This window comes from Quercus robur, chromosome 7 (assembly GCF_932294415.1).
Source record: "Quercus robur chromosome 7, dhQueRobu3.1, whole genome shotgun sequence".
Lineage (NCBI taxonomy): Eukaryota > Viridiplantae > Streptophyta > Magnoliopsida > Fagales > Fagaceae > Quercus > Quercus robur.
Window position 1 is genome coordinate 40,623,381 of NC_065540.1, and position 72,089 is coordinate 40,695,469.

Genomic DNA, 72,089 nt, shown 5'->3' on the forward strand with positions numbered 1-72,089 from the left:
CCTTATCAAATCCTTTCGTATTGGCATTCTTCATAAACTTCTTGAATTGCCTACTAATGTAGGATTTCATCTTGGAATCTTCATCGTTAGAAGACTAATCAATCTCATTACTTTTGGCCTTCAGTGCCATGCTCTTGCTCTTAATTCCTTCCCCAATTCTAATCAAACCCAATTCACAGGTTTGCAAATTACCAACCAGCTCTATCAAAGGAATAGAGTCAATATCCTTTGATTCTTCAATGGCAATAATCTTGGTATGAAATCTCTCAGGCAAAGACTTTAGCACCTTTCTTACAACCTTGGGTTCAGGAATAGTTTCCCAAAATTAAAGGTTGAGTTGACTATGTCCTTCAATTTGGCATAGAACTCATCAAAAGACTCATCCTCCTCTATTTTTATCTCCTCAAACCTAGTAGTGAGCCTTTGGAGCTTTGAATCCTTGACAGCCTTAGTCCCTTCATAGGTTGTCTGAAGGATAGTCCAGGCTTCCTTAGCAGTTTCAGTTGAGGATATCTTCTTGATCTCCTCATTGGCCACCGCACTAAATAGTGCATTCAATGCTCTGCTGTTGAAATTTGTCGCTTTGATCTTGGCATCATCCTATTCAGCCAGCGGCTCCTTTGGCTTAGTCTAGCCAATCTCCACAGCTTACCAGACTTTTTAATCTAAAGACTGCAAAAAAGCTCTCATGCGTGCTTTCCAATATGCATAGTCAGTGCCATCAAATAAATGAGGTATAATAAGAGATTGTCCTCTATCCATGACAAACAGGAGTCAATGGATCACACAACAAAGATTAAATCAAATCAGAGTATGCCCGCTCTGATACCACTTGATAGGCCAAGAATGTATCGACCCCTTTTGGTAAATTAATCAATTAATTAGCCAAGTGAATTAACTAGATTCAATTACATGCAATAAGCATGGTAGCACAATCAAATCACCAACTAAGTTAAACGGGTGCAACGGAAAATAAATTAGACACAGGTGATTTGTTTATGAATGGGGAAAACCAGCAAGGCAAAACCCCACCGGGTGAATTTAAAATCACCACTCCAAAGAATCCACTATTATCAAAGCAAGCGGTTATAAGTAAAAGGAATCCTAGTATCTAATACCAACCTACAGTTGAACCCTTACCCCAATACCCAATTGGACTTGTAATGTAGCGGCAATCTCTCATTTCAATGCAAGGTTCCCAGTACGTGATTAACCAATGATGTACAAATTCCAGTACCTAATACTCATGGATATGCGTGAAATCAGATCTAAAAATTCTAATTTCGTAATTCTTGACAAATACAGCTGCTATCGAGCTTTTGTCGAGCTTCAACATTAAACCTCGATAGATATTGTACGTTTTTAGACCCCTTAAAACACAAGTTGATTAACCTAGTTATTTAGCCAAGTGATTACTTAGGTAAATTATTCAAATCTAGGTTAACACAAGTAAATCATATCATGTAAACAATGTGAAAAATAAAGAACACAACGATATGATAACCCAAGAAAACCAAACTGGTAAAAAACCTGGGGAGGATTTAGCCTAGCTATCCTCAGGGTAAAACAGATCCACTATGAAAAAATTGAAATTTTACAATAGCGACTTAGACCACTAACATCCTATTACTTCCTCGAGTAGAAAACTTACTACCACAACCACATGACAGCTCCGAGTTCACGAACTACTTCTTTCTTGGATTCACAGCAACCACAAGTATTCCCACTTGTGTTTTTTCTTTAAGCTCTTTATGCAGCAACTGAAGCGATCACCAAGCTCTCGATATCAATCTTGATCTTGATAACCCTAAGTGTGTATGAAGGCAAACACCTCTAGATCTCACAAGAGATTCACACACACAGCATAAAAACCTTGAAAATGTGGCTAGGATTTTTCCTTTTATACTTAAGACAAAACATAAAACCTTACACATCATATGGGCTTGGGCTAAGTTGGAAAATTCTGCATAAGTTTCGATCGATTGAGCCTTGCAGAAAGTGAACAGTAATTTTTTGCAATTACTTGATTCCAACTTCACAATAAACATACTTTGATCAGCCTAAATCTAGACTCTAAGTTTTGATCATGGTTTGCCAACATTACATATTGAAGTTCTAAAACATTTAAATCCTAAATCCTTAGAACCTAACAAATTCCCCCTTTGGCAATTAGTGACAAAACACATAACAAAACAAAATGCTCAAAGTTACAAAACAGCCCATTACAATAAAATTGCCCAACCAAAAACAATTCAACCTAACTACTATCTATCAGTTGTAAGTGTAGACAGCAACACGACTGAATCAATCTGTATATTCTTGAAACACTTCAACAAACACATAAAAGCATGTGTGGAAAATACAAGTAAAACAAAATAAATTCTTGATTTCACAAAACATAAAATAAAAGACATATATCTTGAATAAACTCATAATATAAATCAATAGCCAATGTAGCACAATGTGAAACAAGAAACAGAAATAAAAAAAATAATGTCTCCCCCTAACACATACATCACATAAAAATAAATACATAAAGATAAATACATCAGGAGCCAAAAAAATAAAAAAACAGGATGAAGTACCTAGATACAATCTAAAGCTCCACAACTCCAAAAAGTCAAAAACTCCCCCTATCTCCATCCATATGTACTCCCCTTTTTTGTGACAAATTGCTAAAGGGCAATCAAGACTTATCATCAAAAGGAGGTTGTGGAGGTGACCGCCTAATGCTCGCCAAATCCCCACGCAAGGCCTGAAGCTCCATAAGCACATCCACCAAAAGCTGACCATGAGCCGCCTAAACTGTCATGACAGTGTCCAACATACACCGAATGCTAGAATCACCTAAAGTAGAAGGTGGAGGATCAACAGCAGCTGTCGAATCAACATACTCCTCAGCTGTGGGATCACCTGAAGAAGGAGGAGGAGGAGGCACAACACCCAAATAAGACTCTACATGAAGGCGTTTAGAGCTAGCTCTCATCTGAGCAGCTCTCTACCGAAGGCAGGTGGCACCTATGGGAGCTATAATGTGTACAGGCTCAGAAGCAGAAAACTCATCTAATCCTAGATGTAACAAAATCCGATGTATAAAAACAGGGAAGAAAAGACCATGTGCAGTAGAACTACTCCTATGAACCTCAACCAAGGATCAAATGAAAATAGTAGGAAAACTCATAACAGCATTTGTCACAAGGGCATACAAAAATGCACATCTCTCAATAGGAATCGTGTGCAAGTGAGAGATGGGCCAGATGGAATGACAAGAAATCCAGAAAAGCAAGTAATGAATCTTGGTCAACTCATGAGAGGTAATCCGAGGATCAGTACCCCATTGGGAGGAAGTACCAGTGAGATATGACATAATGTCATCTAGAGTAGGGGTCTCATCATAAGAGTACATAAGTTGCTGTACCTTAGGCACCCCAAGAGCAGAGGCCACTACCAAAGGAGTAATGACATACTCTTCACCCCGTATCCAATTCTTCACAAACTAAGTGTTGGAATCATTGGAGTGGACCGAGAGGTTCAAGTAGAACTCTCTAATCAAGGTAGCCGAAGGAGGATGATTTATATCCAATAAAAGTAACCAACCCCTACGCTCAAAGTGCCTCTAAATTTCCAGATCTAACTCATCTAACACTACCTTCCTCTCAGCCCAAACTGATCTAAAGATGTTCAACTTCTCATAGGTTTCTTGGTTTTTCTCAATTTGAAACCTATCACTGTCAAAGGCTAAAGAAGAAGAGGAAGTAGTTTTCCAATGGGCTCTAGTCTTCCCAACCATGATGCTAAGGAGTGGAAAGGATAGACAAAAAAGAAACCAAAGAAAGAAAACAAAGAAAACCAAGGGTAGACTGCATCAGACAATGTTAGAAAGAAAATAACAAAAGAAAATATTACTCTATATGATGCATGAACAGAATAAACACGTAATGCATGCTCTAATGCATTGAGAATAATCCAATTATACTTTAAAAACCAAGAATTGACGTGAACATAGAGTTTATAACAAAAACCCCAAACTTTCAAAACCCACTTTCAAAACTTTAACCAAATTGAGTAATTAAGCATTGCACTAGATAGAAATCATCATATAATGACATAATCAATCAATTTCATAAGTCAATTTTACCAAATTAAGTCCAATTGAACAAAATCCCCAAATTCGAGTAGTTACAAGCCCTAGGATTTCATGTTGTTCTCAAATCACCAAATTAATCAAATTAAAGCATGGTAAACATGTTTACATCATCTTAGAACAAAAATCCATTGACTAAATTGGACAAAAACCAACTCAAAAATAAAAAAACCCAAATTCCTATAGGTTTGAAAATTTCCCTAAAAATGCATGAAAAAAGTGAATAAACTAAAAAAGAAAGGGTATAATGGTCTTACCAGCATTAGAAGACAAAAACCTTGAGAAAAATTTGGAAGGAAAACGACAAAAATTTGACTTAAATTTGGATCGGTCAAAGAGAGAGAGAGAGAAAAGCTTTATGAAAAGTTTGAAACAGTAAAGAACACGTGAAAAAGCTTGTTTTAAAAAACTCTCTGAACGATTTTTGATCGGTTGAAAATTAGATTCAATAGATTGAAAATCACATTCGATCAATCCAACATCAATCGAGCAGTGATCGAGCCAGGTAGATTCAAACCAAGTTTTTTATATCAATTTCGATCAGTCGAGCAACAAGTTTGATCGATCGAAAATCTGGAAAAATCAATTTTTTGAAAAATAGAGCATTTTAATACAGAAACTCCTCAAAGCACAATATTTTATGAAAAGAATGCATGAGTATGGAATGAAAAGTTTTTCAAAAACCCTTAAATTTAACCCAGATCTTCCAAAAACAGGATTTTCAATCAATTCATCCTTAGATCTCAAATTTAAAACACATTTTGCATTGAAATCAAGGAACTTTTAATTTTGGATGGCCACAACAAGATCACACACAATATCATGTATTAAGTTTAGCAAAGAATAACTTGTGTAGTGTGTGCAATTAGAATAGCTTGAGATACATGTGAAGTGATAAGTAAATAGTGATCAATCACAATTTCTACAAAATTCATCACATAAGTTTGAAAGTGACTATTACCTAAAGAGTTACATCATATAACTCTCACATCTTCTAGAATAAAAGCTTGCAATCATGTAAGTTTCTTGTTTTGCCTAATAATGTACACACCAATTTTATTTGATTTGAAATTTATTATATCCTAATAATGTACACACCAATTTTATTATTATAAGCCAAGGCTACACCTTATGTTCTTTTTGTGCATGTATTACACTTTCTCGAGCACAAAATCTTATGATATGCACTAAGGTGTTCATGATTGACTAGTAAATAGTGGTGAGATGGTTATTTATGCATTTCTCTTAGGATTTTTTAGTCTTTATAGTCAAAAGCATATGACTTCAAAATCAAGATCATGTGGTCAAAAACTATAAACAACTCCCACACAACATGCACTACAAGGCTCAAACTAGTAAAGTGCAATAAAATAAGCTCATCCAAGCTAAACAAGGTACATAAACATGTTATGTAAAAATAATATGACCAACCTTGATTTCAAATCTAAGTAAAATAATGTAAAACACAATTTCCTTTCCTTTTCCTTTTTTTTTTTTTTTCTTCTTTTTTTTTTTTTTTTTGAAAATAATAACAAAAACAACCTAGCATGAAATGCATGAATGTTATACAATGCAAATCCTAGAAACAAAGAAAACAAAAACAACAAAGAAGAATGGTCATAAAGAATAGAGAGATGAAGTACAAGGACCATGTCAGAAAGACTCAATTAGATCGAGCCTTTTGCATCCAAAACTTTTAGATACAACTCTTGCATTGGAGTTATTATTCATATTAAAATGATGAGCAACTTCAGGATTGGAATAAAGGTTTAAAGCCTTTACCAACTCACCAATAAGTACCATGGGATCTTGTGCTTGAAGCACAGGTACTTTTGGCTTATTTGCTCGCTTAGCAACTTGCTACTTAAAACAGTTTGGACGAATGTGTCTAGTCTTTCCACAAAAATGACAAACCCATGTAGGTCTATCATGCAACTTATCCTTAGGAATGGTAGAATTCTTAGACTTAGACTCTTTAAGATCAACCCTAATCTTCCTAGGAGGTGTAACTTCTATTGGTTTGACAAGTTCACTTACGGAAGGCTCAGAAGAAAAGACAAAGTTTATGGAATGAGTCTTAGGCACAAAGATGTTATCTTCAAAACCTAGATCAGTTTTGTCTAGGGGAGACTTCTGAATACTCAACATGTGTTCAAGTTTTGAACTAGCAGACCTATTTGTTTGTTCTCTAATAACAAATAATTCAAGTTCCAAATTCTTAACTTTATCAAGCAATAACATGTTCTCAGTCTTCACCTTATCAAGCAATTCATTAGCATCAAACAATTTTAAGAGCAAGTTTTTATTATCAAGTTCAAGAGAAGCAATTTTCTATAAACCTAAATCAACATTCATTGCATCCTTTACAGCAACCTTGCAAAGCTTATTATAGGCTTCTTACAGATCATCATTCTCAGAGAGTTCCCCATCAGAAGGGTTCTCATCAACAACAACACTTTCATCAACTACAGTAGTAGCTGTGAAAGAAATGAAGTTTCCATCCTCATTACTATCAGACTTATGATCAGAAACTTTATCATCACTAAGGGTTATAGCCATAGCCTTACCCTTTGATCTCAAGAATGTAGGACATTCTAATTTCACATGACCATACCCTTGACAACCAAAACATTGTTGATCCATAGAATTATTAGAGGTTTGACCTACTTTCTCTTTAGGTTTTTCAATATTGTTCACTTTAGTGGGATCATTCCTTCTAACATTTCTAGGTTCAGCATTGTTTTTACCTCTTGCCCTTCTGTTATTGTTCCTAAGAAAGTTTCTAAAATTCTTGGCAAGATAAGCAATCTCTATAGCAAAGAGTTCATCATCAAATTCATTCCCATCAACATCATTAACAGACTTAAGAGCCATTAATTTGGATTTGTTTGTTTTAGGTAGGTCCAACTCATAGAACTGGAGAGATCTTACAAGTTTATCAACAGAGATAGAGTCCACATCCTTGCTTTCAATAATGGCAGTCACTTTGGGTCTGAAGTCCTCAGTCAAAGATCTAAGTATCTTCCTAACAATCTTAGGTTGATCATAGATTTCACCCAAATTATTAGCAGAGTTAACAATATCATTCAGTTTAGCATAGAATTCATCAAAACATTTATCATCAGACATTCTAATACTTTCAAACCTAGTAGTTAACTGCTGCAATTTGTTAATTTTAACTACCTCTATGCCTTCATGCATAGTCTAGAGAATATTCCATGCAGTATGAGCAACCTCAACATTAGAGATTTTCTTGAATTCCACCATAGAAATAGCATTATAAATAGCATTCATAGTTTTGCTATTAAAAGCGGTTGCTTCTTTCTCAAAAGTCTGCCACTCACTAACTGGAGTAGTGGGCTTCTCCCATTCGTACTCAATGGAATTCCAAATTCTCTCATCAATAAATTTCAGGAATGCTTTCATCCTTACTTTCCAGTAGGCATAGTTGTTCCCATCAAAGTGAGGTGGGATCACAAGAAAGTGACTGAGTTCCATGACAACAATGGTCAATGATCAACTCTTAGATCAAAGGATCTAAATACTAGAGCTAACCCGCTCTGATACCACTTGTACATTTTTAGACCCCTTAAAACACAAGTTGATTAACCTAATTATTTAGTCAAGTGATTACTTAGGTAAATTATTCAAATCTAGATTAATACAAGTAAATCATATCATGTAAACAATGTGGAAAATAAAGAACACAACGATATGATAATCCAAGAAAACCAAACCGGTAAAAAACCTGGGGAGGATTTAACCTAGTTATCCTTGAGGTAAAACAGATCCACTATGAAAGAATTGAAGTTTTACAATAGCGACTTAAACCACTAACATCCTATTGCTACCTCGAGTAGAAAACTTACTTCCACGAACACGTGACAGTTCTGAGTCCACGAACTACTTCTTTCTTGGATTCACAGCAACCACAAGTACTCCCACTTGTGTTTTTCTTTAAGCTCTTTATGTAGCAACTAAAGCGATCACCAAGCTCTCGACACCAATCTTGATCTTGATAACCCTAAGTGTATATGAAGGCAAACACCTCTAGATCTCATCACACACACAGTATGAACAACAACTTGAAAACGTGGTTAGAGTTTTTCCTTTTATACTTAAGGCAAAACATAAAACCCTACACGTCATATGGGCTTGGGCTGAGTTGAAAAATTCTACAAAAAAAATTCTGCACGAGTTTCGATCGATCGAGCCTTGCAGAAAGTGAACAGTAATTTTTTGCAATTACTTAATTCCAATTTCACAATAAACATACTTTGAGCTCTAGAATCTAAGTTTTTATCATGGTTTGCCAACATTACATATTGAAGTTCTAAAACATTTAGATCCTAAATCCTTAGAACCTAACAGATATGATTCTGTCGAGATATTTGTCGAGATTTAATGAACAACACTTCTTCACTTGTTTCTTGGACAGATTTGCATGGCTTCAATACTAAACTTGAACACTTGTTTCTTGAAGTACTAAACATATCCTAGATCTACCCAATTACAAGTAAAATGCGTTTTGTCAAAGGATTAGCTGATTTACATAACATATGTCTCTAACAATTTTCATATATGTCCTAACACGTTTCTCAAAACTTTTCAAAAAAAAATCTTCTCTAAAATAAAAGGTGTTTTTTCAAAATAATAAAAGTTAATGTTGTAACTTTTTATGCACTTTAATTTCAAGTCTTTTCTTAGAATAGTTGTAGTTTGAGGATTTCTATTTAAGCACATTCTCTTGAGTCTTTAAACGCCCTATAAGCTTACATTATCCCTAATATTTCTTAGCATTAATGAGTTTCCTTTGTTATCTTTTTGCATGATAAAAAAATAAGAAAATGGAGGAAAACAACAAGGTGCTACTCTTCTAACCCTCTTTCTTTTATGTTGTGATTTATTTTTGTATAGCATATAGTATTCACATTTTAGCTATATAGTAAATAAATACTCACATGCTATTGTAAAATATACTTGTATGTTGTCTCACATGCTACCTATGTATATATCTCACGTCTTGATTGTATATATTCTTTGGAGTTAATATTCACATGTTAGTTGTATGGTAAATATTTAATCACATGTATATATATGTACATTGTTTGCCAAAAAAAAAAACTTTTTCAAAAGAAAATCAAAATGCCAATTATTATATTTTTTCATAAAAAGTTAATGTTTGAAATAAATTAAAAAGAAAAACTATCTTTGGATGGGTGTTGTGGGGTGTCTAACATCTTCCCACACGTAGCCAAACTTCCAAGTCCAAGATCTTTAGTTTAAAGACTTTTGGTTTACCTTAATTAATGAACCTTTAAAATTTGGTTTAGTTAACTAAATAACTTAAAATAAAATTAGACATCTAGATGATAAATCACACCTAATACAAAACCAATGGTTGGTGGTCTCCTAAAATAAAAATAAGAAAAAAGGACTCACATACACACACCTCACTCTAGATACACAAGCACACAAGAGTCACGTCGCCAAGGACCCAATGTGCGACAAAACCCGAAAATTTCAAAATTTTGGGGGGCGTCCACAAAAACAACTTTTAACATCAAAACATAACATGAAATGGATCAGAAAACTAGGGTTTGAAGATACCTTTCTCTCTCTTCTATCTCATCCAAAGAACCCATGGTCGAAGCTTCTTGCACCTCCGATATTATCATTCACTGCTATTCCATTCACTGCCACCATTTAAGACAATGGTTCTCTCAGGCCTTCATTGCAACTCCATGGCTAATCTAAGAAAGGAAGTTGGGGTTTGTGCTCGATTTGGTATATGGGGTTCATTAATGGTGGATTTGGGTGAGGAGTTTTGGTTTCGGCTAAAATTGTTAAATGATTGTATGGGATTCATTAATGATGAGTTTGGAGCCTTGGGTTTAGGGCCATGAATTTTTTGAGATTAGGCGTAATATCCTGGTTTGGTTTTGTGATGGAGGGCTTATAGTGGAGCATAAATGACATAGTGAGTTTCTAACTTCCAAGCCAAATATTTGAGGTGGTGAAGGTTTTGTTTCTAATGCAGTTATGCAACTGAGATGAAAATTTTCATGGAAAAGGGAGCCAGTAAGCTACAAATGAAAATTTTTTATATGGTTTATTTTTTTCTCAATTTAAAAAAGTTTGGTTGTTGTTTGTTTATTTTATTGTCCAAAGAAAAATCTCTCTCTCAAACGAAGTGCCAAATTAATGAAGCTAAGGACCATAAAGAGTAGTGTTATTGACTTCTTGTGATTTGTGCCTTGTGATATATCGGGTAGTGTAAAATTTGGATTGTGAAAGTATATACTAAGTTTCAACTCAAATACTCCGCTTTTTGATCCATTTTATGTTATGATTTCATGTTAAAAGTTGTTCTCAAATGAAAAGGCAATAAGTGGGTTACAGAAGTCTAATGGAGCTAACTTCAATTGGGTACAATGATAAATTTCAAACCACAAATAAGCAACATTTAATTTCAACCAAAGTTGTAATTTGCCCTTTAAAGAAAAAATAATACATGTTACATAAAAATAAAAAATAAATTAAAAAAAGTTAATAAATTTGAATTTAAATTAATACATCAGAAGAAAAAAAAAATTGTAATTTGTTTGTTTTTAATTAAATTTCAAACCATAATAGAGTGTGATTCTTGGTGAAAAAGTGACCCTTGACGATGGGTCACAACATTTGGCAATGGTTAATTACCGCTAGCTATCAAGAGTGCTGTGACATTTCATGAAGGAATGGATTTGTTTATATAAACAGAGTAATGGCTCATTTGGATAGATGATGATTATTCTAAGTGTGTGATGTTGAAGAGAACAACACACAAACAAATATCTCTCTCATTTTTCTCTTCAATTTCATTAGAGCATTTAAGTTGTGAATGTAGTGTGTTTTGTTTTTATAAAAAAATCACCATACGAATCTCAACGATACTCTTTTTTTTTCTTTTTTCTTTTTTTTTGATAAACTCAATGATTTTCCATATATGAAAGGCATTGCAGAACCCTTATATAAATCATGTTAATTTGTGAATCTAAGGAATGAAAAGGTACGCTTATAAACAAACTACTTGTTTTAATGTTTATCACTTCTGCTTTCCAACAAAACCGATGAAATAAGTTTATCCAAACAGTTAGAACATTGCAAATCATTCTTGATAAACTTCAATTTGTCCCAAAAACTTCAACTATTAGAAAATGGTGAATTAAATTTTTTTAACTATTATTCTAACACACATTTTCACATGTGTTAGAATAATTAAATTATTAAATTAGTCACTTCTTAATAGTTTTTTATACAACTAATAATTTATCAATATTCAGCTTATTAATCCATTATTATTTTTATAATGAGAAGCTATACATGGGTAAGAAATATTTCCCTGATCAAAAAAGAAAAAAAGAAAAAAGGAATTATTTCCAAGCCGAACTTGTTTGATTATTGACAACTATATATAGGCCATATGATGCGTTATGTACAAAAAGAATTCCTCTATTTCACTTTATACTATTTACGTCAATTGTAGTATGTATTGTCAAGTGTCTGATTTCTTTCCATATAAAACTTTGGTTGTTTTATAAAGAAAGTTATAAGAAAAAAAAAATGCATGCAAATTGTAAGTGGAGTATGAAGTGGAATACAAAAAAGTAGGGTAGAGGATTTGCATTCGGTTACATATAATACCTTATATCTACTTACTCATGTATACAACTCATGGTTTTAAAAACTAGACCAAACAGGACGAATGAACCGGCCGGGAACCAATTCAGTCCGGTAAAAACCATTAAAATTGGTCAAAAACCAATCAAACACTGAGAACTAGGAGTAAAAGCGATTCTTTAATTGTTCCAATTTTTAAAACCATGATACAACTACACACCAATAGTCTTGTTAAAATAACCAGAGCACTAATAGATAGAATCACATACGGACTTGGCACTCTAAAGGGTAAATTAATCATCAATAGAATCAAGATTTTCATAGCAACAGCTCTTCTCTCTTGTCATACAGGGACATGAGTTTCTCACTTAAAATCTCGCACTCCAGTCCATGAGTTCTTTCAACCTGTATAACTCAAAACAGAAGAAGGAAAAAATAAAAATTAGAACAACTATAGTATAATTAACAAACTAATATCTAAGAATATTTTTTAAAGGTGATTTGCATGGTTAAATAATAGTCAATGGAGGTTTTGATACGAATGCTGGAGAAGGAATTGAACTTGAATTAAGTCGGTTAAAATGAATTGACTAAATTAGATGCCTTCACTTGTGTAAATGAAGGATAAACTCGTTATTTAAATATTAAGGGGAAAAAGAATAGTGCATGGCATAATGTTAAAGGTTATAGTCAATGGCAAAGCCACAAATTTTTTTCAGGTTATATAGGGATACGAAAATTTTTAGAGTTAAAAACTTGTTCAAATAACAATTTATCTTTAGAATTCACATTATTAAAAATGCAATAAAAGTCAAAAGCTAATTAAATATATGTATATATCTTACATAAGTGAAATAAATAAATAGTGTATCAATTTATGTAACTCACTAATAAGTAGCAGTTCACCATCGACTTGCATAAAATATAAATATTTTATTCACAAATTTTTGAAATGATTCAATTCACACTTGTTTATAATTAGCATTATAATTAAGTGATTCTTTGTCTATAATTTAATAATAGAATTACATGTGTAATGACATACTTTGAATTTACAATGATATCTACGATCCTAAACAACAAATTAACTATTAGTTTTGAAAGAAATCTTTAATAAAAAAAAAAGGACTTAAAAATAAATCAATAGAAAATAAATTGTTAAACAAAACCAATAAAAAGTATGAAATATTATTAAAAATTTAAGGGGCCCAAAAATTTATAAATAAAAACAAGTTTTTGATTAAAGAATATAATGAGTGATGGAGTGCAAAAATTCAGGGGAGTCTTCCCTCAGCCACTGCTTAAAAGGATGAGATTGGGAATTAAAGAAGGAAGAGACCTATACAAAAACAAACCTGAAGATGTAAATTACAAAAAATCCTCCCTCCAAAAGACTCAAATGATGACGCATTTAATAATATAAGCCCATCCTCCTCTAAGTTGCAAAGAATCTCAGATAATGGAGTCTTGTGGACTTTGCCATCTATTGATATTTGAACCACAATTTGCCTACTATCAATACGACTTGCCCAAATAGATATTGAAGTGCTTTGAGCAATGATTTTTGGTTTTTCCTCTTCAAGAGTTTCATCTTCTAACCTAGAAATCCTTGATAGAAGCTCTTCCTTTTTATGAATAAGTCCCTTCACTTCCTTTTGTAGCTCTGGTATGTATTTTACCACACTTGAAACTGTTTTCGGAATGCTTAACTTCTTCTGTACCACATCTCAAAAAAAAAAAAAGTCACAATTGCCAAAATATTAGTGGAAATACAGTAATTGAAGATGTTTTTAACATAAAGGAAAAAACTAGTACATTCTATGACACTTATTTTTAGCAGGAAGAAGATGAGTGAAGAGTTAAAAAAAGAAAGGTGATTGGAATAGACAATTTTTCTACAAACCAATTTGGAGGAAATTTTCACCAGTCCACTACATGATAACTCAGAAAATAATCCTGTGTATTTATAGTCATATGACCTATCGAAGACGCATGTGACTTATTTAAATAACTCAATGAATCATATCATGATTATGATGACAAAGTTTTCCTCTAAAACATTTTTGACTTATGCTTCTGTTAAACCGCTGCATAATGGGTTGGTGGAAATCTTTGTCGATCAGATTAGCCACTTACCTTTCCCTTTACTCCCTCTCCTATCTCTCATTTCTCTTTATTCCAAACATACCTAAACTCTTTTTCCCATCCCCACTCCTCAAGAGAAAGAAGAAAGAAGCCGAAATTTAAAAAGGAAAAGAGGGGATCAGTACCGTTCGATCTGTGCCTGGAAGCAGTGAACGGAGAGAGGAGTACAAATCATTCACCTTCTTGCGACGATCACGCTCACTAGCATTGTGGTTAAGCTTCTTATGCATTTTTGGGTCACCATAACTAGTTATTGGCGGCGTAATCCGATCAAGCTCAACTTGTGCCTGCTGAGATGTAGAGAAATGAAGAACTGACTCTACTGTCTCTGAGTCTCCGACGTGGTTGAAATTCTGGTCATAATTTGTGTGATTATTCTCCAAGTACCATACCGTGGTTGAAACCAAAGATGGTGATAATGCTAACATGATGGATTAGTTGAAGGAGCAGTTTGAGACTCAATTAGTTTGCCAATAAAATGAGATGTTCATGACATGTATTTATAGGTATATATCTACAGCTGCCGGCCAGTAGTATCAACCTTAGCAATATTTTATATTTGTTTATTATAAGAAGGGATAAGACGGTTAGCTGAGGTTACATTATAATATATTGGGTGATAAAAGAGATGATCAAATGATATTTAGTAGCTTCTGAGAAATTGCTATTCGCATATATGCGTTGTCTCTGCCCGCAAGCGATAGACGAAGGTATATACTTGTGTATATGTATGTCATGGTTCTAATAATACCATCTTCTATGTTTTCTTAATCAATATTTCATGCTCGATCATCTAATGATGACGTGCCTCCTGACGCATAGTGAATTTACAGTACTTTAAAATATTAGGATATGTTTAGTAATTTTTTTCTTTTTTTTTTTTTCCTTATTTTGTTTTTTTTTTAAACAATTTTTTATTTTTGAGACTAAAAAACTTGTTTGACAACCCAAAATGGACAAAAAACAAAAACTGTTCTTAAAACTTAATTTGTAAAGGAAATTGAAAATATGCAAAAGACTGTTTTTAATTCCTAATTTTTAAAAGTCAATAAAAAGATGCATTTAATTTAATGAATCCGTCTCATTTAATAAGTTAGTATTAGAGTTCAAATCCTAGTAACAACATATTTTAGTATTTTTTATTTTTTTCTTTAAAAAATTATCTTTTTAATTTCAACTAACCAAACATATTTTTGATTTCAAAAATACAAGAAAATTTTTTTTTCTTTATATTCTCAAAAACAAGTTTTTGAAAATAGAAAACAAAAACCGTTACCAAACATAACCTTACGATGTAGATTATCAATATCTATCAACAAATAATAATAAAAAGGTCTAAAATAAGTTGACATTGTTTAAGAACAAGTTGCGATTGAATTTGCTCAAACAACTTAATAACTGTGAAATCTTTCCTACGACTCGCTGAAGTCTCGCTTGAGGAAACACTTAAGTGTTGGAGAGTATATTTCACTTGAAGACCAAATCAAGAAGCTGATTTGTAAGAGAAAATCATAAGATTTGGACAATTAATATGGAAATCAAATTCAAATTATGTTTGACTATTATATGTACTTCCATTATTAAATATGGGTCTCTTGTAATGTGTTATTAAGCCAAATAAATCAAAATGTAGTCTTTTAGTGTTTATTGGTGTGGTAGGTCATTAGGCTGAACCACGTAAGTTCTTATCTTTAATTCTTTTCTCCTTGCTTACACTTTCGCATCTTTTACAATTTTCCATAATTGTTCTCTTTAATTTTCACACTAACATCAACCTATTGCATATGCTTGAGCGAGTTATTAATTAAACAACTCTGATTAACCCTCACACAAGCATAGTCTATTTTCTGAGTCTATTTGGACTAGTTTCGCACAACCTTTTCTTAAACTAACTATTTGTCTTTAGACCCCTTAAAACACAACCAGATTAACCTAGTTAATTAGCCAAGTGATTACTTAGTCAAATTAAATAGATCTAGGTTAACACAAATATATCATATCATTGTAAAGTGTGGAAAATAAAGAACACAACAATATGATAATCCAGGAAAACCAAACCGATAAAAAACCTGAAGAAATTTTAACCTAACTATCCTTAAGGTAAAACTAAATCCACTATAAAAGAATTGAAGTTTACACAATAGCAACTTAGACCACTAACATCCTATTGCTACCTCGAATAGGAAACTTACTACCACGACCACGTGACAGCTCCGAATCCACGGACTACTTCTTTCTTGGATTCCCAGCTAGTACAAGCACTCTCGCTTGTGTATCTTTAAGCTCTTCAATCTACAACTGAATTGATCACCAAGTTCTTGACATAATCTTGAATCTTGGAAACCTTAAGTGTATGTGAAGGCAACCACCTCTAGATATCACAAAAGATTCACACACACAGCATAAAGAGCAACCTCAAAACATGGCTAGGGTTTTCCCTTTTATACTTAAGACAAAATATAAAACCCTACACGTCAAACGAGCTTGGACTGAATTGGAAATTCTACACAAAAATCAATCTGCACGACTTTCGATCGATCGAGTCTAATTCTCGATCAATTGAGCCAGGCAGATTTACACAGTAAATCCTGCAGCTACTCGATTTCAACTTTACATACAACCACATGCTTTGAGCAAGTCTAAACAAGACTAAAACGTTTTGATCGTGGTTTTCCAACATTACAAAATGAAGTTCTAATACATTAATTCCTAATTCCTTAGAACCTAACACTAACCTATATATACTTAGTGAGTTCCAGTTAGCTCAATTGGTAAAGTCTCTAATTATTGAATAAGAGATCTGAAGTTCAATGTTTTCCTACACCAAAAATCAATTAATGTTTTAGTCTAATGATAAAGAACACAATTATCATAAGCGGACACCATATGTTGAAACTCTATAAAAAAATAAAAATAAAAATAAAAAAACTTATGTATAATTAATGCAATGACTTTTATGAATAGAAAGGTAGTGCAATTATATCGTAGAAAATTCTAAATCATTTCTCTATTTTAAATCCATAACTTTATCATTTAGTTCTTGATTTTGCACATTTATGTCATATATATATATATATATATGAACTGGGTTTAAATTATACTGGTACATTATGTAACTTTAAGTAATGTTACAATTCTCAATATTTTTTTTACTTAATGCAAATTTTGACAAATCTACCATTAGATTACATTTTCTTCTTATATTTTTCATACTTGCAAAATTTTAAGATGATCAAATATCAATAACTATGTCATCAATTAAATGTTTAAAATTAGAGTTTTTGTAGTTTAAATTTATGCATCAAATATGAGTTTATAAATCAAATAATAAATAACACCTAATTAAAATGAAATTTGGCATGCATGTTAAGAATATAGAGAGAATGTAATTCAACAGTGAACTTTTAAATTATTAATCTCATAAAAGTTATTAAGTAGTATAATATTGCTTAGAGTTACACTAAAGTGTAACTTGAACTTAACCATATATATATATATATATTCTTTTTTTATTTATTATTGTTGTCCTATATATTGTTGATTAATAACTTTGGTAAAACCATATATTGTTAAAACCACATAATATTCAGCCTTGCATTAGCGCAGGTAGTGTAAATTTAATGTATGGGCAGGTTTCCTACTCCTCTCCTTTGCCCCACTTCCACTTTGGGGTGGGTCTTTCTTCCCCTGCCTCCTCCTAGCGGGTACCCGCTCTGCCCCATCACATACAAGTTTTTTTTATATATAATTTATTGAAAGTTTATTTAAAATATTTAATACATTAAACAAAAGCACATAAAACATTAAAAAAATTTCTAACAGTACAAATCATTCTCAAAGCATAACAATACAATAATTCAAGTATTCAGAAACATAAAAACAATTCAAACATGACAATACAATAATTAAAAAAAAATCAATAATACAATATCAAAAGATATCATATATTTTTATTAAAACAAAAAAAGACATCATATATATAAAGTTTGAAGGGTAAAAAAAAAAAAAAAAAAAAAACGTGCATACACACACACAAACACACATTATGCCTTATAAAAAAAATCAATAATTTTTTTAAAATTTTCAAATATAAACGGGTCAGATGTGGGGGAAAAATTTACCCCCCATCCCCACCTTGTGTGTTATGCAAAGTGAGTAAAACTCATCCCATTAAGAGTAGGTGAAGCAAGTATCTATGAGTATGGGTTTAAATTGTCATCCCTAAATGTGATATTGAAGGCTCCAAAGTGAAGTGGATGCATCATTCTTGACTGTTCTCATGTAAAAGAAATCTAGAGGTTCTAAAAATGATGTATTATTTATTTGTGTAACTTAGTGGTATAACACATATTTTCCAAAACCAGTGCATTAATCATTTGTGGTCGGAGTTCGATTAAGAGGAATCGTAGATTCCTATTACATTAATTAATTCAATTAAATGCAAGTTATTCCTTTTGTTCATTATTTATTTATTTGATTGTACGTAATTCTATTCATTTATTGTTAATATTTGACAAAGTCCTATGGATACAAGTCGGATCCAACCCACTGTATAGACGTATATAATCATAAACCCATAAATAAAAGAAATTTTAAAAAAATCGACAAATAGAAATATTGATGCATTTAATCATTCAATTATTGTTCTAATTAAAAAGATTCTCAAAAAATAAATAAATAAATAAAAAGAAAAAAGAAAGTTCTAACCTCTTACAATTCCATCTTACTTCCCACACGAAAATTCTTTATCTGCAAACTGATACGCTTCAACATTAGTGGAAAAAAAGTTTTATCTATTTGTCCCCCAGGCCCCAAACCTCTTCACAAAGCTTTCTATATCCAGTCATGCTGTTAAAACATGCATTCTTACTCAGACATAAATGGACCAAAAAACAGAGAGGAAGTTCTCTATATTCAATGTTACAAGATTGGCTTTTCAAACATTTATTTTACCAATCATGCAAGATTGCGGGTCCAATATTTTTTTTTTCTTTTTTTTTTTTTTTCTCGATCTTTTGATAATTGTTAATTCCTGGCTAGGGCCTTATGGCCCTCATCCATGCATGATTAATGGGTCCTCCAAAAAATATATTAATAGATAATTGAAGAATAGAAGGGTGAGGTTGAGGAAGAGAAAGAAAGAAGATCGATCAATGACTTCATGTAATCTCTTTCCAAAATTTTCTTTTGCAATTTGCAAGCACATATATACACACAGTGAGAACGAAAGATTTGCTGGAAGTGCATGTACTCCACGTTCCATGCATGGCAAACACGAGCCTCAAGTAGTTTAACCACACAAATACACGTGCATGAAGTGACACTTCACGTGGAAAGCACACAGTCTTCTGAATCCTCAGTTAGAGCTCCCAACCTCATGGACAAACAATTACTTTAAAAAACAAACATGACACAATTCTTCTTTTGTATGTCTTCCAAAGTCTAAGACAAGAATATAAGGAAATATTATTTTAATTATAGCTGATTAGCTGAAACTTTCAATATAATCTTCGAATCTTAATTTAGGTTTTCTTCTTCTTCTCTTTTATTTTTTCCCTTATAATTATGTGTTAAAGATAAACTTTGAACTTATGAAGATCTATATATAAGAACATAAAGTAATATAGTTATGACCCACCAAAGACACCAAGTGTACATGTTTAAGTTTTAAAAAAAAAGTAATAGGAAGTCACTCCATAGAAAGGTTATATAACTTGTTAATACTCTTGAAAAGTTCAACCGAAGTTAGATACAAATATTTTAGCCAAAATGTATTTTTCAATAAACTTATTGTGACCAAGGGCGGAATTAAAACTTCATCCTTAATTGGGAAGATAATGTATAAAAGGAAATTCATTTTTTTAAAATAAGAATTATACAAAGATTAAAGACTAAATTAATACACTAAGTACGTAAAAGTAGCTAATGTCTATATATTTGTCAACAAAATATAAATAAAAGAAAAGACATTAAATTTTTCTAAATATATTTCAACTTAATCATATATCAAGGTATAACTCGATATTATTTTAAATCTGAAGTCATTTATGATTAATTTTGTACTAAAATTTTAGCAATTTCTCTCAACTTTAAGCCAAAAGATACCCATATTCCCTTATATAAACGAAATTGTTGTCATAACCTATCTATCACCTAATCTCAAGCCTAAATTAAAAAATTGAAAAATAAAAAATAAAAAATAAAAATAAAAAAAGCTTTGAGAAAAAGAAAATTCAAGAATTGATGACTATAACAATGATAGAAAATATGAGAAAGAAGATTTTATAACATAATTTGTTACTCGTTGTTGTAGGCTTGTAGCTATATTGGCATCAAAAAATAAGGAATTAGTTAGCCTCTACTTTCTTTATTACGAAATTAAATAGGAAAAAATAAAGAAAAGAAACGAAAGTAAATTTTTTTCATTCATAAAGTTTAAGTATTTTATAGTTAAGTAAACAAAATTATCATAATATTGAACCAAACATTTTCTTTTCTTTAAAAAATTTTCAAAAAGAAAGCAACTATGAAGGGACGAGGGGCAAAAGGCCTTGCTCTAGTAGACATCACAAGTAGTGTTCATGCCGAAAAAATCACCAGTGAGCCACACAGTTCTCGTACACTCGAAAACAACACCTGCACAACAAAAAGAGAAGACCTCGCAGAAAGCACCGGTGTGGTGCCGGCCAAATACCCTCCAAAGGTCAAGTTAGAACTTCTCTCAACTCTAAAGTACTAGAGCGGGGTCAATTATGCATACCTTGGTTTATGAGAGTATTTGGGCTTTTTATAGTAGTAAATGGTTGACCTCTCTTCCTTGGTGTAGAGTTCTTTTCCTTATAGGAATTCTCATGAGCGTATTTTTCGGAATCCTTTCCTTGTAGGAGTCTTTTTGATTAACACCAAACGTGGGGTGCAAGATATTTCTTTATATATGCAAACGTGGAGACCAAGCAAGGCCACGTCAGGGTCGTCAGCTTCGCCTACTCCCTCGTCAAGATCGTCAGCTTCGCCTATTCCCTTCAACTTAGTAGTGTCAGCTTTCCATTTATGACAAGTTAACCCCGTCTTCCTAAAGCTGTAAACGTCCTAAAGCTGTTTGACTACCATTTATGACAAGTAAGGCCGATGGGTCTATTTTGAACATCGCTTCATAATACTATATTCATGAGTATTCACATTCACAATTTTACCCTTATCAGCTGCCCCCCACTCCATGATCTCGTCAACTTTAATTGACAGGTTTATGGAGTTTAAGTCCTTTTCATTTGGACAATTCCAACTCGTCTCTTCAGTAGACTTGTTCATCTCGTTATCTTTTATGTTAAAACCATCGTCTTGTAATATTAGTCATATCCTTTAGTGGACGAACTCGTCAGCTTTATGGGTTCGTCCTCTTTGGGGACTTGGCGCAATCGTCCATTTCGTGGGTATTACTAACTGACTCATCCAATCTATAAACTTAATGATAAACTCGTCCACTTTGTGGACTTAATAATTTTTCATTCTCTTAGGATGAGGTCGTCCACTTTGGACTTATCAATGTCGTCCACTTTGTGGATTTAATAGGTTCGTCCGCCTTGTGGACTTAATAAGGTCGTCCAGCTTATGGACTTAATAACACATGGTTGTCCACTTTGTATCCATTTTATGGACTTCATAATTTTTTCATCCTCCTAGGATGAAATCGTCCATCTTGTGGACTTAATAAGTTTGTCCATTTTATGGACTTGATAACATTTTATCCTCTTGAGATGAGGTCGTCCACTTGATGGACTGCATATTAGGGTCGTCTACTTTGTAGACTTAGATTCCTCCACTTTGTGGACTTGTTGAGGTGACTAAGGTTGTGTTTGGTTCGCATAAAAGCATTTCCGGAAAATATTCCATTTTCCGGAAATGCTATTTTCCGAAAAGGAAAACGTTTTCATGTGTTTGGCTGTCACAAAATTCGTTTTACGGAAAATTAATTTCGGTGTTTGGTTCATTCAAACATTTTTACAGAAAATGCATCAAATCCGGCAAAAGAAACAAAACCCAGCAAAAGAAAATGAATCAATTCCACACTCATTCACAAAAGAAACAAAACCCAGCAAAAAAATTCATCAAATCCGGTCAAATTGAGATCGCACGGCGGAGGAGAAGATGAGATCACGCGGTGAAGGCGACATCGAATGGAGGCGAGGTCGGTGCAATCGTCCGACGAGCGGCGCGATCGACGATTGCAATCGCACCGCTCGTCGGACACGTACCGCTCGTCGATCGCACCGCTCGTCGGCGCGGTGCGATCGTCGGACGAGCGGCGCGATCTGGGCTCTCTCTTCTCTCTCTCTCTCTCTTTTTCCGAAAATGAATTGAAGTGAAAATAAGGGTGTAAAATAATTTCTGGGTCAAAGGAGTAATTGTTGGTCAACAAGAAATGATTTTCCGGAAAATTTTATTTTCCGTTGCTGCCAAACATGCGGGTTTGGGGGAAAATGATTTCCAGAAATCATTTTCCCCCAAAACAAACGCACCCTAAGTGTTGGTACCTTGTCACCTTGTAAATCGTCCACTTGGGGTCGTGGACTAATTGAGGTGACTAAATTTTGGTGCCTTGTCACCTTTTTGGTCGTCTACTTGTAGGCAACTTAGTATGGTGATCATCCACCCATAGTCAACTTTGGTCATGTGTCTACCCGTAGGTAACTTAACGTAGTGACCGTTCACCCGTAGGCGACTTTGGCCATGCGTCTACCCGTAGGTGACTTAACGTAGTGACCGTTTACCCATAGGTGACCTAACGTAGTGATTGTCCACCTATAGGCGACTTTGGCCATGCGTTTACCCATAGGTGACTTAGCGTAGTGACCGTTCACCTGTAGGCGACTTTGGCCATGCATCTACCCGTAGGTAACTTAGCGTAGTGACCATCCACCCGTAGGCGACTTTGGCCATGCGTCTACTTGTAGGTAACTTAGCGTAATGGTTGTCCACTTGTAGGCAACTTTGGTCATGTTTGAATAAACTCCTCTTATTATAATAAACCATACATTCATAGAAAAAGTAGTTCTTAAAAAGAAAACGAAGACCTGCCCTTTGGGCTTTAAAAGAGTTATTGTAGCAAAAACTAAAGTAAATAGAAAAATTGAGGAGTATAGCTAAAATTCATTAAGGTAAACTAGAAATAAAGGGGTGCTGCTCTTCATGCCATCCTTTTTACTGGTAGTACTTCTATAAGTGCTTAGTGTTCCACAAGTGGTGTAGCTTCTGTTCGTCCAGCGTCTCCAGTTCTTGCCATCTTCCGCCCTCTGTCTTGTCGCGTATCTTCCTGCCTTTCTCTCTTCTCTTGAGTTAGAAGCACATCTTCAGCATTCATGTACTTGGTTGCCCTGTAAAGCATGTCCGACATAGTCTTCGGGTCATTCTTGTATAGTGAAAATAGGAACTTACCCTTCCGCAGCCCATTTATGAAAGCGACTACAAGTATCTTGTCGTCGGCTTCATCGATTGAAAGCGCCTCTTTGTTAAAGCGTGCTATGTAAGACCTTAGCGTCTCATCTTCTCACTGCTTGATGCTTATCAAGCATACTGTAGACTTCTTATACCTGTGTCCCCCAATGAAGTGCGAAGCAAACTGGGCGCTTAGCTCCTTGAAAGTACTGATGGAGTTAGGCGTCAGCCTGTTAAACCATATCCTTGCGGGACCCTTCAGCATGGTAGGGAAAGCTTTGCACATGATCTCGTCGGGTACCCCCGAAAGTGCATCAGGGTCTTGAAGGACTCCAAATGATCTAGAGGGTCTTTGTTTTTGTCGTAGTTTTCCACTTGTGGCATACGAAACTTTGGTGGAAGGAGGAAGGAGTTGACGAACGCGGTGAACGACGAGTCGGTTCGGTGGACCAAATCATCAAGGTCGCTGGACACCTGTCCTTTGAGGGCGTTCATCATGACGTCCATCTATTCCTTCATCGCCTGCATCTCCACAACAATGTGGGGTGGAGCCATATTAGTGACGGATGGACGACTCATATCTTGTCGCTCTGGTCTGCTTGGGGCATTACTACCTTCCGGCCACTCTTAGTCTCTTTGCTTAGCACAGGTACCTTCTTGATTTTCCTCTTAGGTACCCATAGCGGCGTTCTTCTGCTGTAGCTGTTCTTCAAGGTTCTGATTCTGTTTGGTGAGACATTCCACTGCTGCTATGAGGGTTTGGACCTGCCTCTCCAGGGTAGTGGGTCGTGGCTCGTCTCTCTAAACGTTGTTGGTAGTTGCCATCGAGCAAGTAAGTACCATGCAACTCTTTGTCTGGGAAGCAATAGGCTAAAGTGCGCTTCGTCCCCACAGACAGCGCCAACTGATGATGCCGAAAAAATCACCAGTGAGCCACACAGTTCTCGCCCACTCGAAACAACACCTGCACAACAAAAAGAGAAGACCTCGTAAAGAGCACCAGTGTGGTGTCGGCCAAATACCCTCCAAAGGTCAAGTTAGAACTTCTCACAACTCTAAAGTACTAGAGCGGGGTCAATTATGCGAACCTTGGTTTGTGAGGTATTGGGGCTTTTTATAGTAATAAAGGGTTGACCTCTCTTCCTTGGTGTAGAGTTCTTTTCCTTATAGGAATCCTCATGAGCGTATTTTTCAGAATCCTTTCCTTGTAGGAGTCTTTTTGATTAACACCAAGCGTGGGGCGCAAGATATTTCTTTATATATGCAAACATGGAGACCAAGCAAGGCCACGTCAGGTCATCAGCTTCGCCTACTACCTCATCAAGGTTGTCAGCTTTGCCTACTACCTCGTCAGGGTCGTCAGTTTCGCCTATTCCCTTCAACTTAATAGTGTCAGCTTTCCATTTATGACAATTTAACCCCGCCTTCCTAAAGCTGTAGACGTCCTAAAACTGTTTGACTGCCATTTATGACAAGTGAGGCCGATGGGTCCATTTTGAACGTCGCTTCATGATACTATATTCATGAGTATTCACATTCACAATTTTACCCTTATCAAGTAGTATTGAGGATCTAGAGCTATTAGTGATCTATGGACGAGTTGGCAACAATTTGTGACGTAATTGACTACACTGATAATATCTATTGATTAGGTGTTGTATGACCAAGTTGAGACCGAATGTAAAACGAGAAAAATGATAGTTTCTACCAAAGTTTTAAATTTCGTTCTTTTTCGGCCGAAACGGTCAAAAAATATTGTACTAGTATGCAAATCGGAATGAGAAACCCCTTTGTTCCACCTCGAGCAAAATTTTGGAACATTATTGGAAATTTTGGTCATTCCAGTTGATTTTAGCCAACAACGGATGTTATTCAAATTTCAGCTAGTACAAAACAGATCCCTCTTCATCATCTTCTTCTGGGAAAAATATAATTTTCAATAAGTTTTTCTTGAGCCCCCAATCACACGTGTAAAACTTGTTGACTTTTCAATTTTTGTTTCTTTAATAATGAATACAACTATCAATCATGTATCATTGGGTTAAGATGTTTGGGAGTGAGAACATTGACTTAAAATTTTAAACACTGTTAACAAATTATATAAGTGTTGTCCAATAATTTTTAATATACATTAACAGTAATTTCGAAATGGTATACTAGTTTGTTTCGATTCCAAAATCTTTCATTCCTGTAACTTAACCGAAAAAGCTTTCAAGACCGAATTCAAAACTTTGGTTTTTACTTGCTTTTAAAATGGAAAAAAAAAAATGAAAATGATCTATTTTAAGGGAAAGAATTAGTATTTCATAAATCTAAATAAGAATATGATGTAATGATTTTAATACAGTTAATATCATTCCTAATTTTGTGGAAACAAATCAAAAATAATGTTACAGTCAACTCATTAATTCTTTATAATAGTTCAATAGTTATGGAGAGGGATAACACAATTTATTTAATGTATGAAAAACCAAATCTTTATAATCTTTATTTTAAAGTCAGACGGAAATAATTCTTAGATGTGAAATGAGTACCAACCCCAAGTTCGGGCAAATCTTGATCCAAACTTCAAACTATCAATGGGGCTCAGCTATATATATATAATTGCAATAAGGCTATAGAGTATAGAAACAAATTTTTTTTTTTTTTTTTTTTTTTCATAACATTTAAGGGAGTTGACTATGATTTGTACAATGTAACTTTCACATAAGACCACTACTTCTATTATACACAATTAAATACAATTTGTGATCCCAATGGTTGGGGGGAAAAGTTAAATTATTTTTTTGGATGCATACTTGTTGTATTCTTTGTGCTTTGTGTTTCCAACTTGAATATACTCATGAGCACACTTCGAAAATATTTGCCTCTGTCAAATAACATTGTTTTACTTGTCTTTGCTAGTTAATTATAGAAAATTAGCATGCTGAATGTCATACCTGAGCTCAGCTTACTGTCGAGGACCACTCTATAGCCTATATTGTTAGCAACTTAGTTTTTATAACTTATCGACTCAAATCATACAAATAATATATGGATGTTTAGGGTCTTTTACCAAGAAAAAAAAATTCACAAGGTGATTTTTTTTTTTTTTTTTTTTGCTAATACACAAGGTGATTTATTAGATACGGTTTCATTGAATATTGATATATTTGAAATTATTTAGATAGGCGCGCTATACATTAAAAAAAAAAAAAAAAAAAAAAAAAAGAACCATAGGTTATATCGTTAGAATCAACAAAGAAAAAAAGGTACTCATATTATATATACATGTGGGTAGTTTTTTTCTTTTAAAGGATTAGCCCTCAAAAATATAACACATGATCTTCAATTCTAAAAAACTAGGAATTTCTATAGGGAGCATGGTTAGTGTGAGAAATATCAATCTGGTAAAAACTGATTTCTTGATTTCATTGATTGATGATGAAAACTATATATACAAAGCTAAAATACTTACTCTGTAACTGACTTAACAACTAATCCTAGCTGTCACAGTAATAACTAACTGCTACACGTGTGAAATAAAAGCTAACTAACTCTAAACTACAGGTCGTTAAGTACAAGTTTCATTTACAGAACAAATGCTACACTGCCGTTTATGCAGTAACTTCATTTTCTTCACTTGGCAACTTGAAGCTTGAGTCCCTGAAGGATGTTCTTGTTCAAATTGCTTGGATGACTTTAACTCTACTTGTTCTGCAATTAATTCCTTAGTTGAAACTCCAAGTTGCTTCACTGCAACTTCCTTATGCTTCACTGCAACTGCCTTTTCCTTTTGGCTTTGATAGTTAGTAATATACAAGATATAATATATCAATTACCCAAAAAATATATAATATATCCTTTTTTTTTTTTTTTGAAGGAATAATATATCCTTTATTAAATTAAATAAGTATGTATTTTCATTTGGTTCAAGATTTAAAAAATAAATAAAAGTTATAAAAATATGATTAAATAAATTGAATTGAAAAAATGTAAGTAGACATAACTAAAAGTATATAGTGAATTTTTTATTAAAAAAAAAAACAATTAATAGTTATAGATGTTAAGTTATTTCTTATATTATATTTCAATTTTATTAGTAGCATATACTTATATAATCTTAATGTAATTTATAAGATGTCATAAAAAATTTCAATTAATAATTAAAATTTTCCTTTATTTTTCTTCAATTTTTTGTTGTGTTTTCAAGAAAAATATAATATAAGTGAATGAAAAATATGATGATTATTTTATTCCTCTTAGCCAAAAAATAATAACTGTCTTTACTGCCTCATTATTAAAATTTTAAAAAGAAATATTTTTATTTAATAGTCAATATATATATGGCAATAAGATCTTGTGGGGCCAGAGAATTTGTGATCCCGGCCCACTTCACAATAGGGCCCAAGACCCAAGACGAGGAGAATAATTTCCGAGGACGCGTAGTAAGAGTCCAAAAAAGACCTAAGAATATGGTCGAGGACGATTTTATGCTCGGCACCTCACAAAATGCCTGAAGAAAAGGACAAACTCAGTACAAGGGCAAGACAAGGGAGAAAGCTGCCAACACCATAGTATATAACCCTGCATCTGACAGGCTCATACTCCAGACCATGCTATTTAACTTTTCCCAACCACCCCCAACTACTCTATGTATGGATTGATAGGACAGGTCTATACCCCAGGAATTGAAACTTACACGTGGACACTGAAAGTGAAGTAAACACTAGTATAAAAGGGAAAGAGAGCCAAGAGGGAAGGGGATCCCCAAAAAAGAAGAAACCCTACAAAAGGGAGAAGGGGAAGGATACTACGCTCCTCGGACGTGGTCTGAGGACTTAAACCTTACAAGCCGCACCAACGGAAAGCTTAGCTAGTCAAGCCAAGTCCACCCTCATATAAGCTTCCATGAAAGCCACGACTAAACCACTGTCCGGTAACCAAGGTCTAACATTTCAACCCCACGCTCTACAAATCGTATTGTTTGGGCCCTTTACGTATGAGCCCACAATCATGTGTGGGTCGTTACGAATTGTGTCCCCACAATTGGTGCCGTCTGTGGGAAAGGCTTGTGCAATGGCCTAGGCGGTGGAACGAAAAGTCCTCCCATCCTTTCCAGCAGCCTGCTGCCGTATCCTAACGTAAAGTCCCACTAGGGGCTGTGTTTTGAAACGTTAACGATGCGGTCAGTTCTAGGGGCTTTCAACGTCAGGTCAACGTTTTACACCTTGATTGGGGCGAATCACCCAAGGAGCTAGCCCCCCCCCCCCCCCCTCTCTCATATTAAAAGAAAAAACAAAGGTTTTGGACAGAACCAAGGCATTGTATGGTCCTCGGACTCAAGCCTATGGGGAAACCAACTACCTGAAAGAAAAAACAAAGGTTTTGGACAGAACCAAGGCATTGTATGGTCCTCGGACTCAAGCCTATGGGGAAACCAACTACCTGAAAGAAAAAACAAAGGTTTTGGACAGAACCGAGGCATTGTATGGTCCTCGGACTCAAGCCTATGGGGAAACCAACTACCTGAAAGAAAAAACAAAGGTTTTGGACAGAACCGAGGCATTGTATGGTCCTTGGACTCAAGCCTATGGGGAAACCAACTACCTGAAAGAAAAAAAAAAAAAAAAAAGGTTTTGGACAGAGCCGAGGCATTGTATGGTCCTCGGACTCAAGCCTATGGGAAAAACCAACTACCTGAAAGAAAAAATAAAGGTTCTGGACACAACCTAGACATTGTATGGCCCTCAGACTCTACCCCATGGAGGAGTTACCCATTAATAGTTGGGTTAATCCCTAGACCAAATGGAATTCCCAGTCTATCCTCGAATCCTTAATACCAAGGGAACTAATGCGATTGTGATGGGGCCAGGTGTTATAAAAAACACGGCCAAAGTCCCTCACTACTCGGCAACCCTCTCGGATGGTTTATTTTGAGTTTCTCATTCTCGGACGGCTGCCTCACACGTATTACGGAGCACTCAGCTGTTATCTCGGTTAATCTCATAAGTTTAATCTACTGTGGGTTAGCATTATTATATTTGATGATGTCGATAAGTTCAAATTAATAGCTTTTTGTTACAAGGTTTTCTGCCCTAAGTATCATTAAAGGAAAATACACATGTAGTACACCCATTCACAAAGTAATTGCTGCAGAAAAGAAAAGCATTCAGAAGGAAACAGATTCATCTTTTATTAAGACAAAGAAATAGTACAACGTACAATGAAAGAGCTTGAATAAGCTTATACTAAAAACTAACTACATAAGCAAAAAGAAAAGATACAAGGGAATGAAGAAAAAGCAGAAGAAGAGGTGCAGAGAAGAGAGATGCAGCAATTCCAAAATGTTGTCTAAGGAAACCATTCCTCAATACTTTTACATGCCCATAACTCAGGCAGAAAAAGAACCTAACGTGGGGCTAGCACCTTTGAAGAAAAGGTGCAGGGAGCGGGGTATCCGCAGGTGGCCACACAGGAAGTTGATGAGCCTCCATGTTAGCCACACTCACGATAGAGCGGATGGCGCTAACGACGGGAAACCCTACTGCTATCGCACCAAGAATCTGATGCGACTAGTACTTGCTTCGGATTTTGACTGAAAGAGGTAGAGATATCACCCCCACCTTGTAAAAACGGAGGATTGTCTTGAGTCTGTGTCTCCCCCGTCCAGACCGCACCACCTTGAGTCTCGGAAGGATCCGGTGCCTCTGGAGCGGGTGTGGTTCCTTCACCCCCACCCATGCCTCAAACATATTGCTCTAAGGGTGGATTGCACTGGAGATAAAGACTGTGAGTATGGCTAAAGGATTAGGAATTTGAAGGGGTCGGGGGGTTTATATGTAAAGGGAGTAACCTCCTATCCTACTTATATAGAGGGCAAATTGGTGGCATTTAATCTATGCAGGTTTCCAAGAAATGTTACAGACAAGACGGTTTTGGTTCAATTTCCAACACCATCTGCAACCGTAAGATTTGAATAGTCTCGTGAAGGGGACATATTAAAAACGCGCCTCGAGTACTGAAACGTTGAGAACGCCGCGTGAGTAAATCTAGAAGGATGTCACATAATCCAGCGCACCTCCCATGCAAATGGAGAAACACCGACATTAATAAAGTACAGAGCTGGGCAAGCCATGATTTGAGCCCGACATCACCAAAACCCTCCTCCCCAATCAAGAGGTCGGGCAGCAGGATTTTGAGGGGCTATTGTGGGGCCAGAGAATTTGTGGTTCTGACCCACTTCACAATAGGGCCCAAGACCCAAGCCGAGGAAAATAATTTCCGAGGACGCGTAGTAAGAGTCCAAAAAAGACCTAAGAATATGGCCAAGGACGATCTTATGCTCGGCACCTCACAAAACGCCTGAAGAAAATGACAAACTCAGTACAGGGGCAGGACAAGGGAGAAAGCTGCCAACATCGTAGTATATAACCCTGCATCTGACAGGTCCATACTCCAGACCATGCTATTTAACTTTTCCCAACCACCTCCAACCACTCTATGTATGGATTGATAAAACAGGTCTATACCCTAGGAATTGAAACTTACACGTGGACACTGAAAGGGAAGTAAACACTAGTATAAAAGGGAAAGAGAGCCAAGAGGGAAGGGGATCCCCAAAAAAGAAGAAACCCTACAAAAGGGAGAAGGGGAAGGATACTACGCTCCTCGGACGTGGTCGGAGGACTTAAACCTTACAAGCCGCACCGACGGAAAGTTTAGCTAGTCAAACCAAGTCCACCCTCATAAAAGCTTCCATGAAAGCCACGACTAAACCGCTGTCTGGTAACCAAGGCCTAGCCTTTCAACCTCACGCTCTACAAATCGTATTGTTTGGGCCCTTTACGTATGAGCCGACAATCATGTGTGGGTCGTTACGAATTGTGTCCCCACAGATCTAATTATTTAAAATTCTTAATAGATAAAAAATGAGATTTTAATTTAATAAAACTTTGAAAATGTGAATTTTTAATATTAGTAAATCGTGGAACTAAAAATATTTATTTTGATAATTTCATCGTTGTGTAAAATAAATTAATAAATAGTTATATATTAAAGTTAGGTCAAGTTTAAGTATTTTTATACAAACACGATATAGAAAATGTTTGCTACATTTAATTATAGAATAACTTATAGTTTACTTTGGTTCCGTTTAATAAATGAGGGTTTCTCTCTCTTTTTTAAATTTTGGTCATTTTTTAATTGTTAGTTTTTTTTTTTTTTTTTTGCTTTTGCTTTTATTAATCTTGATGTGTCCAAATTCCTTATTGATTATTTGGCCATTATATGGATTTTTTTTATGTGTTTATAAATGTTTTTATGTTATTTTCTTAAATTCTTCTAAAAAATGTTTATTTTCTTAAATTATTACTGCGCATATATTCCATAAAGAATTTCCTCTGAGGACAAGGGTAGGATAAGGTCAAGATTTTTTTTCTTTTTTTTTTTTTTGGTAGACAGAGAGGAGAACTGGTGGTATTAAAAAAAAAAACAAAAAACAAAAAAAGTATGGACTGCATAGTAACCTTGTATTCGGCCATCTTTTAATGCTCGGTAGGTTAAGCCAAGGCCCATTCGGATCTCGGTGCCGTTGTTTCTCAGATGCATCTCGGAGTACATTGGTAATGCCTTAGGGGATATTGCCGCTGAGCAATGTTTAGCATCTAGCACGAGTTCCAACGTTCAAGTTCCTATTTCCAAACGGGCCCCACCCACACGAGAATTATTAGAAAACAATCATTACTAAGCCACTAAAGGAAGGCTATAAATAGAAAGAAGTTAAGAGGAAAAAGGGTTAGACAATGAATAGTAGAGAGAGAGAGAGAGTAAGGAAACACAAGAGCAATAGTGTACAGTCAGCTTGATTAGCACTCTTGGAGGATTTCAACCTTCATCCTGAGGAACTTCCCATTGTAGGATATCCTTAACCCACAGAAATAAGTAAATTGTAGGCGCAATCACTCTACTAGCCCATTAAACGAGAGCACGCACATATATATATATATATATATATATAGAGAGAGAGAGAGAGAGAGAGAGAGAGAGAGAGAGAGAGAGAATGCGTCAATATAAAGAGAGAAACCCGATCCCATGAATTTCTAATCTCGAATGTTCATGACAAAATTGTTGTTGCAAAACTCGATCCCATGAATTTCGCTTAGTTAGTCTAATGATTGGACAATGCAAGCAGCTCTATTATGTGGATCATATTTATTGGTACATATGGTACATAAAGATCTTTGGTAATAGCAATATATATTAAAGGAATCATTTTACTTCTACTTCTAGTTAGATTAGATACGATACTTTTCCATAAAATAATAATAATAATAATAATAATAATAATGAAAATAATAAAAATAAAAATAAAAATAAAGGTGCTTAGACACAATCCTAGAATGGAAAACAATCAAAACTACCATGATTTTCGCTTTAGTTTAATGATTAAATCATTAAACTATGCATGCAACTCTATTATGTGGGTCACATGGTTCATAAAGATCTTTGGTGATAGCAATATTTATTAAACGAATCATTTAATTTACTTCTAGTTAGATACAATACTTTTCCATCAAAAAATAAAGTAAAAATTAGATACAATAATTTAATGGAATAATAAGTAAATGTTCAAAAAAAAAAAAATTTGTTAATTTCTTATTAAAATTACAGCATCTATAAGCTCGTGGAAGGAATGAAATGAAGTTTAATTCTATTAAAGAATACCGTCCAATGATATCTCCTGCCCTAGGTTGAAAGATTAAAAACAAAAAATCAAATATTTAAAAAAAGGATGGTCATCAAAAAAATATATATAATATAAACTTGTTTAGTTGTTTGATATTTGAGTCATTTGACTATTTTATTTGAACCTACTTACCATTTCTCTCTTTAATATGGTAATTATAATTTTTATAAGACTTTTACTATCCATTTCATTAATAGACAACTTAATAACAAATTAAAATCAAAAATATGGTATAAGTAAATATAATAGATCACATTAAATAAATAAATAAAACCAATATGAGAAAGAATGTGAATATAATATCTAGACAAAAGAAATTAAGAAAAAAAAGTAACAAATTGTTAAAATATAAGTAGCTAGATTCAGTACTCTCTTTTCTTAACATTTATTTATTCCATTCAAGTATTGTGTCTTTTTTTCTTTTTCTTTTATTGATGGAAAAGTATTGTATCTAACAAGAAGTAAAATGATAGTTTTCAAGCTTGGGCCAGTGAAAAAGGCCCGTAGGGCTGTGCCTAAAAGAGTTTATGACTCAGAAAAAATTTTAGGCCAGCAATGAGCCTGGTCAAATTTAGCCCATTCTGTAATTTAATTTTATCAAGTCGGTAATTTAATTATTACTTAAATAATATTACAAATTTTATTTTTATTATTAATTAGGAGGCTTTAAAATTAAAAAGTTGTATTTTGTACGAACGAAGCCGCAGCTTGTCCCAGTGGAGCCTCAAAAATATCCATGGACTAATTAGACAACTTGCTTACTGGGAACTTTTCATATTGGTGTTATGCAAAAGTGGGATATCCTTTAGTTTTTGATAATTATGTAATAAGCAGAATCAGAGTATGCTTGTTATTATCTTAAATACTAATTTATTTTGGCTATTAGTTTATGTACATTTTTTTTAAATAAAATAAATCAATGAAGATAAGTTCATCTAAACATACTCAAGATGTTCAAGTTGATCATAAAATATTGTTGAGCTTGTGGTATTACTATTAGAGCCTTAATTTAATCTGTAAGGATTTTTATAGGTTTAATTGTGGAAGATGTTGGTTTTTAGACCCCTTAACACAATATGTTTAACCTAATATTAAGCCAAGTTGATTAACAAGTTTGTTAATTAAATCTAGGTTAAACAAATATGTGTAAAACAAATATAATGTAGAAAATAAAGAACACACAGATCTAATGACCCAAGAAAACCAAACTGGTAAAAAACCTAGGAATGATTTAACTTAGCTATCCTCAAGGTAAAAACAGATCCACTATGAAAGAATTGAAGTTTAAACAATAAGACTTAGACCACTAACATCCTATTGCTACCTCATGTAGAAAACTTACTACCACAATCACGTGACAACTCCGAGTCCACAGACTACTTCTTTTCTTGATTTACTGCAACCACAAGTTCTCCTACTTGTGACTTTGAGATATCTCTCAAAGGTTTCAGATCTTCTTGAAAGTTCTTTATGCAGCAACTGAAGCAATCATCAAGTTCTTGATGTGAATTTTGATCTTGATAGCACTATATGTGTGTTTGAAGGTAAACACCTCTCAGATCTCACAAAAAATTCAACACACAACTCAATAAAGACTTCTAAAACGTAGCTAGTGTTTTTCCTTTTATACTTGGAGTGAAAAACTTAACCCTACACGTCATATGGACTTGGGCTGGTTTGAGAATTTTGTAGAAAATTGCTGATCCACGATTTTCGATCGATCAAGTCTAATTTTCGATCGATTGAGCCTTGCAAAAATTGAATAGTAATTTCCTGCAATTACTCGATACAAAACTTATATCAAACCAAATTTTGAGCAAGTCTAAACCTAGACTAAATGTTTTGATCATGGTTTGCCAACATATACAAATTGAAGTTCTAATACATTAGTTCCTAAAGTATTAGAACCTAACAGAAGAGATAAACATCAAGTATATTTGGATATATATACACACACTTTGGAAAACCTATTTGGAGCTATCTTGCTCTAATCTACTTGTGTGGCAATTGAAAAGATTATTTTTTATCACAAGAGGAAGACATCAATTCGTTTTTTATGTAGGCAAAATTCGAAACTCAGATCTTGTATTTGAGGACAAGAGAGAGCTTATTAAAACCTACACTCACATGACTTTTAATGAGTCATATGACTCATTAAATAATACACATGGATAATCTTATATTTGTAACATAATTGATTGAAAAATATAGCACCAAATCAATTTGGAGCCAAACTTTATCCTTAGTTTTTGTTAGATTTGGAAATTATCTAACATTATAGTTTTGCATGTTGAATATAGTTTTTGAGTTAAATTTGGAAATTATCTAACATTATGGTTTTGCATGTTGAATATAGTTTTTGATACCACCACACGGTAAGAAACTCTTACTATAGGAATATCCTCCAACTTTAGTTCACCATACTAAGTATCTTCATTTCACTTCACCTTTCTCGTATATTGACCATTTATTAGGTTCTAAAGATTTAGGATTAAATGTTTAGAATTATATATTGTATGTGTTGGCAAACCGAGAACAAAACATGTCTAGTCTATGTGTTAGACAATGCTCAAAGCTGTAAGTTTCAAGCTTCAAATTCAAGCTAACTGCAGAAAAGATGAGTTAGAATTTGCCAAGCTCGATCGATCGAGAATTAGGCCCGATCGATCGAGAATCACAAAAATCAAATTCTGCAGAATTTTTAAATCAGGCCCAAGCCCGCGAGAACATTTAGGGTTTCAATCTAACTTGTCCACATATAAAAGGGAAACCCTAGCTACGTTTTGCAAACTTTTTGGAAGACTTGTGTGTTACTCTTTGTGAAATCTAAGAGGTTTTGTACCTTCTAACTATACAAGCATCTACCGGAGCAAGATCTAAAATCAAACGATGGTAGAACCTAGTTGCTGCTACAAAGATCAACAACTGAAGGTGATCTGAAACCTTTGAGTGGGATCTCAAAGTCACAAGCGTGGGTGCTTGTGTTGCAGTAAATCCAAGAAGAAAAGGAGTCCATGGATTCAAAGCTTGCACGTGATCGTGTTAGTAAGTTACTACTTGAGGTAGCAATAGATTTAGGGTTAAATTTGGTTGTAAAAACTTTGATTCTCTTATAGTAGATTTACTTTACCTTGAAAATTGCTAGGTCAAATCCTCCCTAGGTTTTTACCTTGAAATAGTTCGTTTCATCAGTTTTCCTAGGTCATCATATCGTGTTGTTATTTACTTTCCGCTACTTTGCATGATATGATTTATTATTGTTTAACTTAGATCAGAATAATTAACCTAAGAAATCACTTGGCTAATATATTAGGTTAAAAAATTTGGTTTAAGGGGTCTAAACAAACAATCACCTTTCACTCTGGTTACCACCTGTTGAAGGTTATGGCAACAGATGCGTTGAAGACAGAGTTTCAATGAAGTAGCATTAAAAAATTTTGGTGATTCTATTTGGACTAATAAATGCACCTACTAATGAAGAAGGGATTCAAATCTTCTTAGATAAATTTGCAGTGGTCATTATAGATGATATATTGCTTTACTCAAAAATTGAGGAATATGAGAAACACTTGAAGAAGTTACATGCAAATTTGTTGAAATGTGAGTTCTAGTTAGGGAGTTCCATTTTTCAAGCATGTAATATCTAAGGATGGAAAAACAATTTGACCCAAAAGAAAATAAAAGCAATAGTGGGAAGGAATAGACCAAATGATGTGAAAAGGTCCATAGTTTCTGGGTTTTGTTGGCTATTACTAGAGATTTGTTGATGATTTCTCTCATATAACCAAACTATTAACCCGCTTAACTCAAAGAGGAATAGAATTCGAGTGGTCTGCTTAGTGTGAACAGAGTTTTCTAGGCCAAAATGGGGATATACCCCTTTCAACCAAACTTTCCAGCAAAATGTCTCCTATCTGAAACTATATAGGGATATGCCCCTGTTTTAAACTCGATTTTCTAAAAATTGAGTTTCAATAAAAAAAAAACTCGATTTGGCGAAAATCGAGTTATAGGCAATCAAACTTAAATAAATAAATAAACCTACATGGAACTCGAGTTCTAGGAACTCGAGTTCATGGAACTAGATTTCCAAAAAAAAAAAAAAAAAAAATCAAATCAACTATTTTTATTTTTATTTTATTTTAGGGAATAAAGCCTTATCCATTTCTTTACTTCACTATTAAGCTTTTATTTCTTAGATTATCCTACGATGCTTTGAAAAAATAAGCAATGAGTAAAGCATATCCAAATGTAATAGAGTAAAATAAATAAGCAAAAACATATAGTACATACAAAAGATACCTGGAAATGTAAATTGTGGAACACCCTCCCTCCAAAGGACTCAAAGGAAGAAGCATTTAATAGTAGAAGCTCATTCTCCTCTAGGTATAACAATATTTCAGATAATGAACACATGTGAACCTTATATGTGGTTATCTGAATGACAATTTCTCTATCATTAAGCTGACTTACAGAAACAGTAGAAGAAGATCTACGTGCTGCATTTTACTTTGCATCTTTTGATGACTTAGATCTCCTTGACTAGAAAGTTTTGATAATAGCTCTTCCTTCTTTCGAAGCTGTCCCTCCACTTGCTGTTGTAATTCTAGAACGTACTTTAACGCACAGGTCACCTGTGGTTGGAATGCTTAACCTTTTCTGTGGGATTGATGTCAAAAATGTGAAAATTATGAATAAATAAAGGATTCTAATGGCAACTTTAGTAGATATAGGTATGTTTAATAGTTGATACTAATAAATAATAATCCTTTCTTTGTTGATGCTTTGATGATTTGATAGTTTTTGGTGGAGGATTTGAGACATGAATGTCTTCATTAGATATACTAAGAGGTGTTAATTAAGATACTGTTAGGTTCTAAGACTTTAGGAACTAAATGCATTAGAACTTTAATTTGTAATGTGTTGGCAAACCATGATCAAAACATTGAGTCTAGGTTTAGGCTTGCTCAAAGTGTGTTTATTTGTAAAATTGCAATCAAATGATTGCAGGATTTATTGGTCTAAATCTACAAGACTCGATCGATCGAAAATTAGACTCGATCGATTCGAATCTCGTGCATATTTATTTTTCTACAAAATTTCCAATTCAGCCCAAGCCCGTTTGACGTGTAGGGTTTTATATTTTTCTCGAAGTATAAAAAGAAAAACCCTAACTACGTTTTAGAAGTCTTTTGATTTGTTGTGTGTTGAATCTCTTGTGAGATCTAGAGGTATTTACCTTCATACACACTTAAGGTTATCAAGATCAAGATTCATGTCAAGAACTTGGTGATCGCTTTAATTGCTGCATAAAGAACTTAAAGAAGATCTGAAACCAAGTCAGAGTACTTATGGTTGCAGTGGATCAAGGAAAGAAATAGTCTGTGGACTCGGAGCTGTCACGAGGTCATGGAAGTAAGTTTTCTATTCGAGGTAGCAATAGGATGTTAGTGGTCTAAGTTCTATCATACAAACTTCAATTCTTTCATAGTAGATCTATTTTACCTTGAGGATAACTAGGTTAAATCCTCCCCAGGTTTTTTACCAGTTTGGTTTTCCTAAGTTATCATATCATGTGTTCTTTATATTTATGCATTATTTACATAATATGATTTGAATATGTTAACCTAGATTTGAATAATTTATCTAAGTAATCACTTGATTAAATAACTAGGTTAAACAACTTGTGTTTTAAGGGGTCTAAAAACGTACAGATACAATACTCTTAGAAATAATCATTCTTAATTAATAAGATTAATAATTCTAAGCTCCTATAATTACATAATAATAACTTGCCTGCATTTATGGAACTGTAAGTGGACTAATGGTAACTATTTAAAAAATATAGTTGTGTCTCATTAAAATTAATAAGATTACAATATATTATACCAATTATACAAAATCCTGCCAAAGGTTTTGTAGCTAAATTGGCACCTCCCTATACACAAAATGCTTGAGAGTGTAGGGGAGAAAGATTTCGAGCTACTGGGTTAGTAACATGTTATAATTATTACATAAAAGAAAAAAATTATACAAAATTCTATTTGTTTGATAATTTGATAGTTACAATAATAAAGGAAAGGGATTTAAATCTTAGTTCTCCTCATAAAGATGTGGAGGCTATGCCACTACAAACTCTCTTGGATATAAAATCGTAAGAGTTCTTTAATGTTGATCCTTAAACAATAATATTTAATGAACGTGGCTAAAAAGTTCTCCTCATAAAGATGTGGAGGCTATGCCACTACAAACTCTCTTGGCTATAAAATCATAAGAGTTCTTTAATGTTGATCCTTAAACAATAATATTTAATGAACATGGCTAAAAAGTTCTCCTCATAAAGATGTGGAGGCTATGCTACTACAAACTCTTGGCTATAAAATCGTAAGAGTTCTTTAATATTGATCCTTAAACAATAATATTTAATGTATGTGGCTAAAAAAAATTTATTGTCAAATCCAAAAAATAAAACTCTCGTTTGGTATAAATAGTTTTCTAAAGAATTTTAGGTTTTGTTGTACATATTTGACGCTTAGTTTTTGAAATTTTTTTTAGTAGTCAATTTATTTTTATTTCTTTTTGCTTCCTAGTGTTTTGTTAACCTGTGGGATATAAAGAGCACAAAGTTCCATAAGATATCAATTTACAAGAAGATTGACTTTTTTAACGCTCCATTTGTTTTGAAGTAAAATATTTTCTGAAAAATGTTTTTTTTCATTTTCAAATATTTATTTGCATATAAAATGTGATCAAACTTGTAAAATGTTTTACCTTTTAAAACTTGGTAAAACATTTTACAAAAACACGCAGTGGCTTTCCTTCCCCCCATCTGGCAACTAGGTCATTGGCCCGGTGGGTGGGGTAGCTGGTGCAAGTGGCCAAAGGTACCATTTCAGCTACCGATACCGACAATGGCCACTAGCAATCCAATGGCCAAAGCCGCTATTCTGACAACCAATGCCAACATCCAGCCACCGAAGCCACAGATCAAGCTACCAATTCTGGAAGTCTGGTCATCAAAGCTTCAGCACCAGTGGCTGTGCAACCAATTTTGGTGTTTTGCTTAAAACAATTTTATATATCACACTAAACACCTAGAAATATTTTACTAAAAATGTTTTACATGTAAAATATTTTATAGTTGAAAAATATTTTACTTCAAAACAAATGTAGAGTGATTGGAATAATAGTTTCCTAAACAAGGGTTATAACTTCATTATTTGTGCATCAAATAATTAGTATTTATGCTAGGCAGCTGGTGCAAGTGGCTATAAATGAAGTTATTTTTTGAAGAAAAAATTCAAAATGTTTAATAACTTAAAAGTTTCAATAAAGCAACATTATCTAATAACATGTGAATAAAGTTAGACATATATCACAGCTACCGTATAAATACTCAATTTAAATACAATTTTTTCTTTTTCTATTTTTTGATAGGAACTTCGCAACTTTCATTTAACAAATCAGTTCAAACAAAATACTCAATTTAAATACAATATTTTATATAAAAATTATAAATCTTTCAATTACTAAACTGTTAATTTTTAGACCCCTTAACACAATATGTTTAACCTAATGTTAAGCCAAGTTGATTAACAAGTTTTTTAATTAAATCTAGGTTAAACAAATATGTGTAAAATAAATATAACGTGAAAAGTAAAGAACATACAAATCTGATGATCCAAGAAAACCAAACCGATAAAAAAACCTAGAGAGGATTTAACCTAACTATCCTCAAGGTAAAAAAAAAATCCACTATGAAAGAATTGAAGTTTGTACAATAAGATTTAGACTACTAACATCCTATTGCTACCTCGTGTAGAAAACTTACTACTATGACCATGTGACAGCTCCGAGTCCACGGACTACTTCTTTCCTTGATCTATAGCAACCACAAGTTCTCCTACTTATGACTTTGAGACACCTCTCAAAGGTTTCAGATCTTCTTAAAAATTCTTTATGCAGTAAATGTAGCAATCATCAAGTTCTTGATGTAAATCTTGATCTTGATAGCTCTATGTGTGTGTTTGAAGGTAAACACCTCTCAGATCTCACAAAAGATTCAACACACAACTCAACAAAGACATCTAAAATGTAGCTAGGGTTTTCCCTGTTATACTTCGAGTGAAACACTTAACCCTAGACATCATATGGGCTTGGGCTAGTTTGAGAATTCTGTAGAAAATTGCTGATCCACGATTTTCGATCAATCGAGTCTAATTTTCGATCGATCGAGCCTTGTAGAAATTGAATAGTAATTTCCTTCAATTACTCGATTCCAAACTTACATCAAACCAAACTTTAAGCACATCTAAACCTAGACTAAATGTTTTTATCATGGTTTGCCAACATCTACAAATTGAAGTTCTAATACATTAGTTCCTAAAACCTTAGAACCTAACATAAACAATATATGACTCGTTCAATTTTATATGAAATATATTATCTAATCAAACTTATGATTTTAAAAATCTAAGGAAGAAATTGATAAAGAATTTCTTTGTGATATTATTTTAGCCGCCTTTACAAAATGCACGAAGTTGTTTACTCACATTTTCAAGTAAAATAACAAACACATACCTAACTATGTAGAAGTATATTTATACATGTTATTTAAGTTTCATGCAATTATTTTAATGCAAGAGGTGAGCCCCAAAAAAAATTTCTATTTTCATCCTTACTTGTCTAAAAGAAAATACTATGAGCTATTCTAGGACCACAAACTTTACCACACCCTTTCTTACAATTATTTTATGTGCAAATTGTGATTGGTTGTCTATTACTTTCACATGAACTCACTTTTCTTTCTCCATCACTCACAGTTTATAACATTAGAGTTATGGCAGAATTATGGCATGAAATGTTGTGACACTAAAATTTCTCAAGAGAATATATATATATATATATATAGTGGTGGAGGATTATCAAGGATGAGCATGATAAGATTCTCAATAGAATTATCAAGGATGAGCACGATATATATATATATATATATATAGTTTTAATTGAGCTGTGATTTTATGATGTTACATGCTCAATAATTTTTAACTTATTTTGAAAAATTCTAGTGTTATATTATGTCATCCATGTGCTCAAAGTATCATTTTAATTCAATATCATATTTTTTTCATCAAAAAATCATTTGTTTAGCAGAATTCTAAAATAGTTTTAAATAAGGCTAAATATTATTTCAGCCCTCTAGACTTTGCATGAATTTTGTTTTCATCACCAAACTTTAAAATTTTTGTTTATCTTAAACTATTGAAAATGTTACACTTATTAATTTTCAATTTAAAAAGTTCTTTTTTTATCCCTAAATTGTAGTAAAATTTTATTTATTTTATCTCTAAACTATTGAGAAAATTTTCTTTAGAAAGTTTAGGGACAGCAATGTAATGAACTTTTTAAAATTTATGGGATGAAAAAAATGAAAATAATGTCTTATTTTCTAAAACATACAACAAATGGGTAAATTGATCTATTAATACTAAATTACATCAAACTTAACAGCAAAATAAACAGCAAGGGATCAAGTATAAACGTGACTATAGTTCAAAAAAACGTGACTATAGGATGATTTGGCCTATAGTCTCATTTTTTTAGGCCGCATTTTCAAACGTGACCTAAACCCTGTGACTATAGGCCTAAGGGGTCTATGGCCACACTTTTTCAAACACGGCTATAGGTGAAAGCTATAGCCGCATTTAAAATGTGGCTATAGGATCAGACCAATGGCCATGTTCAAAATGCGGCTATAGGTCCTCAATCTACAACCGCATTTAAAAAACGAGGCTCTTTCTCAAAAAAAAAAAAAAATTTAAAAACGCGGCTATATACCCTTATATTATATATATATATATATAAAATAAATAAAAAATAAAAAACTTTGATTACCAAAAATTAATTCTCGGTAATCAAAAGTTTTTTTTTTAAATTAAAATTTTAATTTTTAAAATTAATACTTTCAAACTTTAAAATTTCAATTTTAATTAAATTAAGAAATTCAAAACAAAAATACAAACCCAGCAAATTCAAATTCAAACAAAAACCCAGAAAATTTCAAAATTAATCAAACACAACATGCTCACAATACAATCACAACATGCTCTAAAATACAAAAAAAAAAGAGTACAAGAATACAAACATAACATCTCCTTCAACAAAATCAACCCAAATTGACACAATCTATTCAAGGAAAACAAAAGCACAAGCTCAAAAATACAAAAATCCCCATAACAGAAACACAACCAAAAAGAGTCCATATGCTTAAACCCAAAATTAATCAAAACACAATCAAATAAAAAAAAAATAATTTTCGGCCATGGGTCAGAGAAAAATAAAGCAAAGAGAGATAATTTTTTGAGGCACTTTAGCTTCATTGATTCAAAATCTTCAAATCTAAAGCAAAGAGAGACTCAATCTTCAGATCTACTGCAAAGAGAGACAGAAAGTTAAAGGGAACAAAAATGAACAAAACTCAAAGAACAATGAACAAAACCCCATATTTTCACAAACCCATTTATACAGCATCAGCGGGAAAGAGAGAGATTGAGAGAGTTTTGAGATTAATATGAGAGAGCTTTATGAATTTTCTTTTTCTGAATGACTGTGAGAGAGCTTTTCTTTTTCTTTTTCTTTTTTTCCTTTTGCTAGGACCATATGAGAGGGAGAGTTTGAGATTTCATATTCAGATTTTTTTTTTTTTTTTTTATGGAATATATTGGAATATGCCATAGAATATTCTAAGAATATTCTATATTTTTGTTTACACTGAAGCACTGAACCCATTCTGTTTTTGTTTTTTTTTGGGGGGGGGGGGGGGGAATATTGTAGAATATGTCATAGAATATTCTAGGAATATTCTATGGCATATTCCATATTTTTGTTTACACTGAAGTACTGAACCCATTCGGTGGTTTTTTTTTTAGGAAATATTGTAGAATATGCCATAGAATATTCTTAGGAATATTCCATTGTTAAGTCTATAGCCGCATTTTAAATGTGGCTATAGACTTAACCTATAGTCGCGTTTTCAAAACACGGCCACAGGTTAGCTATAGCCGCATTTTTTAAACGTCGCTATAGGTCTTCCTTTAAAAATAAAAAAAAATAAAATATTCGGCTAGACCTATAGCCAAGTTTATGAATGCGACTATAGACTTAACCTATAGCCGCGTTTTAAAAACACAGCTATAGGTCCTCCTTTAAAAATAATATATATATATATATATATATTTGGCTAGACCTATAGCCACGTTTATGAATGCGGCTATAGACTTAATCTATAGCCACGTTTTTAAAATGCGGCTATAGGTTAGCTATAGCCGCATTTTTTAAACATGGCTATAGGTCCTCCTTTAAAAAAATTTTTTTTTTTTTTTTAAAATATATATATATATATATATATTTATTCGGCTAGACCTAGAGCCACGTTTATGAACGTGGCTATATACTTAATCTATAGCCGCGTTTTTAAAACGCGGCTATAGGTTAGCTATAGCCGCATTTTTTTAACATGGCTATAGGTCCTCCTTTAAAAAAAATAAATAAATAAAACATATTTTGCTAGAACTATAGCCACGTTTATGAATGCAAGTATAGGTCCTCCTTTAAGTATATATATATTTGGCTGGACCTATAGCCATGTTTATGAACGTGGCTATAGACTTAATCTATAGCCGCGTTTTTTAGAAATGCGGCTATAGGTTATCTATAGCCGCGTTTTTGTAAACGTAGCTAAAAAAAAACGCGGCTATAGACCCGCGTGTTTTGTAGTGCTAGAAGTAGTGAACAGAGAGTAGAGTACAAAATACTGATCTTCTTCCAACAATCATGCTCGCTAGCATTGTGATTAAGCTTCTTCACCACCAAGGGGTCACCGTTACTAGTACTCGTCAACTTTGTGTATGGATTCTAATCGACTTGAGGTTGAGATGGAGGAATATGAAGACGTGACTCTGAGGTTTCAGTGTCTTTGTAAATGTTAGTGTATAGCTTAGACTAGATTAGCCAAGTATACTGTACTTATAGTTTACTCATATTACTTGTATTGCACACATACCTAGCCTATATAAGACTCTCTATTGTACATTATTATTTACACAGAATATATAGACTATTCAATCTTTCTCTCTCACTTTATATTCTTATCATGGTATCATAGCCAATGCTCTGACTTTCTAGCACCTGTCGTCTTCTCCAACTTCTTTCCGCTGTCCTTGCCTTCATCCAGTGCCCACTGTTAAAAGCAAGTTACCGCCGTCAGACCCACAGCATCAAAAACTCTTGAATCCAGTCTTTCAATCCATCACCCTGCCAAACCGAGAGCACAAATTGATAGATCGCACAATTCCGAGAAAAACCCAACCCGAATCAACTCCATCCGGCATTGCACGTGCTCCCACACGCCACTAGAAGGTTCGGGCTCACAACAACACGCGCCTACGCACCTACACGCGCCACTGCCCAATCTCACGCACCCCATGCGCCTTCACGCGCCCCCTTGCGCAATTCACTATTGTGTATCCATGTCAGCCTAGTGATGTCAACACACGTCATCCCTGTGATGTCAACATCTGTTGACTTTAACTGCCACCGTTGACCGAGGTCAAAATTTTTCAAAAGAGCCTATCTTACTCAGTTTTTCACGTAGATTCCGATTTTTGGCTCCGTTTCTTCATTTGAGGTCTCTAAATCCCACTTTTTGGTCATTTTCTTCATTATGGCTCAACAAAATGAACGAGATATCATTCGTCCTATCACCATTATGTTGGATGGTCCTACTAGCTATCATGCATGGTCTCAAAATATGACTGTCTTTCTCAAGGGTTGTAAACTATGGAGATATGTGACTAGTTCAATTCCTAAGCCAATACCAAACCCTAAGTCCAAAGCCACAGCTGCTGAAGATGTCTCTAAGACTGTTGTTACAATGGATGATTATGAAGAACGCCTAGAGGAATGGGAGAGTATTCAGATTAAGATCTTGTCTTGGTTTATCAATACCTCTATTCCCTCCATTCATAATCTTCTTCCTCATCTTGAGACTGCTGAGGCTGCTTGGAAATTCCTAGCCGATCGCTATAATTGTACTAATGATTCAAGCCTAGAGTTCTACATTGAATCAAAACTTTAACAAATGCACCAAGAGACAGATCAGTCTATTTCTGATTTTTATTCTCAGACTTCTACTATGTGGGAACAACTCTTTACTGCAGATCCTCCACTAGTGTGTTATAAGGACATTGAGCTCTTTGTCAAATATTGAAATCGCCATAAATTTATACACTTTATGATGGGTTTACGTGAGGATTTTGAGCCTACTAGGGCTTCTCTACTTAGCCGGTCTCCTACTCTTTCTCTTGATACTACAATCAATGAGCTCATTTCTAAGGAAAACCGTCAGCCTACTCATCACATGTCATCATCTAATCATGTATTGGCTACACCATCTCCACAGCCTTCCATTACTGCATTCACTACTCCTCCACGAATGAACTCTAGGCGTCCTACATCTTAGTCTTCCAAAGGTACACGCTATGAGTTTTGCCATGCCAAAGGCCATGACATCTTAGTTTGTCGCAAACTACAGAAATTTATGCAAGAGCAGAATAAAGCTTCTCTTCCTCGGGCAGCTACTATATGTCCTTCAGATTCATAGGTTCATACAAGTCCATCTTTGGCTTCCTCACTTACTACGGCTAATATTAAGGCAATAGTTCAACAGGTTTTATCCCGCACTTCCACTGTCCTTTCTGTCACCTCAGGTAAACAATCTTGGTTTTTTGATACTGCATGTTATAACCATATGACTCCTGTTGAATCCCAATTTTCTAATAAGGCACCCTTAGAACATTCAATCACCATTTACACTATTGATGGAACTCCTATGCATGTTAGTCATAAAGGAACAATCTCTTTTCTTGTTTATCCCTTAGTGATACTTTTCATATCCTAAAGCTATCCCTCAACTTACTTTCTATTGGCCAACTTTGTGAATTACGCGTAGATCTTCTATTTACTAATCATAGTGTGGATGTACAGGATCCCCAGACAAGTCAAGTGCTTAGGATAGGCCGAAAGGTTGGTCACATGTTTGAGATTCATGACTTAAAGATTCCTTCACAAGTTATTTTTGTAGCTGCTACCACTGCCACCCCCTCACCTGATCTATGGCATGCTCGTCTTGGTCATCCCTCTTTATCTCGTCTTTAGTTATTAGCTTCTCAAGGTCATTTAGGTTCAATTCAGTTTCAAAATTTTGATTATACTTCCTGTCATTTTAGCAAACAAACAAAATTGCCCTTTAATAATAGTGACTCATTTTCTTCTGCACCTTTTGATCTTATACATTCTGATATATGGGGTCCTGCACCTGTTCCCATTGAGGAGAGATCTAAATATTTTGTCATATTTGTAAATGATTTTTCTCGATATACTTGGATTTATCTGCTTCACCATAGGTCTAAACTTATGTCTATTTACCAAATATTTTATAAAATGATTAAGACACAGTTCAATCGCACTGTCAAAGTCTTTCAATCAGATAATGCTCAAGAATATAATGATAAAGCTTTCCTATCCCTTTTAGACAGTCATGGTACCTTTCCTCAACGGTCTTGTCCTTACACCTCTCAACAAAATGGTCGTGCAGAACAAAAATATCGTCACATTCTTGATGTTGTTCTCACCCTTCTCATTTCTACCTCTCTTCCTAAGCACTTTTGGGGTGAGGCCGCACTCACTGCTGCGTACACCATTAATCATATTCCTTCACCAACTACACATAACAAATCTTCATTCGAGCTTCTCTATGGTCAAACTCCTGAATACTCCTCTCTTCGAGTTTTTGGTTGTGCTTGCTTTGTTTCTCTTCCTCTTCATGAACGAACAAAGCTCCAGCCTCGTGCTTGTCTTTGTTATTTCCTTGGTTATGATGTATCTCAAAAGGGGTTTCACTGCTATGATCCCATTTCTCATCGCCTTCGTGTCTCCCGTCATGTTGAGTTTTGGGAACATCATCCTTTCACAAGTCTTTAGCAGTTTCCTACGTCCTCTTCCTCAGAGTCTCCCATTTTTATTGATTTTTTCCTCCCTCTCTATCCTGAACTTGTGGAGGATTCTTCAACATCGACTGCCTCTCCAAATGACTCATCTCATGTTCTGTCTCCAGCATATGACCCACATGTCTTGGATCCTGTGGCACCACCCTCTCCTGAGTCTCTTGTTGGTCCTGAACTTCGTTGTTCCACTCAGGTAAGTATTCCTCCCTCTTATCTTACTGATTATCACTGTTCTTTTGCTCTTGCCACCCTCTATGAACCTTACACCTATCGTGAGGCCTATACTAACCCTCTTTGACAACAAGCTATGAACGAAAAACTAGATGCCCTTCATAAGAATCACACTTAGGATATGGTTGATTTGCCTCTTGGTCAGTCTATAGTAGGTTGTAGGTGGGTTTACAAGATCAAGACCAAGGCTGATGGATCTGTTGAACGGTACAAGGCTCGCCTAATTGCCAAGGGCTTTACTCAGAAGTATGGCATTAACTATGAGGAAACATTTGCTCCTGTTGCTCACCTTACATCTATCAGATGTCTCATTGCTGTGGTTGTTGTTCGCCGTTGGCCTCTTTATCAAATGGATGTAAAGGATACTTTCCTCAATGGAGACCTCCAAGAAGAAGTGTACATGCAGCCACCCCCTGGCTATCCATACTTAGGCAGTCAAGTTTATTGCCTTCATCGTGCTCTTTATGGCCTCAAGCAGGCTCCTCGAGCTTGGTTTGAAAAGTTTAGCTCAGTTGTTGCTCAGCAGGGTTTCACTTCAAGTCCTCATGACACTACTCTCTTTGTTTGAAGATCCTCTGCTAGTATCACTCTTATTCTTCTTTATGTTAATGATATGATTATTACTGGAGATGATTCTGCGGGTATCCGCTCTCTTCAGCACTTCCTTAGTCAACATTTTGAGATGAAAGATCTGGGCACTCTCAGCTATTTTCTTGGGCTTGAGGTTACCTTATCCTCTGATGGCTACTATCTTTCCCATGCTAAATATGCTTCTGATCTTCTCTCCAAAGCCGATATCACTAACAACATGACTGTTTCCACTCCCTTGGAATACAATACAAAGCTCACACCCTTGGATGGTGAACCTATATCTGATGCTACTTGCTATCGTCAATTGGTTGGTAGTCTGATCTATTTCACTGTTACTCGTCCGAATATTTCACATGCCATGGGTATGGTCAGTAAGTTCATGGATGCCCCTCATTCTGTCCACTATGCTGTCGTTCTTCAGATTCTTCGATATGTCAAGGGTACACTTTATCATGGACTCCACTACTCCTCTCGGTCTTCTCTCGAGCTTCATGCTTATTCAGATGCAAACTGGGTAGGTGATCCAACTGATCGATGCTCTATCACAGGCTCCTATTTCTTGTTGGGTACTTCTCTTGTCTCATGGCGTAGCAAGAAACAGGATGTGGTTTCCCATTCCAGTACTGACGCTGAGTATCATGCCCTTGTCGACACCACCTGCGAGCTTGTCTAGCTTTGCTAGCTTTTAGCTAACATGGATGCTCCACAGTCCACTGCCACTCCTCTTTATTGTGACAATCGTAGTGTTATCTACATTACTCATAATGATGTCTTCCATGAACACACCAAGCACATTGAGATCGACTGCCACATCACTTGCCAACATCTCAAGAAAGGCAATCTTAAGTTGTTCTCCATCTCCTCTACTAACCAACCTGCTGATATCTTCACCAAGATTCACCTGCCTGGTCATCTTCGAGATCTTATATCCAAACTCCAATTGGCTTCCTCCTTGCCACCTCAAGTTTGAGGGGGGATGTTAGTGTATAGCTTAGACTAGATTAGCCCATTGGGTTTAGCTCAATATACTGTACTTGTAGTTTACTCATATTACTTGTATTGCACACATACCTAGCTTATATAAGGCTCTCTATTGTACATTATTATTTACACAAAATATACAAACTATTCAGTCTTTCTCTCTCACTTTATATTCTTATCAGTAAACGTAGTTTTGGTCGGCATGGCTTGTGGAAGTCTCTAAGGTCCATCCAATGGTTGAAAACAATGGTGGAAATAATGCTAACATGGTTTGTATTGTTTTGTTGCTCTTTCTAATTTTTGAGGCTAAGAAATGATATACGTATATGGTTGGAAACATGAAATAACGTGTGTGTATATATATATATATATATATAGAGAGAGAGAGAGAGAGAGAGAGAGAGTTTGCGTATGCTTTTTTAACATGTATAGGGGGAGAGAAGGTGTTTAGAAAATTGCTGCCTAGGAAAATTACTTGGTAATAGTATGATTAGGAAAGTAACCTAATTGTTTTCCCCCACTTGAGCACTATATAATATATATACCTGTGCGCATGCGCATGAGCATGAGCAAGAGATACAGTTCTGTAGTGTGGGATTGCGTAATAATGTACAGCACAGATTTGTCTTCTCCTTTACATCTCTGTAGCACATTCACTTTGCTTTGTCTTCTTCCCATACTAAAATGGAAAAATCATCAACAGAAATAAAATCATTTACTATAATCCCACCTGTCCAATCAGAAATTATATTATTTAAAGTCTTTATTATATTTACAAAAACTTCCTAAGGAGAATTAGAAATTTTATACGTCATATAATAGGTGTATGTAACAGTAAGGGCGGAGCCAGGGGGTCGAGGGGGGCAGTCGCCCCCCTTAGCCCGTCCAAAAAATACCTTTAGTTTTTTTTTAGGTGAAAAAATACCTTTAGTTATTAAATATCTCTACTTACTTTTTGTTTTTTTAGGTTTGTTAAATGCCACTTTGTTTCTTTGGTCTTGAAAAAGAGCATAACTTCTAAATGAATTATTGAGGAACCTTAAGTCCTCCACTAGATGCCTTGCACTAAATTTTTTTTAGTTTGTCCCTACCATATTATAATTTGAACATTTTATGGGAGCACATTAACCAAAATAATAGAAATTCACATATATTGCACTCAGTATCTATCTAACTACTAATAGTTTCATTCATAACTTGAGTTTTGACTCTAAAAGAAATTAAAATAAAATAGATCACTCATGTTAGAAATATCTCAATAGATAACTACAATATTATAAATAAGCTTCTTTTTTTTTTTGTAGAGTTTTTTTTTTATGTATAATTACGTTAAATATCACTTAGTATTTAAATGAATAGCTTTTAATTTTTCAAATTGGTCTCGAATATTATATATTCACATAAATTTGTGTGAATGCGTATATTATATATAAATTTTGCCACCCCCTCAACTCAAATACTTACTCCGCCACCGCGTAACAGAATCTTTTTTTACTCATGTAAACTTGTATTTATGTACCATCATTCTCACATAACGACAACGTGCCAATAAAAAATTAGAAGTTATTTTATAGAATAGGTGTGTACATAATATATGTTTCTCCAACAAAAAAAAAAAAAGTGTATATAATATATTTTTCACATGTAACTTCTTTCTCGCATTTACGAAAGCCCCTTTCCTTTTTGGGGCGGCTTCTCCAAAAAAAAAAAATTATCTTACAAAATAGGTATCTAATATCATTCTCACACGGAAGTTACATTGACCCTTTAAATGAGATATTTCTCCCGATCGGACATACATATTCAACAATTAAGGATGAAGCATCGTGTAGGCCTCACAACCATTTGGGATCCAAACATTTATATATATAATGCATGAAATAATTATTGCTTTGCATGAGATCTATCTATCATGATCATGCAGACAAACAAGGAGGAAAATAAGGTAAAAGAGTAAATTTAGCCACCTTTTGTATTTGCTGAATATTTACCCTCAAACCCCTCAACAAAACCGTCTCCATGACTCACATTGTATAAGCAGGCAGTGTTGTTCATGCTATAAACGGGACAAGCAAGAACAATGAGAGGAACCCTCACTCTTGCAGTATATATTCAGTTTCTTAAAAGTGCACTTTCTGGACTTTGGGTTCTAAAGGAGTGAGAAAGAATTGAGAAGTAATGATTTAATTACAAACGAACTGTAAACTACTTAATGCAAAATTAAATTGAGTGAGTTCGTCAATTGTGAAATCTATACCCCAAACATATGAGATGAGACTGTGTCTCTTGTAATCATGTAATAATAACAGAGCCTTACAAACGCAATCAGCTTATTTAAAAATTTTGTATAAAAATTCTATTTATAAAGCATTTTCAAGATTCAGACCTTATTTAGGAGATTCCAATTTTGCATCATAATATTTTCCTCTAGAAATATACTATAACATTTTTGAGAATCTAACAGTTTTAGCTCGCTAAGAGCATTCCATCAAGTTCAACAAACCACAATTTTACAACAAATTTAACTAAATTTACCTAAAACCAATTTGCTGCATTTGCATCAGGCTCAACAACATGTGGACCAAATTAATTTGTGAGTAGTACTTTAATACACTTATTGAGACACTGCTCATCAACACATCAAACTAAATCAGTTTGATATATATATATATATATATGATCAAAATCAAGGGGAAAAGGAGTTCATGGAGTCACCACTCACCAAGATCCCAGAAGAACGACATGGGTCATATCGAGCTTCAATTTGGGTTGAACAGAGAAGAACGATCAGGATATGTGTGTAAAATTTTGATTTGTAATTAGTAATTTGTGGATTTTTGTTTCAGTGAAGAACAATGAGAAGGAAGAAAGGGGGAGAGGGAAAGTTTCTTGGAGAGATTAAAAAAAAAAACAATAAACTAAATATTTAAATAAAATTAAAGATAGAGTAGAGAGCATGATGTAGGTGTTTGTAGAAAAATGGTTGACTAAAATAGAAGAAAAAAAAAGAGTTTTTAGATCAATTTAGTTAAAATACTATTGAAATTGGTGTGAATGCTCTATTGATACCGTGTTATAAGAGTCCAAATCTTCTGTACCACTTTCTCTATACCACTTTATATACCACTAATAAAAATCTTCCATGTGTCCACCAATTTAATTAACTCCCTATTTTATACTTTTTCTTATTTCAATTACCTAAAATAATAAAAATAAAAATCTTCACACATCTTAGCACCACCACCGAACTCTACCGCCACCAACATGGCCATTCCGCTACCAGCACAAACATCATCACCACCCTCAACCCCCGGTAATTCAAGGCTATTAAAGAAATTGGAAATTTTAAAAACGATTGTGTGTGTGTGTATATATATATTCCTAAGCTCTAACCAAACAACATGCGGCAGATTTGCTCTCACCCTCTATTTCTCTCATTCACTCCTCTTAGATTTATTTTGGTTGGATTTTTGCTGGCTATAGTTGTTACTGTTTTGCTTGGTGGTTGAGCTTAAAGAGAGAGAATGATAGTAATGTCTTGGGTTGTGGTGGTGGTGCTTCAGATCCAGCGTGATTGACCTTGGTGGTGCTGCTTCAGATCCAGAGAAAACAGCATCGTGACTGACCTTGATGGGTTTTTTATTTTTTAATTTATGGTGAAGTGATGGTGGTTGATGGGATTGAGAGAGGCGGTGGGATGGGCTTGGGTTTCCGGTAGTGTGTAAATCAGGCGAAAGTGGTGGCCATGACTAGTGACGTGGTGGCTGACCGTTGATGACGTCAATGAAGGTGGGTGGCGGCAATGGTGGTGGCTGATAGGGTGGTTTAGATTTTTATTCATTTTATGAAACTAAATAAGAAAATGCTGAAAATTAGATTTGAATTAAATGGGTGTACATGTCAAGATTTTATTAGTGGAGTATAAAGTGGAGCAGGAAAAATGAGACAGAAGATTTGGACTCGTGTTATAAAGCTTTCACACCAATTTCAACGGCTCCCAACTCCCAAGACCAATCAACAGCTCCCATGACCAAAAAGGTTCTCTTCTCTTTTAATTTTTTTTTTTTTTTTTTATACAAGATAGATACTCTACTTTAACTTAATCTGAGTATATGTGTGTGAAGCTCCCTCCTAGAAACTTGAACCCTAACCCTTACCCCCAACACTCTACAAGTACTTATACTCGTGGAATGACCATCACACCAAGAATGTACGGTGGTCTTTAAATTTTAATAAGAGAGGAGAAGGCTACTCCCTCTTTAGTAGCCTATAATTATAATTAGTTCTATAATTATAATTAGTTAATAAGGACCCATTGACACAAAAACTAACACCTAAAGAGGTGGAAAGATACAGACTAGCACCTCTTTGCCCATTATCCCGAGACATGGGAGACTTAAAAAAAAGGCGTGTTGCGATGTAGCATACAAGTCCATTAATATCGGACAGAGCTCAAATTATATGAAAAGAAATGCCCTTACCTATTTTATTTTATTTTATTTGAATGAGAAATTTCCCTGAACCAATGTTTACACCAACTCTTATAATTCTTGTCACTTATGCATTACTTTATCATAAGACACGCCATGGAATTAATTTGCTTCCATAAAATTGGCTTTTAATCAAGAGAAAAAAAAAATCAATATTAGACAACTGGCTAGAGTAAACGAAAAATATTGCAACTAACAAAACAAAAACCTAAGCATATGATACTAAGCATAAAACAAAGAGTAAAGCATATGATACTTAGTGCTGCAACTTAAATAATGCTCCCAAGTGCAGGATTGTCGCGAAGTAATAACTCAGTAAGTCCGAGATCGAATCCACAAGGAAAAGGGAATTGATTAGCAAACCATAAGAGAATAAAACTAAAATAATAATGTTTAATTGAAGAGATTTTTGATGGTTTAGTAAAGGAATTTTAAATTGAGAGAAAATAACAATATATTAAGGCGTTAAGGTTTAGGAATCCACACACAACACATTTATTGGTCGTCTTAACAATATTTATTTTATAACTCAACTAAAATTCATACAAAGGATGATTTTAATCGGATGATTTAACAATAAAAACTCAAGAATTAATTGTCTAAGGTAGTTTCATGAAATTGATTGATTTTAGGCAAAACAAAACTAGTAAATTAGTTCGCAGGGAATACTAAGCATTTAACGTGCCTGAAGTCTACAATAAATCAAAGAATTATACAGAACTAAACACTTTTCTAGATAAATAAATCAATCAAAAACATAATAACATAAACATTAAAACCATAAAATAATTGTTATGAACATACCAATAAATGATTGGGTTTCACCCCTTACCTTAGCAAGGCTTCTAGCAAGCCATAACACAAATAAAACTCTAAAAATTGAAAAAAAAACTTTAAGAAACCTAAATTACATTCTACGACAGCTCCCCCTGAATTTTGCCCTAAAGAGCCTTTAAATAGGTCAAGAAATCCTATTACAAGTTAAATTCCCGTTTGAAGAAAATCCTAGGTGTTTAGGCTTCAATTAACCGACGTTTTCGGCCCATTTAAATTCAGCATTAGGACTTTTATTAAACTAAAAAGTTGTAGCCCTTTAAGTTAAATTTTCAGCCCAACTCGAATCATCTCGATTGGACATTTGAGCCAAAAGTTATGCTCCAAATACTAATTAGTATGCAAGCTGGAATCTTAATCCGAATTGGACTTGGATTTGGTGCAAATTTCCTTTGATTCCTTACTTCAATTGGACTCGAATTTAATTGAGTTAACCTTCTTTGACTTCATCATGGCCCTTGTAAAAGTAAAGTGCATTAGCTTTCTTCTTTGCACAAATCCACTTATTTAATTTCATTATCCTACAAAAGGCAAATGTACGTTTTTAGACCCCTTAAAACACAATTGAATTAACTTAGTAAATTAGCCAAGTGATTACTTAGTCCAAATTTCAGATCTAGGTTAACACAATCATATAATCATATCAATGTAAAGTGCAGAATATAAAGAACACAAAGATATGATAATCTAGGAAACCAAACCGGTAAAAACCTTGGGAGGATTTAACCTAACTATCCTCAAAGTAAACCTGAATCCACTATGAAAGAATCGAAGTTTTACAATAGGGCTTAGACCACTAACATCCTATTGCTACCCACCAGTAGAAACTTACTGACACGACCACATGCAAGCTCCGAGACCACAGACTCCTTCTGTCTTGGATTCTCTAACAAATACAAGCACAACCGCTCATGTTTCTTTTAGCTCTTTAATGCAGCAACTGAAACGATTACCAAGTTCTTGACATAGTCTTGAATCTTGGAAACTCTAAGTATGTGTGAAGGCAACCACCTCTTGATCTCACAAAAGATTCACTCACACAACATAATAGACAACCAAAAACGTGTCTAGGGTTTTCCCTTTTATACTTAAGACAAAACATAAAACCCTACACGTCATATGGGCCTGAGTTGGAAAATTTTGCAAAAAAACATTCTGCCCGTGTTTTGATCGATCGAGTCTAATTCTCGATTGATCGAGCCAGACAGAATTGCACAATAAATTTAGTAGTAACTCAATTCCAACTTTACATAAAACGTATATACTTTGAGCAAGTCTAAACAAGACTAAAACCTGTTTTGATCATGGTTTGCGAACAGTACAAATTAGAGTTCTAATACATTAGTTCCTAATCCTTAGAACCTAACAACAAATCACGTATTAAAATTCAATTATGCACAAAATTGATTATTCCAAAACCAACTATAAAATGCATGAATTAGCTCAAAATAAGTATGATAATGCTTTCTAATAATGATATAAATATGCAAAATTAAGCTATTATCACTAAGCATAAACAAAGACTAAAGCATGTATTTGTTTTTATAGAGTTTCAACATGTGGGGTCTGCTTCTGGTAATTGTATTCTTTATCATCAGACCAAGACATCAACCGTTTTTTTGTGTGTAGGAGGATTAATCCTCAAATCTCTTATTCAATCATAAGAGATTTTACCAGTTAGGCTCACTAGAACCCACACTTAAACATACATTTAAACTAACTAAAAAGAAAGAAAGCAAAAAACAATCAATTCTGGGTTAAGCATGTGTGTGCAGGCTCATGGAGCTACGTACTTATGAATGAACTTGTGTACACAACCTAACCTAAAACCCATTACACAACAAAGAATTAACCTACATCTATTTAACCTATCATGCTACTAAACTATTAAAGTAATAAGCCTACACTACAAAATAGTAAATAAAGTGGTAAAACAAATAAAATCTTAAAAGAAAAGGAAAGAGAAAATAACTTAAACAAAGAAGCTTTTGGAGCTTGATTTTAACTGCTTCCCTTGAAGACTAAGACCAGAAATTGCCCTAGCCAAGAAAACTTTGAGTTGAAGATGTTTTAAAAGAAAAACACCCTCTTGAATCACTATTTTTAAAGTGATTTATGTGTTTTGAAAAAAGAGCATAGGAGGCCTTTTATAGTGTCAAAAGGGGGTGCAAGGCTTTTCACAAATGTTATGGGATTAGCTCTACACGCATTTTTGTCCAAAAAATTTCCTTACATAACTTTGGCATCTTTGCTATGTACGCAACCTCGTGAGGTACACAAGTTAGATTCCAGCATATGCACAGTTAGGGTATTGCAAGGTTTTTAAAGCGCCAAAATGTCCTTCAACTCTAAGATTTTCCTTAACTAGACCCTTGACCAATTATGGGCCCTTTAGTGTAATTGTCATTGGGGAACGAGGGCTCAATTGCAAGGGATACAAAATGAGATAACCACACCACACCGTTATCTAGCACCATTGACAATACTCCTTTGTTAGGTCTTTTTTTTTTCAAGATCATTTGTGTGGGCTTTATGTGCTTGACTTGTGCAATCCATACTTGTGATAGCTTCAAGTACATGCACCTCATCTCCGCTCCAATTGAGAAAATGACCTTAACAACCTTGTCACCTTACCCCACACCCACTAGCGGCTCTACTTGTATGTGAGGGTGGTCTTAGGACCTCCCTCACTTGTCAAAAAAAAATTATACATGCAAAAAAAATTATATAAATAATTATTTTAAACTAATATGTTCAGCAACCACCTTGACTTGAAAAAATGTATATATATACTTTAAAATATACATATATATTATATACTAAATTAACCTATTTTGACCACCCTAATAAAAATGTTGAGCACATTTACTTGAGAATCATAAGAATTTGAGTTCAATAAATATAAGAGTAATGCTACATCCATAACATTTTCACAATAATTTCACAATAAATCTTATGTGGTAAGTTGTCACTAATTTTAATGGGCTCAATATTGACATGTTTTACCGACCAATAACAAGCTAACAACTTGTTGCATAAGATTTGTTACGAAATTGTTGTGGTCACTTTATTATTCTCATATCAGCATTTTAAATTTGCATTTTATCTTTTATTAGTCTTTTTTTTTTCTTATTCTCTTTGTCAGTACAAAAAAATTATAATTTTTCATGTATTTGCGTGTTTTTTTTTTTTTTTGTGACGCTGATATATTCAAATTGTCTCTTTATTAAATTTTGTATAATTTAAGTTTCTTAATGACCACTCTAAAAAAAATTCCTAGAGCCGCCACTGCCCACACCACCATGGACTCTAATACTACTTGTTATGGAGATAACACCTTGGGGAGACTCTAATTGAACACCTTGGGGAGACATATTTAACCCGAAAGGCCTAAGCCCAATGGGCATAAGCTTGTAAACACCCTATTTTGTACCTTTCATTTAATCTCACTTTCGTTGCACCTTGCATCTTGTTGCATATTGCATCACTAGGATGTGTTATAATTTGACCGTATGATTTCTAATTGCATTGCATGATATAAATCTTAAAGTTAAAATGATTAAAACAATAGCTCATGAGCCTTAATTGGACAATGGTATTGAAAGATATCAAAAAAAGAAGTTTTAACAGTAAAATGCATTTGCATGAATTAGGTTATAACCATGCGTGATTATGAACTCTTACTTCTAATTGGCCTATTTTAGTCAAATTAAATTAAATGATGTGTTATAATGCAATTGGTTGAGGATATAGTATATGGCATGGTTTTTCCCGGTTCTTAACCGGTTCTAGGTCCAATTGAATTGGCTAGTACGCTTCGTATGCCTCGGTTTTAGAACAGTGATATATGGTAAGGTTGCATGCACCTGATTCAATTTGAATACAAAGCATTAATTGAGTCTAGAAAAAATTAGTTAATTAAAAAATTAATCAATTAGACATATTTGGAATTAATTTTCTGAGCTTAAGGACCAGGGAATTTTGAAAAAAGAAGTCAAAATTCATAGAGGAATCAAATCACAACTAAAACAAAAATTGATAAACCAAAAAGGAAAAGATCCGGGGAAGATCTAGACCAAGTGTTGATTAGCACTTGGATCAAAATCCTTAGATCTCCTTCCTTTTTTTGCTCCGGTTGCTCCCCACTCAATTTAACCTAGAACCCTACACTTTTCACTATGAAAACCTAATTTTCCTAAGTCCCACATTATCTAGAGACTCATTCTTAACCCCCTAACATTCAATATAAATATCCATATCCAGTATTAGTTCAAGACACCCTAAGTTTTAGAGAAAACCTAAAATTTATCTGCCTTCCATTGCCCCTTTTATTTAGAGTTAGTAGTAGGAAGATGTCTTTGGTGTTTTGGTCCTTTTGGTCTTAACTCACTAGAAGGGGTAGTTAGGTCCTTTTGGTCTCAAGCTATCAACATCCTATTATCAAATTTTCCTCTAGAGAAACTTTCTTGCTTGGAATGCTTGGAAGTTCTAGTGCATGTAGGTAAGGTTTCTAAAAATTTCTTTTATGTATGCCCTAGTTCTTTTTAATTCAATCACGCTTATATTTTAAGTTCTTTACATGTTCTTGATATTTTGCATGTGTGGGTTCTTATTTTAGACAGTACCCAGGCCCAAGGTGGGAACAACGATCCTAAGCCCCCAAAGAGTTTTATACTTGTTGTTAGGTGGACTGGGTTTGGTTCACCGCAACTATATTAGGCTGATTACGAACTATACATAGGCCCTACAACACATACATATTTATACATGCAAATATATACATATTGTAAAATAAATGGTTGAGGAACAATAAAGAAATAAAGAAGAAGCAAGTAAGGACGTCAAGGATCCTCAGAAAATAAAGTGATATGTTATTATTTTAAGTTCTTAGTACATTGGACCCTATTTCTACTTGGATATGCCACGAGATTCAAATAAGTTCAAAAGTCACAGGCTTGGATAGCTCTTTGCAGGCTTTCAAAACTTGTGAGGTTTGAATTCCCTTGAATCCAAATGTATCGTCTAGTACATATCTCAGGATCCCTCACAGTGTTTCTCTCTTTTCTCTATTTTTTTGAGGTTTTATCACTCTTTCTAATGCTTCTTTTGCTCTGATTAATTGTTGCTAAATGGCTTTTGTTGACGGCTTGATCCCTTTTTTATAGTACCTTCCTAGGGTTTTTGGTGTGCCATTAATTGCCTTCATTTGCTGCCTTGGATACCAGAACCAATGTTCTGTCAGCAACATTGGTGGCTGGTCATTTCCTCATCTTCTCACTATGTTTTTCTTTTGAGGTTCCCCCCCCCCCCCCCAAAAAAAAGTCCACAGCTGACCTTCCTCTTTTAGGAGGGTTCTAGGGGCTAACTTTTAATCTCTTTTTCCAAGGCTTCTAAAGAAACTTTTCAGAACCCCCTTTTTGACTACCTCATCATTTGTCTTTTTCTCTAAATAGGCAATTCCCCCCTGTCAAGCTAAAAGATCTCCAACCACCTTCCTTCATGGTCCACCTTCTTGCTTTTCCCGAGGTACCAAGCTTCTTTTTACCAAGTCTTGATTCCTAAGTCACCAGCCTTTTCTAGGTCATAGGCGGCTGATGGGACATGTCTATCTTTGTTCCTCGTGTCCATGAGCATGCTTCCTTGAGCTGTCCAAATCCCAACTGATTCTTTCCTGCATTCCCGAGGATCCCTCCTAGTTCTAGCAGTTTCAAGGTATCCTAGACCAATCTCTTTCTGGGCTCCTTGGGAGCTCTTCTCACAAAAGCTGAGCCAAGCTTCCTCTAACTTTTCTTCTTTTTTCTAAGGCCTAGGGCTTGCTCATTCTTAAGCTTGGGCTTCCTTTTACCTATTTTTAAATGGGCATTGTCTCACGGATTGGGCCTTTCCTATCCTTAAGGGCCCATTAGTTTTGGATTTCAATGCTTGTAATATTTTGGATCTCAACAGCATGTTAGATCTAGGTTGTTCTTAGTCTTTGCATGTTCTAGAGTTTTTTAATTCAAGTACATGTTCATATGCTCTTAGATTAAGGTTTATCATATCAGCCACATATTCACCATGTCTTTCAATATCGATATTTACATACCTAGAATAGGGTTTCATCTTGCTCTCGAATGCTTGTTTCATTTATCAATAACATGTTCTAGGATGATATAAACTTTTTGGACAATATGATATGATCATTGGCCACAAAAATCTAGAAGACTAGTTTCATTAGGCAGGATGGATGCCTAACACCTTCTCATCTTGTAACTTAACCTCCAAACTTAGATCAGAGGTTACTAGATTATGTTTATCCTTGTAATTTTCAATTTCTAGATTGTAACTAGGAATCAATGTCATGTACTTTTCTTAGATTGTATTTAGGACCAAAGCCATGTAATTTTCTTGTTATCTTCAAAAGATATGCAATTTCAATTTATCAATAAAGATACACTTTTCAATTTGGTTTTCTTATTTTTCCAATCAGATAAGTGTAGACACCCCATTTTACAACTCTCATTTAACCTCACTTGCATTGCATCATGCATCTCAAGGCATATCAAATGACAAGAAAAAACTGTAATTTTGACGATCAAAACAATATTTTATAAGCCATAATCGAACAACCTGATTGAAAGATATCAAATAAACAAGTTTTAACAGTAAAGTACACTTGCTTGAATTAGATCCTAACCATACGTTATAATGATCTCTTAATTTTAATGGGTCTATTTTTAGTCTAATTTAAATTAAATGATGTGTCATAATACTGTAGGTTGAGGATACATTTTATGGTATGGTTGCATGCACCCGATTTAATCCGAAGACAAAGCATTTGTTGATCTCTTGCAAAATTGGTAAAAATAAAAATTGGTAAATTAATTAATTGAACATATTTGGAATTAATTTTTTGAACTTGAGGACCAAGAAAGTTTGAAAAAAAAATGGTTGAAATTTGTATGGAAATCAAGTCAAAACTTAAACAGAAAAGATCAAACTGAAAAGAAAAAGATCCAAGAGGATCACGGGCGAAGTTTCTATCGGCACTAGGACCAGATTTCCCAGATCTCCTTACTCTTTTGCTCCAACTTCTTCCCCACTTAGTTTGACTTGGCTCCATATGTTTTTAACTTACACTCTGTTTGTTTCGAAGTAAAATACTTTACACATTTTACCATATTTGTTTTGTTGAAAAATCTGGTCAACTGTAAAATATTTTACAATCAAACATTAAAATTCAAGCAAGTAGAAGTAAAATTTGTTACAGTTAAAATAAGTGTAAAACATTTTACGTCTCTCACACTCACACACTTTCAGTTGGTTCTCCCCCTCCCTAACTTCTAATCAACCACGTCGACCACCCTGGTTGCCCTTATGTTGCCGCTCGTGGCGTCTCGTCACCACCACCGTGGTGGTGGCTTTCTTCACCTACACAACTCTCTCTCTCTCTCTCTCTCAAAAGCTTCCGTGGCAAAGCTCCTCCAAACCCCAAACGTCGCCACTTGCCACCATAACTAGAGGTGATAGGCTCCTCTCACCCCAACCTTTTTCAATCTCACCACCAGCAAAGGTTCTCAAGTTCTAATATGTGTTTTTTGGTTTGGGAGTTTTCAATCTGGGCTCGAATTTTTTTTTTTTTGGTTTTCTTTTGGGTGGTTTGGTTGTATTTGTGCCAATTTGGCGATTAAGTGTCATATTTGTGGGTTACTGGTGGTTTAATGCTCAGATTTTTGGGTGGTGGCTAGTAGCTTGTGATTGGTCTTGGTGGTGGTTGTCTTTTTTCCTACTTTCTCATCTAGTGTTTGGGTGGTTGGTGGTGATTTGTGCTTGCATTTAGGGTTGGCTAGTGGTGGCTTGCATTTTCAAATGTGTAAGTTATACCAAATACTTGAAAATGTTTTCATTGGAAAATGTTTCACAGTAAAATTTTTTACATGTAAAATATTTTACAATTGAAAATATTTTACTTCAAAACAAACATAGTGTTAAACACTCATTATAAATACCCATCTCTAGTATAAGTTGAAGGCACCCTAGAAACCCCAAATTTTAGATAAAACCCTGAAATTTCTCTCTCTCACTTTGTCCTTATTCTCTAGAGTTAAGCCACCAATTTCCGATTCACAAATCCCCCTCTAGAGAAGCATTCTTGCTTGGAGTTCTCAAGATTGCTTAGGAGTATTGGTGCATGCAATTAGGTTTCTGCACCTTTTCTTTTTATTATGCCCTATTTTATTTAGATTTAAGAATGTTTTATTTTCAAGTTCTTCACATGTTATTGATTGTTAGCATGTTAGATCTAGGTTATTCTTAGTTTTGCATATTATAGGTTTTTCAATTAAAATAACAAGTTCACATGCTCTTAGATTTGAGTTTATCACACACATATTCACCATGCTATCCAATATCAATTCCTTGCATGCCTAGATTATGGTTTCATCATGCTCTTGAATGCTTATTTCAATCTTTGCAATCACATGTTCTTGAATGATATAAACTATTCAAATGATGTGATATGATCATTGGCCACATTCTTAATCTTTTAAGCTAGCCTCCAAACTTAGATCAACAGTTAGTAGATTATGTTTTCCTTGTACTTTTCAATTTCTAGATTGTAACTAAAAAACAAAGCTATATACTTTTGTTTTAGATTGTAACTAGGACCAAAGCCATGTTATTTTCTGGTTATTATCAAGAGGTGTACATTTTCAATTCATCGATAAAAGTGATGTATTTTTTCAATTTTAGTTTCTATTTTCTCTATTAAAATTATTGGCAATTCTATTGTAAAAGAGGTTAGATATAATCAGTAAAACCTCCAATCTTGAGAGGTACCAACACAACTCCTCCCATTTGTGTGGGTTATGCCAAAACTTTGAATCTGAAAGGTTTGGGCTGAGGGGCGCAATCTCTCACAATAAGTGGCGATGCCATTGTAAAATCCTTGACCTAGTAGTGATGATAACATCAATAGAACTTCCACTCTTGAGAGACACAAACACGACTCCACCCATTTACGTGGGTTATGCAAAACCATCTGAAAAATTTAGGTCGGGGTGGAGTCTCTCACAGAGTTTAATTATGTTATATTAACTCTTCATTCTTCTCATTATTATTCAATATGAGACTTCACATACACATGCATTCCCAACAAATATCACACAAAAAGTTTGCTACACTCACTTAAGTGTTACTTAATCAAACCTCTCACTGAGAGTTCACATGACCTTCACTTGAGTTTTGCTCGAGCGAAGTCAATAAATTTTCAAAATTGAATAGTTTTAAACTCATTATATGGACCTTTTTGATCATTTCAAGCCCTCTCACTCTCTCACGACATACTTCTTAATCTCCTTTATGTACCCTCCATGCAAATTTATCAATTTTAGTGAGGATATGTATTCCCCATTTGATCTCCTTAAGTAATCCCTTATTATTTTCCTTCTTACATTTCGGATTCTACGGTAAGCAAATTTTTGGGATTTTTCCAAATTATACATTTTTAGGTTTCGTTTTTTATTTTTCATTCATGGTTTGAGTTCAAATTTGAGGTTAGGTGATATATTTGGGTTGTATTTCATGATTCATTACATACATTCATTCCTACTTTTGGCAATGTACACCAAGTGTTTATCAAAATTCCAAAATCACAATGGGTCAAGCTTTCCATGTTCTTTCATGGTCATTAATTCATGGCTCTAGATGGAATTAAGGTTTGACATTGTCTTGAGATCAAGCTTCACAAAATTTACTACGTTAAACAAAATCTACTATTAAACTTTTTTTATTTATTAATTTTTTATTTTTGATGTTGTGGGGCCAGAGAACTCGTGGCCCAGGCCCACTCTACATTAGGTCCCAGGGCCCAAGCCGAGGAGAGCCATTGCTGAGGACGACCTCTTGCTCGGCACCTCATGAAATGCCTGAAGAAAGGGGCAAACTGAGTATAGGGGCAGGGCAAGGGAAAAAGCTGCCAACATCATAATACAAAAACCTGTATCTGACAAGTCCATACTCTAAACCATACCCTTTAACTTTCCCAACGACCCCAAACCACTCGAGGTATGGGTTGACAGGACAGGTCTGCACCCCAGAAAAGTGAAGCTTACACGTGGACTCTAAAGGGGGAAACAAACACTAGTATAAAAGGAAAAACCCCCCAGTAAAAGGGAGGACTCCTTCCCCCCCCCCCCCAGAAAAAGGGAGAAAGGGAAGGATATAAGGCTCCTTGGACAGCGTCCGAGGACTTAAGTCCTACAACCCGTACTAATGGAGGGCTTAGCTAGTCAAACCAAGCCCGCCCATATAAGAACTACCATAAACGCCACGACTAAACCGACCACCTGTGCCCAAGGTCATGCCTTTCAAGTCCACTCTCTACAAATCATATTATTGGGGCCCTTTGCATACGAGCCCAACGTCATTCTTGGGCCGTTAAATAAATCGTGTCCCTACAATTGGCGCCGTCTGTGGGGAAGGCTTGCGCGTTGGCTCAGGCGGCGGCGGAGTTGAGCCTTTGTCAAGCAAGGGTCTGCGAGGGTGCCTTCATATTCCAGCGACATGTTGTTGTTGTTCCAACATAAGTTCCCACTAGGAGCTATGCCGAGCAGTGCCAAGGGCACGGGCAATTCTAGGGGCTTCCAACATCAAGTTAACCCCTCCCCACCTGGGTCAAAGGGCTAACCTTTGGAAATTAAATCAATAAATAAGTAAAAAATACAAGTTTTGGACAGAACCAAGGCCTTGTATGGTCCTCGGACTCAAGCCTCTGGGGAAACCAACTACTTGGAAGACAAACTACAAGTGTTGGACAGAACCAAGGCCTTGTATGGTCCTCGGACTCAAGCCTCTGGGGAAACCAACTACTTGGAAGAGAACTACAAGTTTTGGACAGAACCAAGGCCTTGTATGGTCTTCGAACTCAAGCCTCTGGGGAAACCAACTACTTGGAAGAGAACTACAAGTTTTGGACAGAACCAAGGCCTTGTATGGTCCTCGGACTCAAGCCTCTGGGGAAACCAACTACTTGGAAGAGAACTACAAGTTTTGGACAGAACCAAGGCCTTGTATGGTCTTCGGACTCAAGCCTCTGGGGAAACCAACTACTTGGAAGAGAACTACAAGTTTTGGACAGAACCAAGGCCTTGCATGGTCCTCGGACTCAAGCCTCTGGGGAAACCAACTACTTAGATGACAACTACAAGTTTTGGACAGAACCAAGGCCTTGTATGGTCCTCAGACTCAAGCCTCTGGGAAAACCAACTACTTGGAAGAGAACTACAAGTTTTGGACAGAACCAAGGCCTTGCATGATCCTCGGACTCAAGCCTCTGGGGAAACCAACTACTTAGATGACAACTACAAGTTTTGGACAGAACCAAGGCCTTTTATGGTCCTCGGACTCAAGCCTCTGGGGAAATCAACTACTTAGATGAAAAACTACAAGTTTTGGACAGAACCAAGGCCTTGTATGGTCCTCGGACTCAAGCCTCTGGGAAAACCAACTACTTAGATGACAACTACAAGTTTTGGACAAAACCAAGGCCTTGTATGGTCCTCGGACTCAAACCTCTGGGGAAACCAACTACTTAGATGAAAAACTACAAGTTTTGGACAGAACCAAGGCCTTGTATGGTCCTCGGACTCAAGCCTCTAGGGAAACCAATTACTTAGAAGAAAACTACAAGTTTTGGACAGAACCAAGGCCTTGTATGGTCCTCGGACTCAAGCCTCTGGGGAAACCAACTACTTAGAAGAGAACTACAAGTTTTGGACAGAACCAAGGCCTTGTATGGTCCTCGGACTCAAGTCTCTGGGGAAACCAACTACTTAGAAGAAAAACTACAAGTTTTGGACAGAACCAACTCTGGGGAAACCAACTACTTAGAGGAGACAATACGGGGTTTGGACACAACCTGGACGTTAGATGGCCTCTAGAATCTACCCCGAGAAAGAATTCCCCATTTGATAGTTGGGCTAATCCTAGGAATACATGGATTCCCCAGCCTACCCTCGGATTCTCAGTACCAAGGGAATTGGTGCAACTACAATACAGGGCCATACGTTGTCAAAACACAGTTAAAGTCCCTCGCTGCTCGACTACCCTCTCGGATGAAATATTTAGTATTTATCGTTCTCGGACGGTCGCCGCGCATACATTACGAGGCATTAAGCCGTTATCTCAATTGGTAAGGTTCTGTTTCAAGGTTTCCTGTTTTAAGCATCACTAAAGGAAGGTACATACATAACGCACCCGTTTACAAAGTAGTTGCTGCCGAAAGGAAAGTATTTGCAAAGAAATAAATTCATCTTTTATTAAGACAAAGAAATAGTACAGCGTACAATGAAAAGCTGGAATAAGCTTATACTAAAGCTAACTACATAAGCGAAAAGAAAGATACAAGAGAATAAAGAGAAAGCCGAGGAAGAAGTACAGAGGAGAGTTTGGCTGCTGTTCCAAGACGTTGTTCAAGGAAAACCATTCCTCAACACTTTTACATGCCTATAACTCAGGCAGCCAAAGAGCCCAACTCGAGGCCTGCACCGTTGAAGAAAAGGCGTAGAGAGCCCGACTTCGGGCTAGCCCAGCTGAAAAAAAGGTGCAGGGAACCCAACTGGAGGCCAGCACCGTTGAAGAAAAGGTGCAGGCAGCCGGAAGTTGATGGGCCTCCACGTAACCACGCCTGCGATATAGCAGACGGCGCTGATGGCGGAAAACTTTACTTCTGATGCACCAAGAGTCTGGTGCGACCAGTACCTGCTTCGGATTTTGACTAAAAGAATGAGAAATACCATTTCCCCCTTTGTCAAGACGGAATATTTTCTTGAATCTGTGCCTCCCTTGCCCAAACCACGCTACCTTGAGTCTCGGAAGGACCCGGCGCCTCTGTGGCGGATGGAGTTCCTTTACCCCTGTCCGTGTCTCAAACATATTGCACAAAGGACGGATTGCACTGAATACGAAACTGTGATTATGGCTGAAGGATTGTGATTTAGAAGAGAATCGGAAGGTTTGTATGTAAGGAAAACAACCTCCTATCCTACTTATATAAAAGATAAGGTGATGGCATTCAATTCGTGCAACTTTCTAAGGAATGCTACGGACAAGGCAGAGTTGGCTCAATTTCCAACGCCATTCACGACCGTAGGATCTGAAGATCCTCGTGAAGACGCGCCTCGAGTATTGAAGCGTCAAAGGACTTCACGTGATTGGGTAAAGGAACGCCTCTCAATTTGGCACGTCCTCCATGTAAATGGAAAAACACAAATATTATTAGAGTACGGAATCTGAGCAAGCTATGATATAAGCCCAACATTACCAAAACCCTCCTCCCCAACTAGAAGTCGGGCAGCAGGATTTTGAGGGGCTATTGTGGGGCCAGAAAACTCGTGGCCCAGGCCCACTCTACATTAGGTCCCAGGGCCCAAGCCGAAGAGAGCCATTGCTGAGGACGACCTCTTGCTCGGCACCTCACAAAATGCCTGAAGAAAGGGGCAAACTGAGTGTAGGGGCAGGGCAAGGGAAAAAGCTGTCAACATCATAATACAAAACCCTGTATCTGACAAGTCCATACTCTAAACCATACCCTTTAACTTTTCCAACGACCCCAAACCACTCGAGGTATGGGTTGACAGGACAGGTCTGCACCCCAAAAAAGTGAAGCTTACACGTGGACTCTAAAGGGGAAAACAAACACTAGTATAAAAGGAAAAACCCCCCAGTAAAAGGGAGGACTCCTTCCCCCCCCCCCCCCCCAGAAAAAGGGAGAAAGGGAAGGATATAAGGCTCCTTGGACTGCGTCCGAGGACTTAAGTCCTACAACCCGTACTAATGGAGGGCTTAGCTAGTCAAGCCAAGCCCGCCCATATAAGAACTTCCATAAACGCCACGACTAAACCGACCACCTGTGCCCAAGGTCATGCCTTTCAAGCCCACTCTCTACAAATCATATTGTTGAGGCCCTTTGCATACGAGCCCAACGTCATTCTTGGACCGTTAAATAAATCGTATCCCTACAAATGTAATTTTTATATTTTTAGGTTTTGGGTTATTATTTCCTTTTTTTTTTTAGGTGCTTTTAACTTTTTAAGTTAAATCATGGTCTTAGTATGGCAGGTTATTAATTAGGATTAGTTTAAGAATATATTTTCTTGTTAGTCAAGTTTTATAGAGCCTTTACATAGACCTCTAAGTCTATAAACATTTCTTTTTTTTTTATTCAGATTCAATTTAATAAAAATACAGACATTTTGTCTCTCTTTTTTGGTAGATTCCAAACTATCTCTCCTTGTTGATTCAAGGAAACCCTAGTTAATTTGAGAAACTCTTCATTAATCTGAGGTTAATTTCTTAAAAATATACATATTTTGCTTATTGTCGCTTCCACCCCGCATCATACAAGGCTGGATCCCAAAGAACGATTTTCCTCTAAAGAGATTCATTAGTTTTTCACTTCATTGCCAAATTTGTTTGTCTTTTACTACTTTCAATATTATTGTCCGTTGATTTGGTAATAAAACTGTGGTTGAGAAAATTGTTTGTGCTAATATGTTTGGAATAAGTCATAATTTGATGGTCATAAAAAAAAATGGCATAACTTGATAATTGTTCAATTATTCTAATTCTTAGTTATTAGGGGGTCTAAATCCAGATTTTTCAAATATGATTAACCTAACTGCAAAAAGAGCTTAGTTAATAGTTGGGGTTTTTTGATGAGATTTTGAAAAGATCCAAATGTGGAGATGGGTATGTTGACGTGACATGTGTACATATTAAAGTTGAGAAATCTAGAGGTACACATATCTAAAGTTGAGACCCGGAACAAACTCAATAATAATATGTTGAGAAATCTAGACGTACGCATATCCAAGCAAAATATTGACAAAAATTAACATATTAAATAATTAGACACATATCCAAGCAATTACGATCTCCTTAATAATTAGACACAAAATAATTAGATCCGAAACAAACTCAGCTTTTGACATAAAATAATTAGAGTAATTACGATCTCCTTCCTTAAAGTTTAAAAGAATGACATTTTACCCAAATTTGAAGGGAAAAAAAACAATCAACCCCAATAATAATTGTTTGATCAAGCACAATTTGTGAACTAACATGCCCTTTGAATAAGGTCCATCTTATAACTTTTATAAATAAATAAAAAAGTTTTCAACATGTTTGTAAATACATCTTTCATAACTTTTTAATTTTCCGGTTACTTAACTACAACTTTTCAAATAGAGCTTTGAAAACTTAGAACTGAAAACTGAAATTTGGAAAACTGATAACTATTTGTCTTTGCTTGTGCAAAAGTCATTGCAAGTCTTTTGGTGTTTGAAATTTTTTTTTTTTTTTTTTTTTTTTCATTCTAACTTTTATCAGTTATATTTTCACTGAACATGATTGAAGTTTGGTAAAGAGAATCATTTTAAATTTTAGAATACCTCCTTTTTTTTTTCTTGTTTTGGTCTTGGTTTTGGGAGGGGGGGGGGGGGTGTAATTGTTCCCACATTCCTCTTTTTCTTTTTCTTTTTGAGTGCTTTACTTGAATAATCAGTAACACCTTTGTTTTATAGTTGGAAAATTAAATAGGACCATGTCCTAATATTTAGGAATAAACAAAATCAATCATAATCCAAAACTTCCACGTTGCAAGAGGTCTGTCTTGAATTTTTTTTTTTTTTTTTTTAAATTAGATGCATTTTTTCTGGATATTACAAAGAGAAAGTTAATTTTTTTTATTTTTTCATCAAGAGTTTGTTGGATTTTGCGTCCTAAAAGTATTTCTTTCATTTTTTTTTTTTTTTTCTCTTCGATTTATAAAATTTTGAAATACAATTTTTGTGTTTTGGATATTAGCAGCGAAAACTTGGATTTTTATGTTTTTTTTTTTTTTAACTACTTTTGAATCATGGTTTTGTTGGGCTTTGGGTTTCGATCTAAAACTGTTTTATACTTTTTTTTTTTTCTTTTTCTTATTTGATACAAAGGGTGAGAAAATCTGGAATATATATATGTTTTCAATCATAGTTTTGTAAGATGTTGGTTCACCTTTTTGTGTTATTTTATTTATAAAATTTTGAGATACATATTCTATATCTTAGGTATTATAGATAACTTTTTTTTCTTGAATCGTGGATTTGTTGTATTTTAGGTGAATCATGGACTTGTTGTATTTTAGGTCTTAAAAGTATTAGTTTAATTTTTTGGCTAAAATGCAAATTGAACCCTCTAAATTTGGCTAGAATTCATTTCTAGTCTCTAACTTTACTTTCACTTAATTTAGTCCTAGAATTTTCAAATTTATTTAATTCATGTCTTCCGCCCAATTCCATTAAAAAAATATCGTTAAATACGCAATTAACTAATAAAAAAAATTTGAAAAAAAAAAATTCTCACTTGAAAACAGTTTATAAAATTAATAAAAATATATTGTAATTCCTTATTTCTATTAACAAAAAAAAATCTAACGGAATTAGACAAAAAAAACCTTTATTAAATAAATTTAAAACCTAAATAACTCAATTGAGCGAAAATAAATTAAAGCATAAAACTTAGAATGTCCAATTGCATTTTAGCCTTTTTTTTTTTTTCTTTGACTTGTAAATTTTTTAGATACGTTTTCTATACATTTGATATTAGGGAGAGAATTTGAATTTTAGAAAATTTATCAAATTTCTAACATAACTTATGTACAATATTATATGCAAATGGATATTTTTATGCTTCACATTTTAAGATCTTGATTAAATTTGTTTTGTTTTTCATTTTATAATAGAAAAATTCTTTAATTGATTACAATATGT

The 72,089-nt window shown here is 34.7% G+C and overlaps 1 protein-coding gene and 1 pseudogene across 2 annotated transcripts; both read right to left on the reverse strand.

The window, feature by feature from the left end:
• Positions 1-11,831: 11,831 nt before the first annotated feature.
• LOC126693438 (transcription factor ORG2-like) lies at positions 11,832-14,438 on the reverse strand. Of its 2 annotated transcripts, none has more exons than XM_050389393.1 (3): positions 14,077-14,438; positions 13,162-13,521; positions 11,832-12,211 (listed from the first exon to the last, which is right to left on the reverse strand). In XM_050389393.1, the coding sequence occupies exons 1-3, from the start codon at positions 14,377-14,379 to the stop codon at positions 12,125-12,127; spliced, it is 750 nt and encodes a 249-aa protein (XP_050245350.1). In that variant the 5' UTR covers positions 14,380-14,438; the 3' UTR covers positions 11,832-12,124. The 2 variants fall into 2 exon arrangements, with proteins under 2 accessions (XP_050245350.1, XP_050245351.1); XM_050389394.1 differs by having other exon boundaries at positions 13,146-13,521.
• Positions 14,439-24,305: 9,867 nt separating this feature from the next.
• LOC126691404 (transcription factor ORG3-like) lies at positions 24,306-50,243 on the reverse strand (annotated as a pseudogene).
• Between the last annotated feature and the right edge of the window lie 21,846 nt (positions 50,244-72,089).

Coding starts and splice junctions, on each gene's coding strand:
- LOC126693438 (XM_050389393.1), bottom strand. CDS start 14,379: ATGTTAGCATTATCACCATCTTTGGTTTCAACCACGGTATGGTACTTG. Junction 13,522..14,076: donor TTCCAGGCACAGATCGAACG/GTACTGATCCCC, acceptor GATGTGGTACAG/AAGAAGTTAAGCATTCCGAA. Junction 12,212..13,161: donor TTTGTAATTTACATCTTCAG/GTTTGTTTTTGT, acceptor TGAGTTATACAG/GTTGAAAGAACTCATGGACT.